Source organism: Spinacia oleracea, chromosome 6 (assembly GCF_020520425.1).
Source record: "Spinacia oleracea cultivar Varoflay chromosome 6, BTI_SOV_V1, whole genome shotgun sequence".
Classification (NCBI taxonomy): domain Eukaryota; kingdom Viridiplantae; phylum Streptophyta; class Magnoliopsida; order Caryophyllales; family Amaranthaceae; genus Spinacia; species Spinacia oleracea.
In genome coordinates, this window is record NC_079492.1 from 12,763,192 (window position 1) to 12,834,174 (window position 70,983).

At 37.5% G+C, this 70,983-nt stretch overlaps 4 protein-coding genes and 3 long non-coding RNA genes across 8 annotated transcripts; 2 read left to right on the top strand and 5 right to left on the bottom strand.

The window, feature by feature from the left end:
• Window positions 1-1,975: 1,975 nt before the first annotated feature.
• LOC110778355 (uncharacterized) lies at window positions 1,976-2,467 on the bottom strand. Its single transcript, XM_021982911.1, has one exon. It carries the CDS (start codon window positions 2,465-2,467, stop codon window positions 1,976-1,978), a length of 492 nt encoding a protein of 163 aa, XP_021838603.1.
• Window positions 2,468-12,889: 10,422 nt separating this feature from the next.
• On the bottom strand, window positions 12,890-14,112 carry LOC110775934 (cysteine-rich repeat secretory protein 4-like). The gene has a single exon (XM_021980532.2). The coding sequence runs from the start codon at window positions 13,865-13,867 to the stop codon at window positions 13,172-13,174; it is 696 nt and encodes a 231-aa protein (XP_021836224.2). The 5' UTR covers window positions 13,868-14,112; the 3' UTR covers window positions 12,890-13,171.
• A 1,918-nt stretch (window positions 14,113-16,030) lies between these two features.
• Window positions 16,031-19,070, bottom strand: LOC110775940 (uncharacterized). The gene is made up of 8 exons (XR_002529918.2): window positions 18,857-19,070; window positions 18,045-18,145; window positions 17,796-17,931; window positions 17,575-17,710; window positions 17,331-17,411; window positions 17,140-17,224; window positions 16,940-17,019; window positions 16,031-16,242 (listed from the first exon to the last, which is right to left on the bottom strand). It is a non-coding gene; the product is annotated as an uncharacterized lncRNA (long non-coding RNA).
• A 415-nt stretch (window positions 19,071-19,485) lies between these two features.
• On the bottom strand, window positions 19,486-20,900 carry LOC110775939 (cysteine-rich repeat secretory protein 4-like). Its single transcript, XM_021980535.2, has one exon. It carries the CDS (start codon window positions 20,787-20,789, stop codon window positions 19,968-19,970), a length of 822 nt encoding a protein of 273 aa, XP_021836227.1. The 5' UTR covers window positions 20,790-20,900; the 3' UTR covers window positions 19,486-19,967.
• Window positions 20,901-34,760: 13,860 nt separating this feature from the next.
• Window positions 34,761-38,272, bottom strand: LOC130464028 (cysteine-rich repeat secretory protein 9-like). Its single transcript, XM_056833378.1, has 2 exons — window positions 37,462-38,272; window positions 34,761-34,981 (listed from the first exon to the last, which is right to left on the bottom strand). Exons 1-2 carry the CDS (start codon window positions 38,249-38,251, stop codon window positions 34,896-34,898), a joined length of 876 nt encoding a protein of 291 aa, XP_056689356.1. The 5' UTR covers window positions 38,252-38,272; the 3' UTR covers window positions 34,761-34,895.
• A 4,199-nt stretch (window positions 38,273-42,471) lies between these two features.
• Window positions 42,472-47,886, top strand: LOC130463893 (uncharacterized). Of its 2 annotated transcripts, none has more exons than XR_008924106.1 (7): window positions 42,472-42,535; window positions 44,649-44,691; window positions 44,772-45,182; window positions 45,319-45,432; window positions 45,934-46,009; window positions 46,126-46,281; window positions 47,682-47,886. It is a non-coding gene; the product is annotated as an uncharacterized lncRNA (long non-coding RNA). The 2 variants fall into 2 exon arrangements; XR_008924105.1 differs by having other exon boundaries at window positions 44,649-44,682.
• Window positions 47,887-49,395: 1,509 nt separating this feature from the next.
• Window positions 49,396-50,474, top strand: LOC130462770 (uncharacterized). Its single transcript, XR_008923524.1, has 3 exons — window positions 49,396-49,443; window positions 49,616-49,669; window positions 50,101-50,474. It is a non-coding gene; the product is annotated as an uncharacterized lncRNA (long non-coding RNA).
• The last annotated feature ends 20,509 nt before the right edge of the window (window positions 50,475-70,983 follow it).

Here is a 70,983-nt window from a genome sequence, read left to right on the forward strand (position 1 = left end):
AATTGGTGAAGCAGAGAAGAGGCTTAGGACAGAGAAGCGGGGGAAAAAAAAGGAATTATTTTGTGCGGGTCTTTTGTAAATGAGCCCGCACTTGAGTTTAAAGCCCGTACTTGAACTCAAGTGCAGCCAATTTTCTAAAATGTGCCTGCACTTGTGAAAATGTTATTTTTTTTTTTTGTGTGTACTCTCAAGTGCTGCCAATTTATTAAATGACCCGCACTTGAAGAGAAGCACATGACGATTTTTCTTCTATTGAGTCTTGAGTCGCCTTGAACATAATATACTAATTAACGTAAAGTGTAACCCAAAGAGCTCCAAAACTCTTGGAGCGTATATACCTTGAGTATGAACAATGGGGGAATTCTTGCCGGAAAACTTGTACTCCTACAATGATACAAGACGTTGTTTCAATCTCTTTTATGCCGTTGTGCATTGGAATTCCTGTCGGTATGGCCCGACTGTCGATAGTAGCCCGACTTATTTTGGTGTAAGGTTGGCTCCCATCACCCTTTCTTTCATTTTGAGGATACTTTACTTTACCCGTTCGAAGCTACTTTTTATTAAACTGTGAGTCAAGAGTCGTGTCGAGTGTCGAGTCTTGTCTCCATGTTTATCTGTTTATTATATGGATTTTGCATGTGGATTATCTAATTCGTCGAGTGAAGCATGTTAGGATAGAATGTTATTCTAGCTTGTTCGTACTCAGCTTTTGCTGACTTCGTGCTTCATGTCTTTTGGTCATGGCCTTTGCCTTAATGACCCTATGATTATCCATCAATTGCATTTGCGTTGTTGGGGAGTAGATTTTTAATGAAGCAGGTTTGTGGAGATAACTTGCGGGAGAAGTTGTCATGGGATTCGTATTGAGAGTTTAATCTTCCATATTTTATAAAATCCACTTTTATTTATAGTCAAGACTAATACTATCGTTTCTACTACTACTATTTACAGTTAATGGATTTTCAAATGGTTTAATACTTTGGATTTGGGCCTCAATGGTTCCAACTTGTTTTAATGACCATTAACTATTTATTTAATATGTTTTGAAAGTTAGTTAATTCCGCTGCGTAATTCTGGTAAATAGCCTTAGCCGTTATCACGGTGGCGGTAATATCTTGGTAATTCCTGTGTTTTAAGTTGGAAAATATTTTATAAAAAGCAAGGAATTATTAGGGTGCTACAGGACGGCTTGGCCTCCAAACCCAATAAGCGGCTGGGAGATGGGTTTCAGATCATCCTTGGAATACTTGAGCCCTTCGAGGAACTTTAGAGTGATAATGTCGGCAGATGACCCACTATCATATTCACCAACACTCGCCCTACTGTCGAATCGGCAACCTTAATCTCCATTACTAGGGGGTTGTCATGGGACTCTTGAATTGGGCGGCCAGTGTTCCCGCTAAATGTCATTACCGGAGCTGTTTGAGAAGCCGGGGATACTTTCAAGACTTGATGTTCAAGTGCCCACAAGCTATCTTTTGCGTTGCTGACAGACCCGCCTGTTGCTAGGCCTCCAGCTATTACTCCAATGTAGTCCCCTGTATCTTCACTAGCGGATTCCCTTTCCTTGGCTTTTCCTTTGGGGGAGAATTCTTCCTTAAGTAATCATTCAGCTTGCGCTCGTCGACCAAGCGATCCAATTCCCTTTTTAGCTCCCTACAGTTCTTCGTGGTGTGCCCGCACTCATGGTGGAACTCACACCATAGCGACTTGTCTCGCTTTGCGATTGCCGGAGGCTTGGGGATGATGTCTTTTAGATCAAGGTAAATCTCTCGCCTGTTGCGGTTGTACCTCGGATCTTCACCATGGTCATCAGCTATTACTGACCTTTTGAGGGAGGGTTGAACTTGATCGGGGCTGCCATTTTCTATTTTCTTCTTGTCCGATTTTGAGGTCTCTCCCCAACTAGGCTTTTTTTTTTGCCTTGTGCTACGCTTACTACCCCAACTGATTTTGTATACATCTGTGGCTTGGATTACTTTTGGGCTTTTTCCATGGCTTCTTCAAAGTTGGACACCCCGGACTTGATCAACTCAAACTTGAAGTCATCTGGCTGAAGACCTGCCAAGAGGGCTGCGAACTTGGTTTCGTCCATGAGATTGTGTATCTTTAGGAATTTTTCATTGAATCTCTTAATATAATTGCGAAGGGTCTCCGTTTCTCCATGTCTGACCGCCATTAAGTTGACACTTGTCTTTTGGTGCCTCCAACCAACCGCGAATTTGCTGATGAAAACTTTTTCAAGCTCACTATAGCTCTTGATACTTCCCTTTGGCACGTGCTTGTTGAACCAGATAAGGGCCAGACCCTTCAAAGTGGTAGGGAAGTATCTGCACCAAGTAGCCCCACACCCGGTCTGGACGTTCATTTGGGCCGCATAGGCAGCCATGTGCTCTTCTGGGTCAGTAGTTCCATCAAAAGCTTCGATGGTAGAGACCTTCACTTTGCCCCAGCGGGGAGTGTTCATTATTCCTTTGGAGAAGGGAGTGAGAGCCTCTTTCAATGATGAGGTATGCCTGTGCCTATCAGTTCTTGGTGGAGGGGAGTCTCATCTTCCTCTTGGGGAGGCATGCCTATCTCTACTCTATGGGAGAGGCGAGTAAGTTCGCTAACGGCGTGGAGGACTCCTTCCTATTCTTGAGGGTGAGCGATGCCTTGGGCGATGAGAAGATGAATGAGCCCCTGACTGTTGATCGGGGGTTGAAGCCCTTGCTCTATGGGAATGACCTCTAACCCGGCTAGGGGGTGAGTGGCCTCTAAATGGGCTAGGGGGTGAGTGGCGTCTCCTTATGGGAGAAGGTGAGCGCCTTCTGGGAGATGTCCTGCGGGAGCTGACTTCGATTGGTTCGACTTGTTCTGAAGGAGTGGGGTGTCCTCTTGCGGAGGCGGTAGTCTTAGCACTAGAGGGGGGGGTAATCCTCGGGTGACCCTATCATTCCTGATGGCTTCTTTGGCTTGTTCGAGGCGCCTCCTGAGCTAGAGGTCCCGAGCATCAAGGTCTCCTCTGTGCAGCTGTCGTTCTTCAATCACCCGTCGTGCATCTTAACTGACCCTTGATTGGTGAGGGCGAGGTTGTGCCCCACCCCTGTCACCTAGCCTTTCCATCACACTTCGAGGCTGTGCCCTGTGGATGGTATGAGATGCTGTGCTCACCCTTGAGCTGACGGGGAGAGTGGGTGGCTTCCTCGAAGGTCCTTCTCCTGCGTCTTGGAGGTTGCAGATAGCCTCATTGACTTGTGCAACCATATGTTCCAGATCCTTTTTGGTGACCAAGTCTTCAGGGTGACCCTCAACATGGGGCCTCTCATGCTCATGATCACCATCGTGATCATCTCTGTTGTGCGGAGTGGGCATTAGCACGTAGTTAGGATGAGACTTTGATCGGGGAGAGGAGGAGTGTTGTCTGGTTCATCGACTATTAAGCATGGCTTGTAGTTGACTTCCCCACAGGCGCCAACTATTTCTGCGAATAAATTGCTAACTATGAAAGTAGGGGAAGCCTCGTCAACCTGACTGTTATTTTCCTCCAATCGGCTGTCGTTTTCCTACAAAAGGGAGTGGCGGGGTTCCCGAAAAAACCCTCTCCGACGCTCAAGTCGGTCCTTGTTAGAGAGAGAAAGTAGTCAGAGAGTGAGTTTGGGAATAATTGCATACCTGAGTAATGATAAGATGAGCCATATTTATAGTAATGCTGGATGGCATTATTAGTAAATATGGGCAAGTGTAGGGGTGTGAAATCTTGGGCCTGTAGGAGGCTGAGATATGGGCCCCTAAGTTCTGGTCTGAGCCCATCAAGAGGTTTGTGTTTGAGGGTAATTTTAGTAATTCCCCTAGAAAAGTATTTTGGTAATTTGTGTAAAAAAATGGGTCCCACAGGGGGCCCGAACAGGAACCAATCAATTTTTACAGTGATAATTTCTATTCTACTTAATTAGTATGCGTTCTGTCATATACATGCATAACTATATTAATCATAGCTTTTAAAGTTTAACAACAAAAAAAAACGAGTACAAAAGCTCTCAAGGAGCACAAAAATACAGAATTTCTATCAAAAAAATACAAGTAACATAAAAGTTGTTACCAAATGAGTTCATCAATTTCATCCCCATAATACACACTATTATTGATCTACGTAGAAATTGTCTACCTTCCATGTTGAGCCCAATTGTATTTAGGAGATTAGTTGCTCATATTAGGCCCATATATTAGGTTGTATATAAACGCATATTTGACACAGAAATAGAATCAAGGAAACTCATTTCCTAACATGGTATCGGAGCTCACAAAATATAAACCCTAAAAACCCTAAAACGATTTTTTTTACCCTGCGCCTAGCCTGCAACAATGAGTGAGGATGGAAAAATCGATCCTTCTTCTCCGTTCTACCTATGCTCAGGAGATCAGCCCGGAAATTTGATCACTCACGTGGTCCTTAAGGGCAAAGAAAACTACTTAGCGTGGTCAAGGGCTATTACCCTGTCCTTGAAATCACGTCGGAAATTTGGCTTTATAGATGGCTCCATCACGAAACCAAAAAAGGGGACTAAGGTTCTTGATTGGGAGACTAACAACTCCATGATTGTATCATGGATACAGAAAACAATGGTACCCAAAGTTGCGGTCTCGATCCCATACATGGCGGATGCTAAACCTCTATGGGATTATTTAGAGAAACGGTTTTGTGTATCGAGCGGTCCTCGTCTGCAACAACTACGGGCCAAGATCACAGATTGTAGGCAAGCCAAGAATATGTCCATTGAGGACTACTATAATACGTTGATGGGATACTATGACGATCTCAACCAATTGAAACCTCCCCATGGCTGTGAATGTGGTGCCTGCACCTGTGATGTAGCTGGTAAGTATGAGCAAGACAAGGATGAGGAGAAACTACATCAATTCTTGAGTGATGTAGATGATGATTTATATGCAGTGGTAAGGACAAACTTGTTGTCTCAAAAACCTCCAGCAGATTTGGAAGCGGCTCTCGAGGCTCTTATTCAAGAGGAGGAGTCACGTGGAAATGCAAAAGGGAAGGCTATGAAGGCGAGTGAGGAGACTCATGTGTTTGCCTTACCTCCTGCTCGCTGGAAGGGAACTGATAGTTGGAAGGATAAATCCAAATTAACATGCTCTCACTGTCACAAATCTGGACATGATAATACAAGCTGTTTTAAACTATATGGGTATCCAGAGTGGTGGCCCGACAAGTCTCGTGGTGGAAAACGCGGTGCCCCTTTGTCTCGTGCACCTTTGTCTGATCAGCCACGTCAGGCTGCCAACACTTCTCATGTGCGTGCCCATGCTGTGAGTGGTGGGAGTTTTGCTGCAGGGGCATCATCTAGCAATGAGCAGACACCTAGTGTGTCTTTGGAGGACTTAAAACCAGAACATGTTCAAGCTCTCCTTAATATGATAAATAACAACAAACAGGACAAGATGACGGGTGAGTATTTCTCATCGTCGTGGATAATAGACACTGGTCCTTCTCATCACGTCACTGGCGATGAATCCTGCATGCTTGATACTCAAATAATCTCGCCATGTCCGATCGGACTTCCTGATGGTGCTCAGGCAATTGCAACGAAGAAAGGCCGTGTCTCACTAGGCGATGAATTATTTCTTGAACATGTTTTATTTGTGCCCCAATTACATTGCAATTTAATATCGGTGTCTCAAATGATTGATGATTCTCACTGTTTTGTCCGATTCACTGACTCTTTGTGTGCTATACAAGACCAACATTCGGGGAGCCTGATTGGAGCCGGTGAACGGAAGGATGGACTCTATTATTTTCGGCGACTTCCTACAGTATGTGCGGTGACAGTTCCAGAGATTTCTGAATTTGAGCTGTGGCATAGGAGAATGGGGCATCCGTCAGATAGAGTCGTCAAGTTAGTTCCTGCTGTTAGTACTAGTTCTAGTAGAAAAGTAATGAATAAAGCATGTGATGTTTGTCCTCAAGCAAAACAATCACGGGATTCTTTCCCGGTTAGTGATAGTCGAGCCAGTCGGTTTTTTGAACTTATTCATTGTGATTTATGGGGGCCATATAAGACTCCCTCTACTAGTGGTGCACATTATTTTCTGACATTAGTTGATGATTTTTCAAGAGGTGTTTGGGTTTATTTATTGAATTCAAAAACTGAAGTTCATTCCGCATTTTGTTCCTTTTTCTCTATGATTGAACGCCAATTTGAAGTGTCTGTAAAGTTGGTTAGAAGTGACAACGGGACTGAATTTAAATGCATGTTGCCCTACTTTGATGAAAATGGCATCATTTTTCAAACCTCTTGTGTTGGGACTCCACAACAAAATGGTCGGGTTGAGCGTAAGCATCAACATATACTAAATGTGGGGCGTGCATTGATGTTTCAGGGAAATTTGCCAATTGGTTTTTTGGGAGAATGTGTTCTTGGTGCGGTTTATTTGATTAATCGCACACCGTCTCGATTATTGGGAAATAAAACACCGTTTGAGATTTTGTTTGGCATCGCACCTAATTTTGATGAATTAAAAGTTTTTGGTTCGCTTTGCTTTGCTCATAATCAACGGGCAAAGGGCGACAAATTTGCACCACGTAGTAGAAAATGTGTTTTTTTGGGCTATCCTAATGGAAAGAAAGGTTGGAAAGTGTATGATCTTGAAACAAGGGAAATATTTGTGTCGCGGGATGTCAAATTTTATGAAAATGAATTCCCATTTTGCCGTACAATAGGGATGGATGTTGATTCTGATTGTCCCACCGCGGGGGTGCCAAATGATAATGTGGGAATAGACAAGGAGTTTTTAGATGATTCGGAATGTGTTTTGGAGGTGCGTGACACCGGAATTGATCATGATGCATTGCCAGAGTCTCCTAACATGGACGGGGAGCAGCTCTTGCTTGATATACCCCTGGTCGAGCAGCATGCCAGTGACCCGCCTAGCACCACCGTAGCATCCACTAGTGGAAAAAATACCTGTTGAGGGGGGCATTTTGGGTTTATTGAGGCGAACAAGGCCCGCTGCGACAGACGTAGCTTCAACAGCTCAGTGATCTGTTGAGGCGGGCTTTGTTCGCCTCAACAGGTGATCTGTTGTGGGGGGCTTTCAAAAGCCCGCCTCAACAACCTCTACAGATAAGCGAAAAATAAGGACCTGTTGTGGGGGGCTTTACAGAAGCCCGCCTCAACAGCCTCCTCTGTTGAGGCTCACTTCTTAAATGCCCCCCTCAACAGACCTGTATTTTTGCGCCAATACCTGTACATTGGCGCCATAAATTCATATGTTGTTGAGGCGTACATTAAAAGCCCCCTTCAACAACATTAATTTTTTTTTTTCCAAATTCTTTTAAAATATAAAATAGGCGGCAATAACCACAACTAGATATATACTCCATTGAGTATTGAAACCTGTACCCAATCAACACCAAAATAGCAAAGGTATGAATCTGCTTATCTTTGATAAATAAATCATTACATTAACTTCATTTATATTAACCCAACAGAGCAAAGCGTATATATAGTACGTATGTTTACAATTTTTAAACACCTAGCTAGTCTAACAAATTACAACTAATATTAACAACTAAAGACAAAAGGCTAGAGAGCTAATCTAACAAATGTCTCTAATCCAGCCACTTAGGTCCCTTTAGATCATGCATTACAAACCTTAAGTAAGGTCATGTTGACTTTCTTCCAATCGACTCGATCCCTAGCCTGCAAGTTGCATGGAAGGAAAATATATATGAGTACCAAAGTTTACACTCACGATATTGTCTTTACATTCCATTGAAGCATAAAATTAAAAGATATAGTTGCAGACTATAGAGATAATTAAGTACGTTGTTGAGAACCATGCAAATAAACGTGTAATTCTAATTGCTCTGTGAGCATTCAAGTGTCCGGGAAAGCTGATGCCTGTCAAACCAAGATTAGTTGGTGAAACAACTCTAATTTAGACAGATCTAATGCATATTAACACGTTGGACACTTATCCAAATTTTCATACTCTTTTCTGTAAAGAATACAATCATTTGGGCAAGCATCTATCTTGACGGCCTCTAAGCCTAAGGGATTCGTCAATTTGTTGGCATAATAGGCAGAGGTGGGAATGTCATTGCCATCGGGAAACCAAAGACCTAGTCGTTTCAATAATTTCGTGAAACTTTCTTCGGTCCAACCACTCTCCACTTTCAAGTTGGAAAGTGATGCCACACATTCTAACAATTTGAATTTTGTACACCCAGGGTACAAAGGCGTCTCAGCAGCCTTTAATACCTGCTCGAGTATGTGAGGTCGTTCATTCAAGTGATCTTTCACCGCATCCATTATTTCATTTATTTCATTATCTTCTTGCTCATCATCATCCATCTCATTATTCTCAGAAATATCAGAATCACTCTCATCACTCTCATCACTCTCTGCCAGAACATCAAATTCATTCACACTAGAACTTGGACGATCAAGTATTTTCTCACCATGCCAAAACCAGACATGGTAATCTTGCTTAAACCCACGACGAAATAAATGATCCTCAATTTCATCAATATCAGCTAACCGCCTTACATTGTTACAATCACGGCAAGGACAATAGATCTTTGCGGCTTTCGTATTCCGTTGGTGTGCTAAAGCACATCTAAGGAACTCCTCAACCCCACTCAAGTATTCCACCGTAGTATGGTCACCGTACATCCAACGACGACTCATTTCTAATAACACAAGGTTTTACACAGAATTAGATAAATCAAGCCACAAATTCTTAATTTTGACACAAGAACTATACATCAGAAAAATGGTAAGACCTCATCTCAATTTTAAAACCAAACAAAACAGGAATATGTGTCAACATTAACATTTATTAGCTTCACATAAGATTTCACAGGAATAAACTAAAATCGATTTAAGTATAAACTAGCTTGGCATAAGATCTTTGTTCTCTAATGATGCAATCTTATCCAAAGATAAAATATCAGTAAAAACCATCCTCCAGTACTCAATCAATAGATCCCAGCGATGCTCATGTTTAGGTTTTAAATTAGTTACGAAACCCGCATTCAGTGTAAATAAACCCATTTGCACATTAGGTTAGCGGAATTGGGAGACTACACTTTGAAACACTAACAGGGTAGCAGAAAAAAGGCAACGTATTCACTTGGATTGGGTTCTGTTCGGGTTAATTCGGTTTACTTCATATTCATTCAGCTAAAATCAGATCAATCTAGCGATATCCTCAAACTCTGACTACCTTTTTTCAAGTACAATACAGGTCCAATAAGAAATCTTGAAGTAAATAATCCAGTGAAGGCCAGGTTTATTACCACCAAGTCATATACAAGTAACCTCGTAGATGTCATTTTAGCATAATATCAAGGCAATCTGGCAGATAGTCAGTCAGCTCTAAGTTTCAGAGAATAGTGATAAACAAAAGAAAGGAACCTCATAACCTACCTCTACAACGGGTGCTATAGCATTTGAGCCACTATTTCCTCCCTTCCCAACATCAAGTTGAATTGAGATGTTGGCCTAAGACAAATCCACCCCAAATTCAGTCGCTCCTGGGTAATTAAGTCTCTTTAGTAGTCTGTCCAATGCCAAAAGCCAGACATTAAATCAAATGGCATTTCACCAAAAGCCATGTAATCCAAAACAGACACAAGCAGGAATTCAAACAAAAAACAGGGGCAATTAGGTCGATGAACAAGGGAAATCAAACAAAAATGAAATGAAGTGGAAAATGCACGAGAAAAAAGAGGATTATTACCCAAGTAATTGCAAATAAAAACTAACCTAGCTTCACAAATCGATTGTGTGAAACAGATGGAGTCGCGCGAAGGTAGGAAAGACGACGGTGGGGAAACTCTCCTTCAGATGGTGGTGGTGGAGCCGCGCGGTGAGGAAGGTGGTGGTGGTGGTTATGGTGGTGGTGGAGTCGCGAGGTGAGGATAGGTATGCGTTGGAAGAGATGTGAAGTACGACGAGATCTAGCTTATCTGTTTGGCGGTGGTTTTAATTGATTTAAATTTAATGTGTGCCTATTGAGGCGGGCAAATGAAGGCCCCCTTCAACAGAAAGATCCTATTGAGGCGGGCAATTAAAAGCCCCCTTCAACAGCTTCTTTCTATTGAGGCGGGCTAGGAAAGCCCCCTTCAACAGCTTCTGTAGAAGCGAACACCACAAAAGCCCGCTTCAACCTGTTAGTAAAATATTTGACCCGCGTTGACTAAGTAGCTATTGAGGCGCGCTTATGTATGCCCCCCTCAACAAGGGGGCTACAACAGGGGTTTTTTCCACTAGTGATCGGTAAAGCCCCCTGCTGGCAGCGTCACAACAGCAGGGGAGGCGGTACCTCCTGCTTGCAGCACCACAGCAGCAACGGAGGTGGTCCCTCCTGATGGCAGCGCCTCTGGGAGTGAACATGGTCGTGGTTTGAGGCCCAAACGTCCACCGAGTTGGAGCATTGGAATGTGGATATCCAAGGTAATTCGATGTACTGTCCCGGAATTGAGTCCATCACAAAGTTCATCGATCGCTTCTCGCTCCTCAGGTACTCCTTACCCCATAGCACACTTTGTGAATTGTGATAAATTTTCTGTTATACACCGTATATTTCTTGCTTCTGTGATTGCGGGGCTAGAGCCTCATACCTTTAATGAGGCAATGAAGGATGCCAGATGGAGAGAAGCTATGCAGAAAGAAATTGGTGCATTGGAAGATAATGAAACATGGGTCATGGAAGAGCTACCTCCGGGAAAGAAAGCATTAGGATGCAAATGGGTCTACAAAATTAAGTTTCATGCTAATGGGGAAATAGAGCGTTTCAAAGCTCGTCTTGTCATCTTTGGTAATCATCAAGTTGAGGGCATCGATTATAATGAGACTTTCGCCGCGGTTGCGAAAATGGTTACCGTTCGTGCTTTTCTGGCTATCGCTGCTGCAAAGAACTGGGAACTTCATCAGATGGATGTCCATAATGCGTTTCTTCATGGTGATCTAGATGAAGAAGTTTACATGAAACCTCCCCCAGGATTTCACGGTAATAAACCAGGTATGGTGTGTAGATTGAAGAAATCGTTATATGGTCTCCGTCAAGCACCGAGATGTTGGTTTGCAAAATTAGCTGCTTCATTGAAGAGATACGGTTTTACTCAATCTTATGCGGATTATTCCTTGTTCACACTCACTCAGGGACTTATTCGGCTAAGTGTCCTAGTTTACGTCGATGATCTGATCATTTCCGGCAATGATTCGTCTGCCATTACTGCATTTAAGACATATTTGGGTGAGTGCTTTCATATGAAGGATTTAGGGGTCTTGAAATACTTTCTAGGCATTGAGGTCGCTCGGAGTCCCGAAGGCATTTTTCTGTGCCAACGGAAATACACACTTGATATTATTGCTGAGGCGGGAATGTTAGGGGCTCGTCCGGCAGGGTCCCTGATTGAGCAGAACCACACGTTAGCATTGGCTAACGGCCCACTCATTGACGACCCAGAGATGTATCGCCGACTAGTGGGCTGTCTCATTTACCTTTCGTTCACTCGTCCGGATTTAGCCTATGCAGTTCACATTCTAGCACAGTTCATGCAACAACCTCGTCGGGAACATTGGGATGCTGCCATATGTACAGTGCGCTATCTTAAGGGATGCCCGGGGCAGGGTATTCTTCTTCGCGCAGATTGTGATTTACAGTTGACAGGTTGGTGTGATTCGGATTGGGCTAGTTGTCCTTTGGCGAGACGTTCACTCACAGGTTGGTTAGTATTTCTTGGTAGCTCCCCTATCTCTTGGAAGACCACGAAGCAACACACTGTGTCTCGCTCCTCTGCGGAAGCCGAGTATCGTTCCATGGCTGCTGTTACAGCAGAGTTGAAGTGGCTCAAGGCGCTTTTGACCAGTTTAGGTGTGACCCATCCACGGGCTATGAGCTTATTTTGTGACAGTCAATCGGCCTTGCACATAGCCCAAAATCCCGTATTTCACGAGCGTACGAAGCATATTGAGGTGGATTGCCACTATGTACGGGATGCGATTCAGGAAGGTATTGTTAGCACAAGTCATGTGCGGACGGATGAGCAACTTGCCGATATTTTCACCAAAGCATTGGGCAAAGGACAGTTCTTGTATTTACTAAGCAAGTTGGGCATTTGTGACTTGCATGCTCCAACTTGAGGGGGTGTTCAGCCCAATTGTATTTAGGAGATTAGTTGCTCATATTAGGCCCATATATTAGGTCGTATATAAACGCATATTTGACACAGAAATAGAATCAAGGAAATTCATTTCCTAACATTCCATCAATAGAAACACCCTATTTAATTAGTTCATGGTATTTACCATGGCCGCGTTGCAGATTTCTTTAAGACGGACATGGAAAATAATTAATCAGGAAAATACACTCATATATTTCAAATTAATACACGAAACCATCACAGAAAAACGCCTTTTAAACAAAATTTACCAAGCCATACATAAAAACTACGCGGTCAACGCCATCATCGCTATCAAATAGTTTGTTAGTTGTTAGCAAGGTTATGCTACCTTGTTAATTTAGGGGAGATGAAATAGCCTCATGAAAGCTCATACACTTTGGGGTTTAATCTGTTCTAGCTTAGTATGCGTCCTATCTGTTTTGGGCCTATTTACTGGGCTTTTCCTCATCTGTCTAGAGAGTACTATATAAACTATTTAGGCCATAACCTAGTCGTATTCTGTTATCTGTATTTCTCAAGATCAATAAAACTTTACTCCCCTCTGCCTGTAGACGTAGCTAACACATTGTTAGTGAACCACGTTAAATCTATGCTTTCTTTAATTACGTTATTTAATCTTTCTTTGCATCCGTTATAACATATAACAATATTATTGGTCCTAGCTTTTTAAGTTTAACAACCAAAAAAATGAGTACAAAAGCTCTCAAGGAGCACAAAAATACAGAATTTCTATTAAAAAAAATACAAGTAACATAAAAGTTGTTACAAAATGAGTTCATCCATTTCATTTCCACAACAAAATATTGATCCGAGTAAAAAAAAATTCTACCTTCCATCGATAGAACCATCCTATGTATTAGTTCATGGTATTTACTATTTACCATGGCCGCGAAAAACAAATAAACAAGGGAAATACACTCGTAAATCCGAATTCACACAGAACACCATCACTCCCGAAAAACGACTTTTAATCAAAATTTACCAAGCCATACATAAAAACGACACCGTCAACACCATCGTCGCTATCAAGTAGTTTGTCATACTTGTTAGCTGACTACCTCCTGAACGTGCTTGAGGCGGCACGACGGAGGTATTGTTTGGCGGGAGAAAGTCAAAGACCGGTATTGGTTCCGATTTCGACGAAGATTTAGGGGCAAGTTCGGTAATGTCAGTGTCGTTGCTGCTAAATTCCCCAATGAAAGGCTCTTGACCATATCGAAGCCAACAACTAGGCAAGTACATTTCCATCAATCGCCTCGCCGTCCCACAACACCCTCCCATATTTCTAAATGCCACTCTTAAACATCTCTCACATCGACAACCAAGAATATCAGGAGTGCATTGCGCGAAAGCATACACATTTTCAGCTTGATCAGATGATGTAGCATAACCTCGACGAGTTTTGTTATAAGCAGTTTGTGTAATTAAACCATCCATCGTCTCTGAAATTACGTCACCGAATTGTACAGGATCAGACACATTTAGTACACTCCAAGCATAACTAAACTGTCCTTCGTCTTTGAAAGAAAATATGGGGTGGTTTGCGTATCGAACCATGCATTCTTCGTACCAAACGATGGCTTCTTTTTGGAAAGGACAACTTTCGACGATTGTGTTGGACGCGGTCTCGACACAATCATGACATTGTTCCTCGTTGAGATCGCCTCGACACATGTATAAGCCGTATGTCTCATCGATCGTGCCTCGTCCGATTGTTTGATTGTTAAAGATGGATAAGGAGGCTTTGTTTACGAGGTTAGGAAGAAGGCCGATTATGTTTTCTTCGTACGCGCTACCCGTTGTGTAAGTACCTGCATCATCTATGCAGTAATAATTGTGAAAATGGAATTGAGAGGAAACTAGTGTAATGGTAAGGAAAAGGGGGATTAAGAAGGTTATTCGGAGTTCAATTGGGAGGTTCATCTCTTAATTTTAGATGACAATAAAAGATCTAAACTCTTGCTCATTATAAGGCCAATTAAGAGATAAATTATTGCTGTGCAACTTGTTATATCAGAACTAGTTTATGAGCCTGTTCAAATAACGGGCGGTTATATATGGTTATTGAATCGTCTTTCTAAGTTTTTATTTTATTTAGCTCGTGATTTTAGTGAAAATATATGATTTAATTAGAGCATAATTGATTGTTAAAATATTATATAAATTAAATAGTAAATTAATATTGAGTGTTAAAGGGGAGATAGAGTGGAAGATGTTAAACGAGTAAATTGGTGAATTGATGTTGCATGAGGAAAGAAGAGTGGAATAGGCGGTTGAAGTTATAAAATAAAGCAAATAACAAAAAAAAAATTTTGAAAAAATAGTTACCAAATGGGATGGAGGAAAGAAGAAATGACACGTATTATCTAATCAAATGTGGTTTCTCTTTTTAAATACTAGGTATAGATTGTTGAATGTGCAATCCCGTAATACTACATAGTTATTAATAAGCAACTTGTAATAGTTTGACATGATCTAATACTCGAAGTTGATCGTATTTTCTCCTTATTAGTGAATGTAACAAAGAATACTAAATACAAGTTTTACAACTTCTTATAACAATGGAGGGATGCACGAAGATATTGGTAAGCTTATAGGTGGTTAGCCACTCTCCTCTAGCAATATATTGACCTTTATTAGGTGGGCCATACTTTTTTATTAACAAAAATGTCAAAGTTATTTGAAGTCTTCATGCTTTAGCTATTACATTCCTTGAAACATTCATTTGTTGAGAAGGGTCAAAGCAGAATCACAATCTCGGACGTGTCTAAAGAAACTAGCTCTCTCTAATTATATTCCTGAAATACGTTACTCCCTCACCTCTTCTCTTAGGGAGAAGCGGAATATGTCTACCTGCTTCTTATGTTGTGATTATCAACTGATTAATAATAACAAAATCATATCAAGCAAATAACCAAACAATAAGGAGGCAAGGAGGTTTTTTTGTTTTTTTTTTCAATTTTTTTTTCTCTCCGAAGTTTGCCTGATCTGGTAAGATGGGTGCACAGGAGGAAGATCAAAAAGTTCAGGATAGGTGTGATGTTCACTATTGTTGGGTGTACGGTTTATTATATATGGGGGAGAGAAATAATGCTTTGTAGAATGTTCAAACTCGAAGTGTAGATAGAGTGTGCAGTCTTGTTAAACATAATGTTCATACTAGACTAGGATCAATTTTGCCTAATTACACTACAAAAATTTGTATTTTTTTGTGACAACCTAATAACAACCGGTAAAAATCCCGTTGTAAAAGGGCTTTTGCGACGGAGATACAACCCAACAAAGACGGGAACAACCGTCGCAAATGTCTTTTACGACGGGTTAACGACGGGATTTTCCATTAACGACGACCCCATTTTATGACGGGTTCGCGACGGAAAATCCCGTCGTTAATCAACAATTATTGACCTTTAGCGATGTGATTTCCCGTCGTTAATAGCACTACAAAAAAAGGTTCTATTTATGACGGGAAATCCCGTCATTGACCCGTCATAAAAGACCAATTATGACGGGATTACCCGTCACAAGCCCGTCATGAAAGGGGGGCGTCGTAATTGACTACCCCGTCATGACCCCGTCGCAAAAGCTTATTGTGACAGGAAAAAATCCCGTCGCAAAAGCCTATTATGACATGGAAAAATCCCGTCACAAAAGGCCAAACATGACGGGCTAACCTCCCGTCGCAAAAAGCTAACTATGACAGGGTCACTCCCCGTCGCAAAAGGCCATGATAATGATTCTTATAGCACCTATCATGCACCTGCTAGTTATGAATCAATATCAATGATTACTACATACATACTAATACCATCAACAGATTATAAAAGTACTATCAAGTTCATTTCACATAATCCAAATCTACAACAATGGCCCATGATTAAAACTACCACAACCAATTGTCTGATGCCCAAGCTAGAAATAAAAAATAAGACCACAATAACACTTGGTCTGATTACTGCAATTTAAATAAAATTCAAAGTTTGCAGCATATAGTAGAAACAAGGCACATTAGCCCAGCAGGAAGCAAGGAAGCACATAGCATCACCAACCTGAGAAGTAACAGCATGTCAGATACTGCATATTTTTGACAAAAAAAATCACTCAGAACATGCATTTCTGTAAATTGTCAATGATCTGTAGATATACTTCAATGTTTTCTATAAACTATAAAGTCATAAAGACAAGACGAAGTCTGCTCATCGACACTGCATTTTACACAAGCACTCCAAAACCAATACAATCTCACTATGTTAGTGTATCAAGAACAAAATATTTCAGACTTAGATTAATTAGCAATATTTTTTTGATGGAATGGCACTAATTTCATGTCAGATTGATGGAATGCCACTAATTTCATGTCAGATGTTTAAGAGATTCAGAAACATTAGAGTCTAGTAAAGCCTTTTTAAAGTTGTCAGATGTTTAAGAGATTCAGCGCTATTAAGAATGTGGTAAATAGTCCTGTTGCAGAATCAAGTACATTTAGTAAAGTGAGATCGACATCTTAACAACTAAGGTCCCATATACATTAATCTGTAGGCCCAACTTCTAATAACACTATACTATAGCCCTTCATCTACTAGCCCAAACTATCAGATCGACATGAGAAATAAAGCATAGAAAAGGAAAGGGCGATTAGAGTATTCTTAACTTAGGAGGAGGCCAGGAGTGCATATTCTTAACCAATGAATACTAAGCAGATGTTTAGATGAAGAATTCAAGAAACAAACGTACTGGAATACAAACCTGAATTTACAGTTGTAGAGAAAGGAACAGCAGAAAACAGGTACCACAACTCATATATAACATGTGACAGTTCTTTGTACCTTGAAAAAAGTAAAGCAAAGAAATTAAACTTCACAAGATTGATGGAGAAAATGCATATCATCATCAAATTCACAGAGGAATTAATCAATTGATTAAAAGAGGGAGATTTGTAGTATTACCTTACTCATCACTAAAAGCATCTAGAATGGCCTGAAGTTTTCGCTCCATCTCTGGATTTTCTTGAATTGTCTTCTTGATCATTTCCTTTAAGAATTAAAAATCAAGTTAGTTGCAATATCCCATAGGGTTTCACAGTTTCAAAATCCACTTATGGAACTTAAGAAACAGAGAGGAAGGAAGATAAACTTACATGTTTTTCCACAGTTTCGGGTTTGTCTAAGATAATTCCTGTTTTGTGAGTGTCGAACCAAAACTTGGAGGATTTCCAGAACTTCCACCCCACAAAAATTCAATAAATATATCACACTTCTAGAAAACAAAGCAATTGATGTAATCATTATAACAACTAGTACAATTACTTGCTTATTCCAACTAGTACAATTTTTATAACTAGAATAGATAATTCAAATTATATATATGCTCAACGTACGTACCTGATCAAGAAGTATTCTTGAGGGTTTAAAGAAGTGGTACATGAATGGTTTGTCTAAACAACTAGCATTCAAAACAGCAAGGCCTTGAGAGCTACTACTAAAGCTGTCTTTATACAAATGTCCCAACTAACTCTACCTGCGGAGGAAATACCAGAATCTAGTTAGACCACACTGATCAACAGTTCAACGCCCAACTCCAAAGCAAACAATTAACTGTTTACCGTTGAGAATATGATTATCCAAACTTCCTTTGGGCATATATTCAGAGACTAAATAAAACTTCTCCTCAGTCCAGCAATATCCTAATAAACGAGCGCAGTTTGGATGTGACAATCTTCCCAACAAGTTCAGCTCATCCTACATTTCCAGAGACAAGAGTATGTGAAAGATTAAATCTAACTCATTCCAAGTTATTCAAAATGTAGCAGCAATCTTTAAATCACAATCCAAACCATAATATATGTAATTACCTGAATTCGTTGCTGCTCTTTAGTCATTGTAAATTGGCGAACTTTGTATTTTCCAATGTTACACACCAATCTACCATATGCAAAGTACTCTTACCTAAGGCCTGAAATTCCAAATCAAAATTTAATTCACCTTTCCCCGCAAGTTTTAATCGATTTAACGTGTTTAATTATGTAGTATGCCCTTCAAATTCAATCCTACTTCTTCCAATAATATAACTATATATCAATATTGATTAGTCAAATTTAAATAACTGCAGCCATTACCAATGAATCAAGACTTTAAAATAATGCTAATTCTACACATAAATTCAAATGGAATTAGGAGAAATGAGAGTCGAACATGATTCACCATACTTATAACAGAAACTCTGCTATCGTATGGTTTAGAATATTCACTATGAACATGAATATACTTTTCTGATAGAATTGATGGCCTGATAGCCGTAATTTTGTACATGTCCTAAATGTTCTGATTGAGTATTGAACTAATTTACGACCATAATTACCAAACAACTTGCTGCTTAATTTCAGATAAATGTCAAAAAAAACCTTCTAACAACTTTAATTGCAGATTATTAAAGCTAGAATTAACCAAACATCAAAGTCTAGAGCAAAAAAAACCACCAGATAACTAGGAGATACTAATTCGCAACTATAATGAGAAGCAATTTAATAAAATTTGCCGATAAATCAGATCGAAGTTACAAATTCTCGGAAAAATCAAATGAACACAAATAAAATTGGAGTGACAGATTCTCACACAAATTCAACTGGAGAGCAAAAAAACGACCATAGGGAGAGAGATTATATACCTGATAATACTTGAATCATCAATTTGGAGAAAACCTAATTAACTTGCATCCGGATTTAAACTTGATAAAGCTCGATTTTAATCAAATAATCTCTGATTTGCAGCTTAATTGGACAAATAAAACTTGAATAAGCTCGATTTTATGGAGGAATTTCAAGAAATCCTGCGATTTTCATCGGTTTCTACGGAGGAGCTTCATCGCCTTCGTCGCCTTTGTTTATAGAGCGAAAGGAACAAAATGAGGGAGGAGAGAAAATAGGACATTGCTGTAGGTTTTTAATTATTTGCGGGTAAAACTCTATCACAAAAATGACGGGATTTGGGCCCCGTCGTAGAACTATAACAATAACGACGGGATTTAGGCCCTGTCATTAATGGATTGTCGTTAATGAACTGTCTTTTTGTAGTGTAGTACAATTTCTTGTAGTGTAAAGATTTAAGCTTTAGTGATCACAACTGGTACATAGCCCCTTTTGAACGGTAGTTTGTGGCTGTTTAGCCTTTTGTTTGTGTTGTTCAGTGGGCCTGTCCACTGAAGCTCAAATTTTGTAATTGTTTGATACAAATATATATACTCATATTTGCTTAAAAAAAAAAACAGGAAGTTTATCGGGGCAAACCCGAGTACCTTAGAAAAACCGACCAATCCACTAGAAGTAATATGATGATTGTGAATTACAAAGAGATTACAAGATTTTAATCTACTATGTAATTAAGCTTCACCTAACTTGCACTCTCGATCTCTCACTTAAACTCTAAGTTTAAGATCTATTATGTGAGACATAAATTTGTATCTCTCTCTAAAACTACATCAAGAATAACCGAGTTGTTGAAACTTCTATTGTCAACATATGAATTGTCCCACATTGGAGAAAGAGGAGAGTAAATATCACATTTTTTAGCTTGTGGGACTACTCTTACTATTGCCAATTGGTTTTAGTGTGAAGCTCCATCATATCAATCATCATCATAATATAACTCAGATTTCAAATTCATCACACTAAATAAACAATTTTTTTTTGTCTCTTTCGTTCTAAGAGGCGAAAAACAAATCGACAAACTGGATGTAACGTACAACAAAACAAGTAGCTAGAGTAGCCAAAGGACGCTAATTAAGGAGAAGGGGCCGGAGTAGGCAGTGTTGACGACGGCGACAACAGCGGCAAATCATCAAAAATAAACTGCGCAGTATCATACCTCAACTGACAATTAGGCAACATAATCGTAGTCCATGTCGACAAACTATCGACACAACAACTAGGTATCCTACCCAACGCTGTCAACAAGCAACTTTCACAAGCCTCGACCGTCATATCAGGCCTACACAACACCATCCCGAAAAACCCTTCGAACGAAGTGAAGTTCTCCTTCCCATGAGCGAAAAACTTATGTACGTTATCCGGCGAAACCGCCTCGGAAATCAACCCCCGCATGGTGGTGTTCACCAGGGCGGGGAAACCATCGGTGGCGGAGACATTAAAAGTGCTGTAGTTGAAATGCCAGGGGTCAGTTCCGTTTCCCTCGGTGGCGGAGACGGAGTTGTTGGTGTATCGAATCATACATTCGTCGTACCATATGGTGGCCTCCTTCCTGTCGAAGCAGAATTCGTCTATGGTGGTGATGGTGGCGTTGACACAGGCCTCGCAGGTGTCGAGAGAGACGTCGGGTCGGCATACGTAGTAGCCGTTGACTCGGTTAGAGCCGAGACCGACCGAGGTGTTGAGGAAGTGTTCGGCGGAGGAGGATGATCGGAGGTTCGATAAAACGGTGAGGATGTTGGTGTAGTATGTGCTGGTGGTGTTTATGATTTCACTTTCTCTGCATTGTCCTCCTGTTAGATCAAGTTGAGGTTCTATGGTTTCGGCCGACGCGATTTGGGTGAGTGTAAGGAGGAGGATTTGGAAAACAAGAATCATAACATTTTGCCTCTTCATTTTTGATAATTTTGTTAATGGAATTAGATTTGATATTATTGACTTATAATTAGAGGATGAATTATATTAGTTAGATCATGATCGACATGTTATCATTTGTTTAGCTAATCGAGAGAAAAGTCAACAACTCCTTATTAATTTTACAACTTGGTTTTAGCTTATTACATTGGTACTTTGTCATTAGTTGACTTTTAGATTTATGATCATTATATCCTTACAATTACCATTCCTTTCGACATGGATCCAACTAATTGTAACTAGGACGTGCTGACCTTAGAAAATGTCTTAACAGAGAACTACGTCAAGATTTGTATAGTTTTTTTTGGTTCTACTACGAGGAGTTCCCACCGCTCTTTCGGTGAGTGGACTAATCTCCCGCGGGAGTTTGCATGGGTATCTCGATAGGCAGCATTTCTCCCAGTTGAGATTTTTTTCATTCCAAAGGCTCGAACCCGAGACCTTGGTTAAGGAGCAAGAGACCCTTAACCACTCATGCCAGCCTCAATTGATTCAAGATTTGTATAGTAATCCTTACATTTCTAAGTACTTGCAACATTTGGCTCTTTTAACCGTTTCTGAATGCAGTTAAAATCTACTAGTATATACGAAGTATTACTTTTATAATCCTCAATTTATGCTCTATTAAGTCCAAGAGCTTTTCCTTACAACATTCCTTCTTTAGAATGGGACCCACTAGTTTGTTTCTCTCACATTTTTTTAATCCACTTGCAAGCATTCTTTATCCCCTCTCGCAAAAGCAATTAAAATATGTCATTAATTTACACCACTTACACATTAATTTATTGTTTGATTTGCATGTACTACCTGGCCCACAAACAGTTCTAAAACTACGCACAAATACAATTGTTGCGGGTATTTAAAAAACGAAAGAGTAAATTGATATTTTGAATATTGAGGAGAAATATGAGAGCATGGCAATCGGACTCCAAAAGCAAAATCTAATAACTTTACCCTAATTCGATCAACCAGACCAAATCTTCATTTTAGCGAACCTTCAAGTACGTGAATTCTGAAGGAATTATGTCCTTAGACATTTCCGGCAATTACTAAATATAAATAGGAATTAATTATGAAGATAATAAGTTAATTATTTTAGTAATCATATTTGCTTGCTAGAGAATAAATGTGATTAGCAGGACAATATTGATTGGACCTACAACTAAAATATATTAATCCTATAAGGTCACACATATAAGCATTAATTGGAATGGGCCCAAAAGGCCCGATGGCAACCGGTCTGTTAAGGGAAGAATGTTGGGCTTTGGTTTTGTGTTAACCTAAAACTCTCACATTATAATAGTTATAATGTCAGGGATTTAGAAATCACGTTCATTCAATATCTGACAAAAAGGAAAACACAAAAACCCTAATTCTAATTCTCTAAACGCCGTACATCCCAAACAAAGCAAGAGACAGATTGTGATCGTTCTCTTCCGTACTAGCATACGTGGGATTCAATTCGTGCTTGTGGACTGAGTAGAGGAGCAACAAGTGGGGCTCTAAGATCTTCGAAGCTTGCATACGAACGGGAGAACACGCTTCAAAGGTGATTATTCTTTCGACTTAATCTGATCTATACTATTGTTATGCATGAGATCCTGTGATAGATGTTAGGAAATTGTTTCCTGAAATTCCGCTTTATGCATCTATATGTTCCTACAGTGGTATCAGTTTTAGCCTCTTGCATAATATTTTATGATCATGATTGTATGCAACATTACTATTTTGATTCAATTAAGGGAAGATTTATTTATGGCTTGAATTTGCAAAATTAATATATGATATTAATTGATTGGAATCATTAAATCGTGATTTAATTAAATTTTGCTCAAAATAAATTTATAAAATTCCGAAATTTTTATCACAGGGTCGAAATTAACTGTTAATATCTCATAAAAATTTTCGGATTTTTTAAAATTAAATTCGTTAGATTTTAAATTATTTAATGGTTAATAAGATTAATCATGGAAATAATTTGTTAACAATTAAAGATTTGATTTTTAATTTGTTAAATAAATCTACTGATTATCCCCTAATTTTTATGCAATAGCCGAAATTTTTTGGTAATTTTTTAACTAATTTTCGGAATTTTTGTATATTAATTATTGAATTTGGTTAATTTTTATGTTTAATTCGATTAATCATAAAATTTAAGGATGACAATTAAAATTTTTGATTTTATTTGTTAAGAAAATTCAATAGATCTGCCTGGTAATTTAATTCGAATTTTTCGGATTATAATTGTTATTTTCTTGATTTATTTGAATAAAATGAGATAATTATGCCTTAAATTTTGAATTCTTGTTAGATTTAATTTTAATAAAGAGTTTAAATTGAAATCTAACTTCTAACAACCCTAAAATTCAGTTTAAGGATTGTTAATTTATTCAAATTTTTTGCCATTATTTTCGGATAATTAAACCCTAATTAATTTTGTTAATCTTTAACAAAAGTTGAATAAAGATTAATTTAATTTAGGTAATTGTTACCAAAATTTAAAAAGAACAACCCACCATGGCTGGGTGGCCCCACCTGCAACGGTGGAGCCACGATGGAGGGAGATTAGGGTGGCAGAAGGGGCGGCGTTCCCGGAGGTCAGGGGTGGCGGTCGTTGCTGTTTCGCTAGCTGCAGCTCCACCGCGGGCTGTCGCTGGTTACCGTAGCTGCCGGCTTCTTCTGGTTGCTGAGTCGACCAGCGTGGCTGGGATTTTAAATCACGGCGGCTGGCCGGCGGTCCCGGTGGCTGCTGGCTGGCGTTAGCCGTGAGGGTGGTTTTTTTTGCGAAGTCGTCGTTACTGGGTTTTGGGTTTGCGAAGTCTGATTCCCAAAGAGTTCCAAAATCAATCAGAAGTATGGAAATTAAAATAAGATTCCCTAGTTAGTTTGACTATTTGACTATTTTGACTATTCTATCCATATTAAAATCAGAATGGGACACATTTGATTATTTTGAATTTTTTTTTTTTGGGAAATTCAAATTTTTTTTTTTTGAGCATAAATTCATAATTTTTCAATAAATGCAAATTCATGATTAATGAGATTATTCTAGCCATATTTAAACAAGTAATTGAATAAAATAATAAAGTTTCCTAAGTAATATTGAACTTAAATTGTTTAAGTTTTTATAATTATTTTGGAAAAGTTATTTGCTTATTAACAGTTAATAAGTAAATAATTTGTGTTTAATATAGTTTGATATTATATGCGTGTATGGAATATATATAATATTTTGTTACATGCGAGTGACTAGTATGGCCCAAAATAGGATAGAAAATACGATCTGCGTATCGTTTTGTATTCTTGTAAATTTTGAAATACGATCTGCGCATCGTTCTGTATTATTGTAATTTAATTTAAAAGTTTAAATTAGATTATAAAGTTCGTATTATGAGCTCGATGGAGTAAGAAGGTTCAATCCGAAATTCAAGGATGGAGATCCAAGAAAGATGAACAGGAACCCAAGAAGATTTGAGCTTATTTTTAGGGGCCATACTAGGATCACATTGATTTTTATGCATTTATATTGCCTTAAAATGCTTATTGAGTTTATGTATGTGGTTATTTAAAGCAATGCGTTCACTTTTAATTAACCAACATAGTAAACTTAGGTCCCAAAATAATATTGAGTTTAAGTGCTTTTCCATACAACACCTATAAAGCCTTAGATCATAAGTAATAGGTTCTGCCAAAGCAGGGTGTTGCTTATAATTCCGGGGATAGTAGGGTAGGTTTTTTGAAACTTACATGTTAATGTTTGGTTTAAGTCAACAAAACTATCAAAAGACAAAGTTTTGGGTTTTGAAGCTAAGAGATAGGAAAATACAAAGAGTTGTTAACCTGTCTACCAAGAGTTATAATCAGTTATAATTAGTAAAATGTTTACTTACCTCGAATACTACAAATTAAAGTAGCAGGGCCAAAGTCCGTTTGATTGTAGTGGGAGGGGATCTTGGTTAATTCTTTATTCAATGGGGACTTCTAATTTTGAATAAAGGGTAGTAGTGAATTGAATTTGTTTAATTGCTACTTTTGATAAACATTATATTGAATCTTGCTTTACTTTTTATTGTAGTTATCATGTCTGGTGCAAACAACTCTACTTTTAACTTACGCCCTCTAATTGAAAACAAACTGAATGCACACAACTTCCTACAATGGGAAAAGGCTATGAGAATTGTTCTCAGAGCGGAAGGAAAAGAAAGTGTTCTTGAAAATTCACTCCCTCTTGAACCCCTGCCAGAAAATGCTACTGAAGCTCAATGTCGAGCTAAACAAACTCTCCAGGATAACTCTCTGCAAGTAACATGTTTGATGCTTGCTTGCATGGAACCAGAGTATCAAAAGCGTTTTGATGGTCTGGATGCCTACACAATAATCCAGCAACTGAAAACTTTGTTTCAGAAGAATGCTAGATTAGGGAGGTTGTATAGTATGGTGGTTCAGGACGAGGGGAACTTACCTGGTGAACCTTAACATAAGGATGTTCTAATGGTCAAGAGAGGTAAGCAGTTCAAGAGTATCAATGTCATAGAAGTTAATTTAGCTACAACTACTTCTTGGGTATTTGATACCGCTTGTGGGTCGCACATTATTGGTAATGTGCAAGGACTAAAAAGAAGTAGAAGCTTGAGCAAAGGCGAAGTAGATCTCCGAGTAGGCAATGGAGCAAGAGTTGCTGCTTTAGCTGTAGGAGATTATAGTTTACGCTTGCCTTCTGGTTTAATATTAGAACTTTATAATTGTTATTACGTTCCAGTTATTACCAAGAACATAATTTCTATTCCGATTTTGGATTCGGAAGGTTTTTCATTTCAAATTATGAATAATTGTTGTTCAGCATATTTGAATGGTATGTTCTATGTCTCTGCTAAATTATCAAATGGTTTGTATGTACTAGACTTACAAAACCATATCTATCACATAGAAAACAAGAAACACAAACCAAATAATTTGAACCCTACTTACCTATGGCATTGTCGATTAGGCCACATAAGCTCAAAGCGCATAGAGAAACTTCATAAGGATGGAATTCTCAAATCATTTGATTTTGAATCATTTGAAGTATGTGAGTTTTGCTTAATGGGGAAAATGACAAAATCTCCTTTCACAGGCTCAAGTGAAAGGGCCAATGATCTTTTAGCCCTCATACATACTGATGTGTGCGGACCTATGAGTACTTTGGCTAGGGGAGGGTACGGGTATTTCATTACTTTTACTGATGATGTGAGCAGATTTGGATATGTTTACCTCATGCGACATAAGTCGGAATCCTTTGAAAAGTTCAAGGAATTCCAAAATGAAGTACAAAACCAACTTGGAAAGAAAATTAAAGCATTGCGATCCGATCGTGGTGGTGAATATTTATCTCAAGAGTTTGGTGATCATTTGAAAGATTGTGGAATACTTTCGCAATTGACTCCACCAGGGACACCACAATTGAATGGGGTTTCCGAAAGAAGGAACCGAACTCTATTAGATATGGTTCGGTCCATGATGAGTCTTGCTAACCTTCCTGCCTCATTTTGGGGATTTGCGCTTGAAACAGCGGCATTCACACTCAACAGAGCTCCGTCCAAAGCAGTAGAAAAGACGCCATATGAGATGTGGACTGGAAAAGTTCCAAAATTGTCTTTTCTAAGGACATGGGGTTGTGAAGTTTATGTAAAACGTTTACTTTCTGATAAGCTTTCACCCAAGTCCGATAAGTGTCTTTTTGTGGGTTACCCAAAACAGACTAAGGGATACTACTTCTACAACCAAAGCGAAAACAAAGTGTTTGTTGCTCGCGATGGTGTCTTTCTGGAAAAGGAGTTTATTTCCAGAAAAACAAGTGGGAGTAATGTATATCTCGAAGAAATTCGAGATGAGCAACAAATGGATGAGGTTCACACCTCGTCAGAGACGACCCAGCATGAAAATGCTCAGGAGGCGGTGCATTCCATTCATGCGCCTTCTACCGTCCCACTTGGAGATAATCCATGCGAAGTCCCTCAACCTAATGAGGTGGAAACTTCTCCTGTTGTTCCCCAACGTAGGTCTAGTAGGACTGTCATTCCGTCAAAGAGATATATTGATTTCCTTTTGACTGAAAGTTCTGAAATAGAGATTTTAGAACATGAGGAACCTACTAGCTACACAAATGCTTTGACGAGTCAAGACTCCGAGAAATGGCTTGAAGCCATGAGATCCGAAATGGATTCGATGTTTGAAAATCAAGTATGGGACTTGGTTGCTTTGCCTGATGGGGTTAAACCCATAGGTTGCAAATGGATTTTCAAACTGAAAAAGGACAAAGATGGAAACATTGATGTCTTTAAGGCAAGACTAGTGGCAAAAGGTTTTAGACAAATTCATGGTATTGACTATGATGAAACCTTCTCACCAGTAGCCATGCTGAAATCCATTAGGATAATTCTTGCGATTGCTGCCTTTCATGACTATGAGATCTGGCAGATGGACGTCAAAACCGCTTTCTTGAATGGGTTCTTGAAAGAGGATGTGTACATGACACAACCACAAGGTTTTGAAGATCCAAACAGTCCAAGAAAAGTTTGCAAGCTTAAGAAGTCCATTTATGGGCTTAAGCAAGCATCCCGGAGTTGGAACCTCAGATTTGATGAGGCAGTCAAATCTTTTGGCTTCCTCAGAAATGAAGAGGAATCTTGTATATACAAGAAGTTGAGTGGGAGTATTATTGCTTTCCTAGTCTTGTATGTGGATGACATACTTCTCATAGGAAACGACAAGACCATGCTTGAGTCAGTCAAGGAATGGCTTAAAAGTTGTTTTTCCATGAAAGACCTAGGAGAAGCTGAATACATCTTGGGAATAAGGATCCATAGAGATAGATCCAAAAGGCTTATTGGACTTAGCCAAGAGACTTATATTGATAAGGTTCTTGCAAGGTTCAAGCTGGAAAACTCCAAAAGAGGTTTCATTCCCATGCAACATGGCATTTCACTTGGCAAGACTCAGTGTCCTTCGACACCTGATGAGGTCAAGCGCATGAGTAATGTTCCTTATGCCTCTGCAGTAGGGTCCATTATGTATGCCATGGTATGCACTCGACCGGATGTTGCATATGCTTTGAGTATGTGCAGCAGATACCAGTCAAACCCGGGAGAGGCGCACTGGATGGCAGCAAAGAATATCCTTAAGTACTTAAGAAGGACTAAGGATGATTTCTTGGTCTATGGTGGAGATAATGAGTTGGTTGCCACTGGATACACCGATGCAAGCTTCCAAAGTGACAAAGATGATTTCCGATCACAATCTGGTTTCATTTTTTGTCTAAATGGAGGGGCTGTGAGCTGGAAGAGTTCTAAGCAGAGTACCATCGCAGATTCTACAACAGAGGCTGAGTATATTGCAGCAAGTGATGCAGCAAAAGAAGCTGTTTGGATCAAAAAGTTCATTAGTGAACTTGGTGTAGTTCCTAGCATTGAAAATGGCATTGAGTTGTACTGTGACAACAATGGTGCCATTTCCCAGTCCAAGGAACCCAGATCGCACCAAAAATCCAAACATGTGCTCAGGAGATTCCATCTCATTCGAGAGATCGTTGAAAGAGGGGATGTGAAAGTAAGCAAGGTTCATACTGAGGATAACGTGGCTGATCCTCTGACTAAACCGCTTGCTCAACCTAAGCATGAGAGTCATACTAGGTCTATGGGGCTTAGGCATATGGGAGAATGGCTTTAGTTTGTTTACTTTATGTTTACAATTGTAAAGACATTTATTATGCTTTGAATGTTTATCAATAAAAGTTCATTCTTATTTAATTGTTTGGTTTAGTATTAAATAAAATGTCCAAATAACTTGTGTTTTCAAATAGGATTATCGAAAACGTTTTGATAATGGAACCCTATAAAGTGAACTGAAATCACAACTTATTAAGTCCCTAGTCTAAATCACTAAATTGGACATAAGTGATTTACGTGAAGACTAGCATGTAATTAATTGATAGTGCAGTTCCATGGGCTATGGAGACATAGGGATGTCTAATTGATTATATGGATGTATACTTGATGCATTGTGACTTGACCTAACTAGATTCTAAAAGTAGAATCAAACTTCTATATTTAGTGGATTCCTTAGACATGAGTATGTCTTAATAACCACGAGACAATTAGTTTAACTTTGACGCTGTTAAACGCCGCGCCGTAAAAGGAGGTTATAAAGGCAGTGATCAGGTGGGCTAAGAATTGAGTGGGAGTTATGGTCATACAAGAGTGAATAAGTCCTCCTATTTGATAGGAATGGTGTCTGGGCCTCTTGATGAGCGAGAACTGAAAATTGCATGGCCATGCGGAATGGGATTAAAAGTTAATCTTTATTTGAACAGTTCGAACTCGGCGATCAAGAAACTAGAATTTGAGAATAACAGTGTGTTATCAAATTTTGGCATTAAGAGACTTAAGGAATTTAGCATTGCGTTCTTGTCTTCGGACAAGTGGGAGATTGAAGGAATTATGTCCTTAGACATTTCCGGCAATTACTAAATATAAATAGGAATTAATTATGAAGATAATAAGTTAATTATTTTAGTAATCATATTTGCTTGCTAGAGAATAAATGTGATTAGCAGGACAATATTGATTGGACCTACAACTAAAATATATTAATCCTATAAGGTCACACATATAAGCATTAATTGGAATGGGCCCAAAAGGCCCGATGGCAGCCGGTCTGTTAAGGGAAGAATGTTGGGCTTTGGTTTTGTGTTAACCTAAAACTCTCACATTATAATAGTTATAATGTCAGGGATTTAGAAATCACGTTCATTCAATATCTGACAAAAAGGAAAACACAAAAACCCTAATTCTAATTCTCTAAACGCCGTACATCCCAAACAAAGCAAGAGACAGATTGTGATCGTTCTCTTCCGTACTAGCATACGTGGGATTCAATTCGTGCTTGTGGACTGAGTAGAGGAGCAACAAGTGGGGCTCTAAGATCTTCGAAGCTTGCATACGAACGGGAGAACACGCTTCAAAGGTGATTATTCTTTCGACTTAATCTGATCTATACTATTGTTATGCATGAGATCCTGTGATAGATGTTAGGAAATTGTTTCCTGAAATTCCGCTTTATGCATCTATATGTTCCTACAAATTCTACATTCGATCATTTACCATATGCTAGTTCTATCGGACTCATGTTCTTTTAATTTCAATGGTAATATAACGGTTATAGTACATGATTGCATTACAAAATTACGCATCAATTAGAGATGTATTTTGTGACGGATACAATAAACATCTCAAACTTGAGTCGGATTACTAAAACGTTTTCTCTAAATTAAAATTGAGATGGAATTGTATATGGAGTTTCAAAAATTCGGTCTCTAATTTGTAATGCATTCGCAAGAATTCCGTCTCAAAAACTTTGAGACACCATCTATAGAGACGCCCTATTTATGTCTAAAATCCGTCTATAAATATCATTTTGAGACAGATTTGGTGTCAAATAGCGCTCAAATTCTCATCTATTCTCGTTAATGAACTCCGTATATATATTTCACGGGAAGGCTATTCTAGGTAATTTCGTATATCTAAAATATTACAATATTAACATAATATACTACCATATACTCCGTATATATTATCGTAACATCCCCCCTCAAGTTGGAGCATGAAGATCTCGAATGCCCATCTTGTTTAAAAAAAACTCAAATTGTGCCTTCCCCAACGCTTTAGTGAAGATATCCGCTAATTGAACCTTCGTTGACACATACGAAGGACAAATAATTCCTTCCTTGATTGCATCTCGTATAAAATGACAATCTGACTCAATGTGCTTTGTCCTCTCATGAAAAACTGGATTCTGCGCAATGTGAAGCGCTGACTGACTATCACAGAACATACTCATACCCTGTTTGTGTTCCACACCCAAATCTCGTAATAGTTGTTTCAACCACTTCAACTCACATGTCAATGCTGCCATAGATCGGTACTCTGCTTCCGTAGATGAGCGTGAAACTGTATGTTGTTTCTTAGTTTTCCAAGACACGGGTGAAAAACCAAGTAGCACGAACCAACCTGTCAACGAACGACGAGTCAACGGACAACTTGCCCAGTCCGAGTCACACCACCCTTCTAGCCTCAAATCACTGTCAGTACGTAATAGGAAGCCTTGACCAGGACATTTTTTCAAATGCGTACTACTCTCAATGCTGCTTCCCAATGCTCCTCTTTCGGTGCCTGCATGAACTTGGACAAAATATGTACTGAATAAGCTAAATCTGGTCTAGTGACAGCCAAATAAATTAGACGCCCAACCAAACATCTGTACTTTTCGCCATCCTCCAACTCCTGTCTGTCGGCCAAGGCCAATTTATGATTCTGCTCCATTGGAAAGTCTGCAGGTTTTGCTCCTAATAACCCTGATTCTGAAATAATGTCCAGGGCATACTTTCTTTGACAAACATAAAAACCACGTTTACTACGAGCCACCTCTAGCCCTAGAAAATATTTCAGGGCTCCCAGATCCTTCATTTTAAAACACTCACTCAAGTATGCCTTAAAGCTCTGCAATGCAAACGTACTATTTCCTGCAATAATCATGTCATCCACGTAAATAAGCACACTTACCCGCATGTTTCCCTTTGAAAGGGTAAAAAGTGAGTAATTTGAACATGACTGCTGAAACCCATATTTCTTAAGTGCCGTTGACAACTTTTCGAACCAACATCGGGGAACCTGTTTCAAGCCGTACAAAGATTTTCTCATTCTGCAAACTTTGTCTGTATTATCTTTCGCAAATCCCGGAGGTATCTTCATATAGATTTCTTCCTCTAAGTCCCCATGTAAGAATGCATTATGAACATGAATTTGGTGTACTTCCAAGTCTTTAACAGCTGCAACTGCCAAGAATGTACGAACTGTAGCCATTTTTTCCACTGGTGCGAATGTATCATTATAATCTAGACCTTCTTCTTGGTGATTCCCAAGACATACTAATCTTGCCTTCAACCGAAGCAAATTTCCATCCTCATCTCTCTTTTCAGTATACACCCAATTGCTCCCTAATAATGCTTTCTTTCGTGCAGGTAAATTCTCCAATGTCCATGTACCCTGTTCTTCTAGGGCCTCAATTTCAGATGCCATTGCATCTCTCCATCCTGCATGTTTCATTGCCTCTTTGAAAGTTTTAGGCTCTTTTCCTTCTGTTAAGGCTGCAATATAATTTCTATGTTTTGACGAAAAACGATCATATTTAACAAAATATGTGATAGGATAGGGAGTATTTGAGGAAGATGATGTCGAGGGTGAACTTTCAGATGAACTATTACTTTTTCGTATTGTGTGCAACACGCAGTCCCGTAATTTTGATGATGGAAATTTTTTACGTTTTCCTCTTCCCAACTCCTCCTTACTAAGCTCACTACTCCCTGCTCCCTCATTAATTTCTTCCTCATGCAAGCCCACTTGTGCCCCTGATCTCCCATTAATGCAATTATTATGCAATTCCTCATTACTCAAATTGTCACCCAACAAAATTTGTTCACCTGAATGCACACTACTCTTCTCCTCTACTTGTGTGCCCACAACTTTACCATGTTGTACTACCCCATTCTCATCACTCGGTGCCAGCACACCTCGCTGCTCATTCTCTTGGCCCACTGTCTCACTCACCTTACTTGTTACCACCTGCTCTCCCTCACTTCCTAACACAACCTCTCCCTCATTATCGACCCCCAGCACATTCCTCACACCAACGTCAGGTGTAGACGAGGGGATGCTAACCAAAGGCCAATGCTCAAAATCATCGTCACACCATACGACATTTTCTCCAAGCCTACTCCTTGACTCACTTGTCTCCATTAAACCTTTCTCATACGGAAAGGCCCGTTCATGAAATTTCACATCCCGACTCACAAAGTATTCTCTTGTTTCCAAATCATATACTTGCCACCCTTTCTTTCCAAAAGGATAACCTAGTAAAACACACTTCCGACTCCGAGACTCAAATTTATCACCCTTACTTCGTACGTTATAAGCATAACAAAGACACCCAAACACACGAATTCTCTCATACGATGGAACTTTCCCGAATAACATTTCGTAAGGAGTTTTATTTTGTAACAATGGTGTAGGGGTACGATTAATCAAATGACATGCTGTAAGAACACACTCCCCCCAAAAAAAATTAGGCAAAATCGCTTGAAATCACAAAGCTCTAGCAACATTTAAAATATGTTGATGTTTCCTTTCGACTCTCCCATTTTGTTGTGGTGTTCCCACACACGATGACTCAAAGAATATGCCATGCTTAAAAAAATAACCCTGCATGCAATTAAACTCTGTCCCATTGTCACTCCGTACTACTCTAATGACTTGTTAAAATTGTGTTTTTACCATAGCAATAAAATTAAGAAACATTGACTCAACTTCTGTTTTATTTCGTAGTAAATAAACCCAAACACCTCGTGAAAAATCATCAACAATAGTTAAGAAATACCGAACCCCACAAGACGAAGGAGTCTTGTAGGAACCCCACAAATCTATATGAATCAATTCAAACATCCGGCTAGCCTTATTTTCACTAACAGAAAAGCTATCCCTAGATTGTTTTGCACGTGGGCATATATCACAAGGGTTATTATTTTTTCTAACATAATCACTCACAGGGGGTAATAACTTTAGTATCTTTTCCGATGGATGTCCCATTCGTTGATGCCATAATTCTACCACACATTCTCCACCAACGGCGAACACCCGGACTTGCGGAACACCAACGAAAAAGTATAGTCCTTTCTTGCGTTCACCCATGCCAATCACATTCCTCGTCAACCGTTCCTGAATAACACAAACTTTGTTAGTAAATTGAGCCGAACAATGAGATTCGTCACTTAATTGAGTTATAGAAATTAAATTGCAGGTTAATTGTGGAACAAATAAAACATTATGAATCTCCAAACCACCCTCCAACGTGACCGATCCAACTTGGTTCGAGTTGACGGACTGTCCATCCGGCAAGGTAACCGGGCAATTTTGTACCGTCCTTATGTTTCTCAAAATTGAGAGATTGCCTGTTACATGATTCGACGCTCCTGTATCAATAATCCAACACAAATTCACGTTACCCTGCAATCGGGTTTTAATTTTATTTGGAGACAATAAATCCATGATTAGTTGGTGTTCTGCCGTCACGCCTGCCAAGCAAGCAACTTCAGATGTTGCACTCGTAGTATTGGAGTTTGCAGTCTGCCCTCCGATATTATTGGCACGCACAAATCCTGTACGCTGCCCCTGACCATCTTCCTTACCCATGATGATAATCACGGAATATTAATCTCAAACTCTCTGTGGATTACAAACTAATTATGTAAATCACCAAAATTTCTCACCAATTTGCAGTAGCCCCAAATTCTCGTTGACAGCAAAAAAAAAAATTTGTGCGGAAAAAAGAACTAGGGTTTTTAACCTAGGCTCTGATACCATGTCATATAGCGCTCAAATTCTCATCTATTCTCATTAATGAACTTCGTATATATATTACACGGGAAGGCTATTCTAGGTAATTTCGTATATCTAAAATATTACAATCTTAACATAATATACTACCATATACTCCGTATATATTATCGTAACATTTAGACTATTTGGAGGAGAAATTCCTCACCTCTATAAAATAATAATTTTGTAGTATTGGAACCTGTTATACATGTTAAATTAGCAAGTGCTCATAACATGCTACTCCATACATACCAATGCTACGTATGGAGTAGCATGTTATGAGCACTTGCTAATTTACTACTTATCCTAAATAGTTATGAACTTATTACTTTTAATTCTCCTCTACGATTTTTTTTTGCGGATGTACTTTTGGAGGATAAGCCTCCATAGACTATCTTCGTGTATTTTGCTTGAACTTTCAATATATCGTACCAACTTTGCATCAAAAACAAATAAAAAATATAAAATAAATAGAGAGAGATAGTGCGCGTACGTTCAAATATTTATTCATGTGCAGCCAAACACACTTTTTACAACTTAAAGACACCTTGCAAAATAAACAGGTCACTGTATAAGGTACATGGTAGCACATAATAGTACATAAATACGTATATGAATATGACAGTTACAGGAAAAGCTTCAAACACATTGCCATACTTGAAATACTTGCTATCATCGCACCAATAAACGAATTTCGTATTCCTCGGTTTCCTGCAAGGACAAAATCGAGAGTCATGCATCAGGTGTCTTCAATTTATTTTGTTGAACTTACTAATTCATTTTCCAGCAGTATAATACAGTATTACCTATGTTTCATTAAGTTATTTACGCATTGAAAAATGTATGCAAAATTGAGAGACTTTGACCATAAATTTTCGCTATTAGATATTATTAAAATATTATCATGTGAGATCCAGTTGAATCGTTTTAACATGTACTTAAAAATATCAACGTTTTATATAAAAAATCATACAAAATTGGATATATTAATGGTCAAATGTTGCATTGGATCACGTTCAAATAGAAAGTATAAAGAACTTAGCGAAATGGAGACATTACTCGATTCATATGTGATTTATAGATTATAAATCTAATCTTCAACCAAAAACCTAAGCCGATGGTTGAAACTGCAAAATTAGTTTTATACTCTATCACGCTTAGCGATGGGTATGGGGTGGGTCCAATGAGACTCAAACCTAGACCCAAATCCATATTTTTCATGTGGATCCAGACCCGCTCCACATCCATGCATTGGATTTGAACATCCAAACTCTTACCCCGATCCAATGGATCTAGCGGGTCTTGGGTCTAAAATGAATCTGAAATGGGCGGGTCTTGATATATATTTGATTAATTTTAACCTTTTTTGTCACTAAATTTTTTTCTAGGCCATCATTACTTTGACCATCATTTATCATCACATTCGTGTATAAAATATCATAATTTATTATATATTACTTGTCATACAATCTAGGCAAATTTGTCAAAAACTACCCTATAAAATCTTGTTTTTGTCAAAAACTACCTTATAAAAAAAATGTTGTTACTAACTACCTTATAAAAACATATTGTTGTAAAATACTACCATTCGCCGGAAACTATGAACGTTGACCGACACTCCGGCGTTGACTTTTTCACGTGACATTTAACTACAAAATTCCAACCCTTTGTCGCCCTTACTGTTTCCCTTATTTCATTTTCTTTTTACTTCCTCCCCCATTAACTTTCTGAGTTACTCACCACCAACCAAGGAATTGAAGAAGCTAATCAATGAAAAATATTTTCAAGGATAAATCCATATTTTTCAATTAAGCAAGAAAACAAAAATTCATATTCAGATATTAAAATTACCAAACCCACTCTTTAGACTAATCCAACAATCATTTTCATAAGCAATTAACTAAATACTAAGGTATTAATTAACTAACAATCCCTTTACCCACAATCGATCCCCATAGTAAGATAGTAATTAACTAACCAAACCTTTACCCACTAAACCTAAACGCAAATTCACAATTGAATAACTAAATTAATTAACTAGAAAAGGAATTGTACATGCGTATTAAATTAAGCACCAGGTTCCCCTCAAAAAAAATTAAGCACCAGGTGATCCCCTAACCACCTCCACACTTAGTCTTCGAGAATCTTTCTCCATTGAAAGCAAAGAAAATGATAATTTTTTGTAAGCAAACAATATTATTATTATACTGAAAGGGAAAGAAATTAAGCAATGCAAACTTACAAATTGGAGGAAGTTTAAATCTCCATTAATGAGCTTCTTCCATTTCTTGGCCGGTGAATAACCCAGAAAGTTAATGGGGGAGGAAGTTAAGAGAAAACGGAATAAGAGAAATAAGGGGAACAAAGGGTTGAAATTGGGTAGTTAAATGTCACGTGATGTGCACATGATAAAGTCAACGCCGGAGTGTCGGTCAACGTTAGTTTCCGGCGAATGGTAGTATTTTACAACAATATGTTTTTATAAGGTAGTTAATAACAACATTTTTTTTATAAGGTAGTTTTTGACAAAAACAAGATTTTATAAGGTAGTTTTTGACAAATTTGCCTACAATCTAATGTCAAAGTATACCTAGAAATAAGTTAAATTATATATATATATATATATATATATATATATATATATATATATATATATATATATATATATATATATATATATATATATATATATATATATATATATATATATATATATATATATATATATATATATATATATATATATATATATATATATATATATATATATATATATATATATATATTCTAATTAATTGAATGGGTCCTTGCGCCGGATATCGACCTGGTCTGTGTCTAAAATTATTGGACCCAGTCCCATTTATTAATAAATGCACCCAGATCTGCTCCAAATTCAATGGGTCTAACAAAATTGGACCCACACCCTAAAAAATAGGGTGGGTCCCTCATACGATACAACATAGGCTTACTCAAACTTAGCGCTAGATATTTTACTTTAAAATGAGGGGTGGATGAGATTTGAAATCGTGACTTTTGTGTCACGCTGGCTCTGATACTATGCCAAATGACTAGCTCAACAAAAAGGTTAACCTGATGGTTGAAGTCCCAAGATTAGTTTTATACTTTATAAGTGATATCTATTATTGTGAGGGTGTAACTCAAGAATTTAATTGGTCACAAAATCATTATACCTGCTGAAAATGTTGGTGGACTTCGACGAAAAGTTTGAGAAAAACTCCATGGACGACTTAGTGTCTCACCAGATAATACGTAGCTCAATCTACAGATTGGCGAAAATAATTGTGCATAAACTGAGCCAGTATAATTAGTAGCGATGGCACTAAATCCATTTTGCAAGCACGTACTGCAATTATTCGAGGTAATATCCGGATTGCATTGAGTAAATGCGTAAATAGTTTCATAGGACCTGTATTTGGCTGTCATGGTGGCAAAGTAACGAGAGGAAACGGGAAATTCAGAGGTAACGTTGCTAATGAGATCGATAAAAGTGTTACCCAAAATCTGACCAAAATTTGTTTCTAGGTCTGCGGTTTGACGACTAGCTTGAACGTACCGTGGCAATTCCACCATAATAGTGGAGAATGAAAGGTTAGCATAGTGTAAGATACATTCTTCGTAATATACGATGCCTTCTACACTCGAAAGGCACGAAGTAATGTTAATGGCGGCACTAGCTACACAACTTTGGCATGTTTGAGGAGAGACGTCGTAACGACAGTAAAAGAAGGCGTTAACTTGGTCTTCGCCAACGCCGGTAGTGTTGGTGCTATAGTAAGAGGTTGATGCTTCGAATGTGAGTTGAGTTATGGCGTTTCCGATGTTGGCTTCAAAGCCGCTAAGATGGGTAAAAGGTTCGAAACAACCGTGGTTTATATAAGTGAGTTGGGAGTTAACACTAAGTATTGATGAAATGATGAAAAAAATAGGGAATTGAATTTTGGAGAGGAAACGAGTAACCATGTTTGTAAATTGTAATATTATATGTTGGATTGATGGTTGAGGGAAGATGCCTTTGTGTTCGATGTTATATATAAGTAGATGAGTGAGTGACTAAGTGTGGTATAACTACCTTTCTACTGTTATGATATTACATGGTCTAGGCCAAAGAATGATTATTTAAAGTTAAGCGTATGAAAGTGGATTAATTAACTTGGTCTAATATTCATCATTATCTTAGGATTCGATTGTATGACTTTTGTTCTCAAGGAAAGTTTCTGATTTTAATTTGGAATTTTCAAACATTTAACGATGACATTGTATAGGAATAGTCAATCATCTACTTACTCCACTCATAACGAGTTTTACGGTTATTATTTACAAAAATATTAAGATAAATGGAAAAAGCGTATGTGTGTAAAATGAGGGTGACTGTAACAAAATATGGATAAAGTAAGGAGAGAGTGTAAAAACGTGGGTGAGTAAGAAAAAATAAGATCAAGTGAGTGGAAATATGTAAATCTTATGGGGTAAGGGGTTAAAATGGTATATTTTCATGTCCAAAAATAGTGTAAAGCGCAATGTAAAAACATTATGAGAACGGACTAATACGGAAAGTGTAAATATATCACTACGAAACGGAGGTAGTATATAAAAATGAAAGATCTTCACCGTACACCCAGATCATATGCTAGTTTTTTTGGCACACGTGTTCACAAAAGACGAGCATATGGATAAAGAAAGATACTATTCCATGAATGTTCATGATACAACCAGTTCTTACCGGATCCCTCCCCCAGAATACTTGAAAAACAGAGAAAGACTCTAATAAGAACACTTCTTATATTAAGAACACTCTATGAACCGTTGGATGAAAATTAATCTAACAGCTCAGATTCGATGATTAATAATGACAAGTTTTGTAATTTTTGCTAGAGATATACTCTCCCCTCTTTTTCTCTTCCGTGATTTACTTTCTCTCTCTAATTTTTTTTCCGCTAGTTTCTCTCTCTCCTTTTTCTCGCTCAGTCACCATTGCAATCGATCACATTCATCGCAATTTTTATTCAATTCTTTTTTCCTGCATTTTACTTTGAATATCGTATTGCGATTTCAATTTATTCGATTTTTCTCAATTCATCGATTCCCTTCATCAATAGCTTTTCAGATTTTCAGCGATTTATTGGATTGATGGTTGTGGCAAGATGCCTTTGTGTTCGATGTTATATATATAACTAGATGAGTGAGTGACTAAGTGTGGTATACCTACCTTTCTATTGCTATGATGTGACATGGTCTACGCAAAAGAATGATTATTTAAAGTTAAGCGTACGAAAGTGGATTAATTAACTTGGTCTAATATTCATCATTATCTTGCCGTTAAAGTGCATACGGAATCTGGTGTTAAGAGTAAGATCATTCGAAGAGAGAGAAAGCTCTAGAGAGAAGCGAGAGAAAACCTGCCTTTTTCCCCAAGTTTCCCTTCGGTGCATGGTTCCTCATTGTGCACTGCGCCATGGCAAGGAAATCTGGGGGTAAATCGCAGGCAAGTAAGCATGGCAATGCAAAACAGAAACCACGAGGACCTTCATCTGATTCTCAGGCCCTTAAGACTCGATCGATTGAAGAGGTTTTAGGGGTTGAACCACTGGATTTGACGATGGAAAATGAGATTCTCACCCCAAAATCTGGGTTGCAACATCTCCAGGCGCGTTCTGAGCTCAGGCATTCATTCAATGAATGGATGCAATCTGTTCATTGATCAGCTAATAAGGTGAATAATAATCCATCTAATGTTGATATTGGTACGATTTCTATTCCAATATTGCAACAATTTGATGATGTTATGACTGAACATGCTGATACTGATGATGATGATCTTAAATCATTTGATCCAATTGAACCAAATCCTGTTTTTAGCCCAGTACAGATTGATTTTGATGATATACAGGATGAGGTGGATTTCTGGAGCTCTTCCATTATCTACTATGTTGTTGGTGCTAACCCCCCAATACATGTCATGGAAGGGTTTATTAGGAGAATCTGGAAAAAAATTAATGTTGATAAGGTGGTGTTGGTGAAGAAGGGGATCTACTTGGTGAGGTTTCTGACCATGGATATGAGGGATAAGGTCACCTCTGGCCATTTTTTCTTTGACAATAAACCAATGGTAGTAAAGCCCTGGAGTGTTGATATGGATATGGAGAAGGAAGAGATCAAATCTGTCCCCATTTGGATTCAGTTGTGTCTGAATTTTAAGTATTGGGGTGAAAAATCTCTTTTCAAAATTGTGCGTCAACTAGGCAAACCAATTAAGAGGGATGCAGCCACTGTGAGTAGGGATAAATTGCAATATGCTAGAGTGTTGGTTGACATGCCACTCACACAAAAACTTCCTAATCAAGTAACTTTTATGAATGAGCATGGTGAGCTGGTTCAGGTCCCTATCACTTATGAATGGAAGCCAACTATTTGTGATAATTGCAAGTTAGTTGGACACTTAGCTGTTGAGTGTAAGAAGGGGAAATCCAAGAGAATTTGGGTGCAGAAAAAACAACAAGATCCAAGTCACACAGAGGTAGTGGAACCAGAGGTGGATCAGGAGGGGTTCCAAAGAACTCTTAGACCAATCAGGGTTAGACCTACTAGCTTGGTGCCAACACCAGTTGATAATCCTTTCCAGATGTTGAATGATGAAGGTGTTCATAGTGCTTGTAGTACTGCTGAGCTGGATAGGGGAGATGATATTGAGGGGGGAAGCACAGGAAGAGGGAACTCTTCCAAATCTTATGGATAGAATTTTATCATGGAATGTTAGGGGTATCAATCTAGCTCAGAAACAGGACAATGTGAAGCATTTTCTTCACAAACATCATGTGGGGCTAGTTGGTCTCCTAGAGCATAAGGTTAAGCTTTCTAATTTAGGGAAGTTGTACCAAAAAGTTTTTCCAAACTGGTGTTTTTCTAGTAATGCAAGTTATCATAATGGGGGTAGAATAATCATTGCTTGGAATCCAGGAAGTTTTTCTGTGAATATCCTAGCAGCTTCTAGTCAGTTCATGCATTGTTTCATTCAACCAGTGAGTGGTATGCCTAGTTTCTTCTGTACTTTCATTTATGCCTTCAATGACAGTTGTAATAGAGAAGTGTTGTGGAAAGATTTAAAATCTTTAAACACACAGGATGCTTGGATTTTGTGTGGAGATTTCAATTGTGTTATGAACACTGATGAGAGAATTGGGTCCCCTGTCAGGAATGCTGAAATAGTGGATATCTGTGAGTGTATGCACTCCTGTAATATGGAGGATATTAAAAGTGTAGGTAACTTTTACACTTGGAATAACAAGCAACATGGGCCAACTAGGGTTTTCTCTAAAATTGATAGAATTATGGCTAATCCCAAATGGTTAAGTGTCTATAGTTCAGCTGAAGTATGTTTTATGAATGAAGGTTGCTTTGATCACTCTCCTGGTTTATTAACTGTTTATCCTAGGGATACAGGAGGAAAAAAACCTTTCAAGTTTTTTACAATCACTACTACAAAAGCCTTGGTTTTTAGACGCCAAGAGCTCGACGCTTGAGTACAGGCGTTGAGTAGAAAAATTCCCTCCCGCTTTTTCTCGACGCTATTCGGAGTCGAGGTGTGTTTAGACAGCTTAAAGCGTCGCGGAAACATGTGCCTTGCACGTGTACATGTCAGTTCACCCTTTAGTTGGAATACGGAGTATGAGCTTTCCCTTCTTGTCCACATCAATGAAAAATAAAACTTAAAAAACCGCCTCCTTCATACCCCGTACCACCATAACTTTCAAACCCTAAAAATTCATCATCTCCCACACGGGTTAGAGCTACGATTAACCCCATAATTTTGGATGAATTGTGTACTCAATTTCCCTTCTTTGTGCTACTTGAATTTCGGAGGTACCAATTAAACTATTTCATGTCATATTCCCCTGGTTAATTTCTTGCAATGTTCTATTTTTTTGCGATTTTGTAATTTCGTTAACTTTCTTGCTCATATAATGAATTTTAGATAGTTTCTTTCCTCTAAATTTCAGAATTTCTAGTGTTTTCATTTAATTATTCATCTCGAATCAATTTTATTTTCGTGTCTTGCTATTCCAGTTCTTGATTCCGATTTCGTTTGCACCCTTTTCATTTTCTCGATTCTTCTCAATTTCCAATTTCTTTGATTAGTTGTTTGATTTGAGTAACTTATTTTTTGTTATTTGTGTATTTTTTAAGTTTATTTTCCCTTTTTCACGAAGAGTGGAGGTTTGAACGAAGATTGGAGGTTTAAAATTGAAGGTATTATTTTGTCTCCCATGTTCTGAATTTGTTGGGTATTTTAGGTTTTTGTTCAAGTTGAACTTTTTGTGCTAGATCTTGTTCTAGTCTATGAATTGAAGTCTGTCGACAATGAAATAGTGTCATGTTCGTCCTTTCTTTGTCATTCTGTAGATTTCTCTCATCTTTCTTTCTCCTGACTTCATATTCGATTAATGTTGAGTTATCATTTGGGTACATTATTATATGTCTACGCTTTTAATATTTGGTATCATTCGATTCTGCTATGTCCAATTGGGTTTTTAATTTGTTTTTTTTCAATTCAGTTTAAGCATAGGAAATTTGGCAGAAAATAATACAACTTATTGTGTAGATCCGAATTTAAAGTTGTTTGTTCTTAGTCAAATGAATCGGTATATGCTTGATTGGGTTGACGATGATGTTAATGTGTTGATTTAGTTTTGTGATTAATTTGTGAAATGCTGGGATTTGTGAATTGTATTCTGTGGGAATTGTATTATATAAAATTCAGTGAAATCAATAGGGAGTACTTGGACATCTTCCTTGTTATCTCCTTTATCTGGACCCTCTTCAAAACCTGATGCTCTCATGTCAAGAAGTTTTGTTTGGCTACTAGTGACCAGACTTCTCCTTATTATTGGTTTAGATTGTGGTCCTTGTTTTTCCAAACATCCATGTACCCGGTCACCAATCACTATGCTTCTGTTGTCTTGCAAGATACAATAGTTACTAGTTATTTAGTTTGTACGTTAAGAGGGGATTAATGTTCAGGGAATTGGCGTTACTATTGTTGCTTTAATTAGGTATTGGAGTTTACTTGGACTGATTTTGATGAATGTGACTGAAGTTTTGCTTCTTGAGTCTGCAACCTTTTATTGTGAGGCTGAGAAATGAAAAATGAAAGGTTGAGAAGGTAATGGAAGGTTGAGAAATGAAATACTTGAGAAGGTAATGGAAGGTTGAAAGACCAAGTTCAGGAGTGATTCTTTTTTAATATTGTGAGGTGGGTTAAGCCATCTTTTTCTCCTGGTCTTATGGAAATATTATTGCCCCTTCAACTCTGTCTTAGTCGGTGGCCTTGTTAGAATGAAGCACTAATTTGACTGGTAATGGTAATTGTAATCTCTCATGTGGCCCTAGTTGATTCTCATCTTGAGGTGAACAACTTGATCTAGTATCTTGATCCTCTATTAAATGGTATGATTATTTTTTTCTACTAACTACATCTTCTTCATCCAGTGTTGCTCTGTGCTTTGTTCAAACAAAAGAAATCAAGTACACAAAATTGATTATTCACTATTAAAAATTAATTTTGAGCTGTGTATACCTAAGCTTTGATGGATTAGTGAAGGGACGCTTGTTAATTTAAGTTATATGGTTGTTCCCCTTTATTAGTTGAGTTGTCTTACTTCCCTCTCACTCCTTTACACTAATCCACTGCGGAAAGGCTTCTATGGCTTGTATCAAGTCAGAATGCAAGTGGAATGAATTTGCAAATAGCTCACTCGTTTTAGTTATGGGTAAAAATTGCCTTGCAAATTAAAGGGTTTTTCACCCCTTCTCTTTCTTTCTATCTTACCTTCATTGTCAATTTCGGAGTACATGTTTATATGATTTAATAAGTCTTGTTAACGATATAGGGAATATACAGGGATTTGATGTTACAATAGGTTAAAATTTGAGATGGATGTTGGTCATCTCTTTCTTACGTACTGCTAGAGATTTTTAATAAAATTTTTGGGGTTTGGAGGGTATGATGTTACTAGAGATTTTTAATAAAATTTTGGGCTTTTTCAAAGTTGGAGATGTTACCCAGTTAATAACTATAGTTCGAAGTAGTTTGAAAAGTTTTGGAGAAATAATTAGAGTAAATTATTGGAGCATTGTTGTTCTAGCTAAATTGCGGGTTCTTAACTCGACATGAAAGTAATCTGAAATCACGAGCATCAGGAATCCAGCCTACATCCTGTGTTTTCTATTGGCTCTACCTTATTATTCTTCACTTAGAGATGATACTGCTGACAACTTTCACCTTTTCTTAATCTTTGCATCAGTTTCTTCTTTTTTTTACCATTGAGATGATCTGATGCGGTTCTGTTTTCGTCTATTATAGGTGTCTAATCAGGAGGAAGACATGCCGAACATGGGTATTCATGGTTTATTCGCTACTCTTGAAACATGTTTGTTCTATTTTTCTTGCAGCGTTAACAACTTAACCTGAGGTTTATTTTTATAGGTATTCTGTTCTGTTAGGCAAAGCCTAAACTTAGGCCCTTGTTCCATACTCCCTTGGCCGTGATGTCAAACAGAGAGAAAATCACTTTCCAGTACTTCAAGAAGCTGTTTGCTCAAGTTACAAACCCTCCCATTGATCCTATCAGGGAGAAAATTGTGTCATCCATAGAGTGCATGATTGGTCCTGGAGGTGATCTCACAGAAATGAGTGAGGAGCAGTGTCATCGTCTCTCACTGATGGGTCCTATTTTATCCATTAAAAAGATTGAATTAAGAGGTTGGCGTAGCAACGTAATTCATATCACTTATCCCAAGACCCTGGGCAGGAAAGGCTTGGAGCAAACGTTGGACAGGATCTGTGCTGAAGCTAGGGATACAATAAAGGTTACACAGTTTTGGTGCTTTTTGACAAGTATGTCTAATCTCTAATGTGTCACTTTATCAATTTTTTCTTGTCCAAATGAGTAAAAAGAAAAGAAGAAATTTCTTTTCACAAATTAAGTGATGTGACTAATCTCTTTATTTGTCCCTTTCTTTCTCTTTTGTAGCTTTCGCGCCAAGTGTAGTTGCAGTGAGCTCTCTATTGCGTGTACGACGAAGAACCCTTTGATAATATCATCATATCACATTGTCTGGTTCTCCAATGTGTGCTTCTGATATAGGTTAGATTGCTTCTCTCAACATACATATTCATTCTTACAATATAAAGTACGGTCATATTATATAAATTGCAAATAAATACTCTTACTGCTCTTTATAACTAATGAAATTAATATTAATCCATAATTAATATTCATTCTTACAGTATGAACTTCTTGACTATGTCAATCATCTATGTGGTTTCAATGGTATTCAACAATAGATAAATGATACTCATGTTCATTTTGATTTCAATTTCGAACCCATTAAATTGTTTTTTTCTTTTTGGTTTTCTGGTGATACAATCTAGGTTTAAATTGACTTTCTGGGTAAAAATTTAATGGAATTTAGGGGGTTACAAAATTCTATTGAATTTAGGGGGTTAAAAATTGAATCGAATTTAGGTTTTCATGGATTGTATGGTTTTGATGTTTGGGAATCAAATAAAATTCATGAACTGAAAAATAGCATTTTTGGTTGATCACGAGGGAATCCCCCTGATTTCAGCATCCTTTATGTGACAGTGATGATGCTATTGCTGCACTCCTTGAAAGTTCTGGAGAATCTTTGGAAGAATTAAGTCTTAATAACATCTCCAAGGTATCAATCTAACTTCTTTCTGATGCCTGCTGTCTGTCTTTCTCCTGCTGTTCTTGGGAAGCCTGAACGGTGGAGCCATCTATAGTTGGATTCTCAGAGTATGCTATTTTCTATAGGTTGGCCAGAATACCACCATTTATCTTGCCAGGCGTTGCAAAAATCTCGAGTTCTTGGATCTTTCATGGTGTCGCCTCCTTACAGACGAGACACTAGGATTAATTGCAGACAGTTGCTGGTCTCTCAGGTTGCTCAAAATTTTTGGTTACACACAGGTAAATAATTTTTTTGTTCATTGCTTGTAATGATAAGCAGTTGGGACTATTCGTTATGCTTTCCTATTGCCATTGGTTTATAACTGATTTTCCATGCCAGATCTTTGTTTATACTAATTTGTATTTGTGTTTATACCAATTTGTATTTATACTAACAAGTAAGTAACGTGCATGAAGTTCATTACCAACTCTCCCTACTTATTCTAGTGCAAACAAGTAATGTGCATACTAGCAATTAGATCATTGACTAAGTTACTGATCGTATCTATTCTAAAATAACAATGACTGCTCTTGTGACGGTCAGTCTCTGATTTGTTAGGGAGATAGGTGATGTATGGAGTGGAAAGGGGTTGTTGATAATGAGAGATGTTAATAATAAGTAATGAGTGATGACATTCAATTCCACAGAATGCTTATTTGAGGACCACACTACTAACAAGATATTGGTTGTTAGATCAAAGTTATACATAATATTTGGACTGACTTGTTGCCTAGCAAGTTTCCGGTGTTATAATCTATTTTAGATTTTTTGGAGCATGATGAGGCACTTCACAAGAAAGTAAACTATTTTAGATCTTGATTATGGAACCGAATATTTCATCATCAGCGTGGGTCTCTGTTTTTAGGTAAGGACATTGTGAATCACAGGAGCATAGGTGTTCCTAGGATAGGGTAGGGTAGAGGTGTTCACAGGAGCACAGAAGGATAGGTGTTCACCCAAGACATTTATTTGAATGTCTCTTCTCCTATTGTTTCCTGTCCACATCACACCCTTTCCTCATCTTCCAACTCAAACTTACCTATTTTTGTACCTGTTATTCTTCCTGTGTTCCTAAACTACCTTCCAAACATAATGATTTTGTCCACTCTATACCTGTCGTAAGACTTAGATAAATACAAATACCAGAAGACATTTTCTTCCTTTTCTCATTCATTTTATGTTTTTTTAAACTCAAATCCTACTTTTTGTTCTTTCATCTCAAATGTGATGGTTTGTCTTGAGCCATCATCCTATAAGAAAGCTAAAGATCGTCCAGGTCGGGTTGATTCCGTAGACAAAGAAATTCAGGCTTTAGAATCAAATGAAACAGAGTAACCTACTGATCTTCCTAAGAGTAAGAAGGGCCATAGGTTTAACCTATTGATCTTCCTAAAGTTGCACTAGAAAAACCGTTCTTCTAATTAACCAAGGTAATGAATTCCTTCTGCAGTCATGATGAATACGAAATAATGAACCTACATGAAAAACTAATAGGCTAAAGTCCAAAAGATAGGTAAACAATTTGCGTGATTAAAATATTTATATGAAATTCTCCTCATGTTGTATTTAATTTCCTTCGTGGTTTTGGTTTCCGACTTATTATGTACTTATTATATTTTAATTGTATTTTTCTTTGAAGGTCGTCCAACGTGATAAGGTGCAAAAGCAGCATGAAGGCCAAGACAGTTGAGCTTCATATGAGCTACTACCATCGATCATCTATATGTAGTATATACAGTATATCCTAGCTAGTTAGCTTTTCTAAGTTTTAGTTTTAATTTCTTGGGTTTGATTTATGATGTTGTTTTTTACTGTTGGTTAGGATTTTGGTTAGTAATATTGATGCGTGTATGTTTGGATTCTGGTTAGTAACATACGTGTACGTACTATGAATTTTAACTACTTAAGTTAATTTTATTGTTAATTGAAGACCAGTTATTCACAATTTAAGTTTCATTGATCTTGTGTTGCACTTTATTTTTAAATTTATAATTTTGATGAGTAATGTTTTATTATATATATATATATATGATACATGAATAGGTACGAGTAATAAAAAGAGCTTATATGCAATACAGAATACGTGAAAAAAAACCTTCTACAAATAAATGTGGACGTTTTTTGGAATCGTGTTATCGTAAGCATTAAGATTAAAATTCACGCCAACTTCTTGACGCTTTTAATCGTCGACAACCGAAATTTCTGGACGCTTATTGGCGTCGAGAAAATAAAATAGTTAAAAGGTGGGCATAGCGGGAAAATAATGTTGTCGACACCAATATCAAAAGTCTAGACGAAGAAAAGCGTCGAGGTTCTCGACGCCGAACAAAAATTGGGGTCTGCAAATGGCGTCGTCATTCTTGACGCCTAAAAGCGTCGAGAAAATTCTCGACTGTCATTTTCTCGACGCTTCTAGAAAGTGTCGAGGTCTAAATTAGCGACGCTTTAAGGCTTCGTAAAATGGTTAAAAAAGCGTCTTCAAGAGGCGGGATTTGTAGTAGTGAATGTGGAAAGCTGCTCCTCAATTCTTGACTCTTATCCAAGAACAATGGACTGGCACAGTTCAAGGGAGCAAGATGTTTGGTGTTGTTCACAAGCTGAAGAAGGTGAAATTGGCTCTTAAAGAGTTGAATAGGAGGGGATTTTCTGATATTCAAGCTTCTGACCTTCAAGCATATCATGACATGGTTGCAGCTCAGACAGTAATGCATCTTGATCCTGCTGATCTGTCACTTGCAGATGCAGAGCTCATTGCAGTTCAGAATTACAAAGTTAAGCATCAAGCTTATCTGGAGTCACTAGTAGAAAAAACCCTTGTTGCAGCCCCCTTGTTGCAGCGTACATGTATTAATACGCTTCAACAAGCAGTAGGTCAACGCGGGTCAAACCCTTTAAAGGGTTATTGCAGCGTACAAATTAAATGCCCCCTGCAAAAGAGTTTTTTGCAACGTACATATTAAAAGCCCCTTGCAATAGCTAGATACTGTTGCAGCGTACATGTCATTGTACCCTGCAATAAGTCCGTGTAACAAAATTTATTTGCTGCAATAATATTATTGTTGATTAATGATTTCATTTAACCAAAATTTCTCTCTCAAAACTTTGGAGTTCCCCGCGCTCAACTCTTCCCTCAGTTTTCAATTCCCTCCGTCGTCGTCAAACTCAGAGCTTGCCCGGTCCTGCGCCGCCGTCGAACTCAGCTTGCTCGGATCCGCCGTCACTCTCCTCGCCGGTGAGTGTCTTTCCTCGCTTCCTCGCCACCCGTCGTGTCCTGTACGTTCTCCGCGTTGAATCATGACTGACATAGTCGCTGAAAACTCAGCTAGCTCGGCCGGTGGTTCCAAGAAAGAACGGTCTGTTCTTCGGTGCTTGCTCGGCCGTCAATCTAATCGCCACAACAAGTAATTCTCTTCCTGTCCCCTTTTGATTTTCGTTTTCAGAATTAGGGTTTGTACAATTTTTTTTCTTTTGCTAGTTGTTCAATTCGTTCTAATTATATTCAGAATTTTCTCTTTTTTCTCTTAATTTTACTTAGTTGTTCAAGTCGTTGCACTTAATTTTTGAAGATTGTAGCTGCCTGCAGGAATCTATCATCGTGCTTGTCTGGATTTCAACAACTGCATTAAGGTATTGATATATCTAATTATATTCATAGAGTTTCTTTTTTTCCTCTTTTGAAAGTCTGAGGCCAGCTCATAGGAAGTCATAATTTCTGTATCTTTGGCAATTGAAAAGTTCAATTTTTGGCATTATTTAAGAATTATAGATAAATTACAAGTTGGTATGTAATTTGAATGCAATTTGAAAAAACGTTGGATTTGATTCTGGAACACTTCTTTTCTAATCACCTTTTTGGTTTTCTTTTTGTTTGTATTATCTGATAATTTAATTGTAAAGTCGATGAAAATGTTTGCTGGAATATCTGTAACCCTTTTGGATTAAATTGATTTACTTCATGGCAATACGCTGACACATAAATGAAGTTTTATAATTTTGATACCAATTGAACATGCAGGAGTTTGAGAAGTTTCTTATTTAGTGATTTTTTGAAAATGCAGGCTTCTATTTTGTTGTTGACACCAGCATTTGCAAGGCTTATTTTGCGACTTAATCTTCAGCCTCCTGAATTTGTTACTGGTACTTATTATTTTGAGTTGGTCTTATGAAGTATTACATTTACATTTACTCTCTTTCGCCTAGTTACAATCAGATCTGTCTGTTCTTTTAGACTTTGAGTTAGCGCTCCCTAGTCAAATCCTATTCTGCTATGGTTCCAGCTAGCCTCTTGCTTGTAGGGGATAAGAAAAGGTAGAGTTACCCAAAAACCATTCGCAAAGTAATCGATTTTTGTGCCTGGAAGTCTACGATTACTCATTGGCGCCAACTACATGAGTCATGAATCAATGAGTCATGAATCTGAGTTAAAGCTATAAACAAGGCAGCTATGAAAAAAATTGACAACTAAATTGACAAGTAGCTTCCATATGAGAAGCTGGTGAAATTAAAATACACTAGAACAGATATGCAACTCATATTAGCAATTGGAGTTGTAGAACACTCAATATTATAACTTATTTTTTCATACTCGGGATAAAATGATGCATACTAAAAAGCAATAAATCATTGGTAGAACTTGAAATGATACATTCCAGGGCCATAAAACTGTTGTTAGCTTCTACGTGGTTTTCATTGTTAGTAACTTGAAATGATATATTCCCGAGCCATAAAACAGTTGTTAGCAATGCAATCTCCCTGTCTTCCTGAAGTGATAATCAAGTGAAGAAGAATGCGCTTAAGATGTTTGAAACAAGCAGACTGCAGAATACAATTTTTATCATCGTGAAAAAATTTCGATCACCTGTACTTTTGGAAGTTCAGTACATCGTCAATGACCAAGTAATTACTCTAATTTAGATGGTTGTATTCATTCGCCATTTTTTATGTTCAATCTACCTGCAACAACATTTAAGTGGCAGTGACGACAAATTAATAGCTAGAATGATGGACAAATGAAGGGGTCTTGGGGAAGGGGTCATGCATGAATTATTTTCATCAAGAGGAAGGTTGAGGCGAGGGGTGGTTGGTGTCAAGGATTTGGATTTTTTAATGGTTATTTAAGTTCCATTTTTGTGTTGTTTCTATATTTAAGGAAACACTATTTTCTATTGAAAGGGGTAGTTACTGACTTGCTGCATCACAAACATCAATTTATCTTTTGTCTGCAGAGTCTGCACTATACAGAATATATACTGGTACTATAATTAGTTATCTCTGTAACTTATTTATGTATTCCATAATTGCTAATCTGAAACAGTGATTTATTCTCTGTGCAGTAAGTTAGGTTAGAAGTTAGCTACATTATTCTCTACTCCGTCCTTGGATTTGTGAAGGATTTAGTATATATTAATGTTAGGGGATCTATTAATCTGTTTTGTTTGTTTTGTTTTTAGGATCTCTTTCAGTTTGATGGTATTACTAGCTAGTTTCTTGAATCCAATATCCATTTCATGTCGAGATGTGAAATGATCAGGTGTTTATGATAGTTTCAGTAGGTTAGCTTATGGTCTCTTGTTATGTGAATTTGTAATTCCCTCTTTTGCGCTCATATGAGCCTTTCCTTGGCTTATTGTTGATGATTCTATAGGGTTCATGCAAAAGTGGTTTTCCACTTTATTCTCTTCTTGTTGAGATTTATTGGACGACTCAACTGATTAGTATATAAATCGCTCAAGTTATTGGTCAACGGCAGCATGTAGAGAAATATTACCGTGTTTACAAAGATGAACAGTAAGTGCGTGCTTATATTCTTGCTACTTTATGCTATTTCCCCTATAACCCTATGGTGGTTTGCTGTCCGTCTTGCATCTCCTTAGCTAGGCGAATACATCAGTGACACTAATAACTAATTTTATTCGCACTTACAGTGTCGTTGTATGTCTATCCGTCAATAGCTTTCATGTACTAATTGTAATTTCCTTAAAATATGCAGTCACCGTTGGTTTTTTTCCAAGGAAGTGAAAAAGGTGGACATGCTGACAGATGACTTGGTATGTCTTTAAATTGCTTTTTATTTACCATAATTATAATTAGCCTTATACATCATGCAAACTAGTCATCTCCTGCTTGTGAAATACCCCCTCGCAAACACAATTATTAAACTGATTTTATTTCTATGTGGAGTTTGAGTTTTCTATGTAGAGTTTTCTCATTTCAAACTTATAACATAATTCATATGATTAGTTTTAAGTTTCCAAGACTCAATCCAATCTATTTATTCACATTTGAGACTTGTTTGGTCGGTATAGGTCATATTTAGGCTAAAATAAGTCATTTTCGCTCCCAATTTTGAGCTAGATAACCTAAGGACTCATTTCAAACTTATTACATGATTAATATGCTTAGTTTTAAGTTTTCAATACTCGTTCCAATCTATTTATGCAAATTTAAGGATAATTGGATCGTTATAGGTCATATTTAGGCTAAAATGACATTTTCGCTCCCAACTTTGAACTAACGAACCTAAGAACTCATTTCAAACTTACTACATGATTCATATGATTAGTTTTAACTTTCCAAGACTTAATGCAATCTATTTATGCACATTCGAGACTTCTTTGGCCGTTATAGGTCATATTTAGGCTAAAATGACATTTTCACTCACAACTTTGATCTAACGAACTTACGAACTCATTTCAAATTAATAACATGATTCATATGATTAGTTTTAAGTTTCCAAGACTCAATCCAATCTATTTATGCACATTTGAGACTTGTTTGGTCGTTATAGGTCATATTTAGGCTAAAATAAGGCATTTTCGCTCCCAATTTTGAACTAGATGACCTAAGTACTAATTTCAAACTAATTACATGATTAATATACTTAGTTTTATGTTTTCAATACTCTTTTCAATCTATTTATGCACAGTTAAAGATAATTGGATCGTTATAGGTCATATTTAGGCTAAAATGACATTTTTTCGCTCCCAACTTTGAACTAACGAACCTAAGAACTCATTTCAAACTTACTACATGATTCATATGATTAGTTTTAACTTTCCAAGACTTAATCCAATCTATTTATGCACATTCGAGACTTCTTTGGCCGTTATAGGTCATATTTAGGCTAAAATTGCATTTTCGTTCCCAACTTTAAACTAACGAACTTAAGAACTAATTTCAAACTTATAACATGATTCTTATGATTATTTTTAAGTTTTCAAGACTCAATCCAATCTATTTATGCACATTTGAGACTTGTTTGGTCGTTATAGGTCATATTTAGGCTAAAATAAGGCATTTTCGCTCCCAATTTTGAACTAGATAAGCTAATGATTCATGTCAAACTTATTACATGATTAATATGCTTAGTTTTAAGTTTTCAATACTCGTTTCAATCTATTTATTCACATTTAAGGATAATTGGATCGTTATAGGTCATATTTAGGCTAAAATGACATTTTCGCTCCCAACTTTGAACTAACGAACCTAAGAACTCATTTCAAACTTACTACATGATTCATATGATTAGTTTTAACTTTCCAAGACTTAATCCAATCTATTTATGCACAATCGAGACTTATTTGGCCGTTATAGATCATATTTAGGCTAAAATGACATTTTCGCTCCCAACTTTGAACTAACGAACTTAAGAACTAATTTCAAACTTATAACATGATTCATATGATTAGTTTTAAGTTTCCAAGACTCAATCCAATCTATTTATGCACATTTGAGACTTTGGTCGTTATAGCTCATAGTTAGGCTAAAATAAGTCACTTTCGCTCCCAATTCATAACTAGATAACCTAAGGATTCATTTCAAACTTATTACATGATTAATATGATTAGTTTTAAATTTCCAACACTCGTTCCAATCTATCTCTGCACATTCGAGACTTCTTTTTCCGTTATAGGTCATATATAGGCTAAAATGTCACTTTCGTTCCCAACTTTGAACTAACGAACCTAAAAACTCATGTCAAACTTAAATACATGATTCATATGATTAGTTTCAACTTTCCAAGACTTAATCCAATCTATTTATGCGCATTTGAGACTTCTTTGGCCGTTATAGGTCATATTTAGGCTAAAATGACATTTTCGCTCCCAACTTTGAACTAACGAACTTAGGAACTAATTTCCAACTTATTTTATGATTCATATGATTATTTTGAACTTTTCAAGACTCAATCCGATCTATTTATGCACATTTGAGACTTGTTTGGTCGTTATAGGTCATATTTAGGCTAAAATGAGACATTTTCGCTCCTAACCTTGTACTAAGGAACCTAAAAACTCATTTTAAACCCTTTACATGATTAATATGGTTAGTTTTAAGTTTTCAAGACTCCTTCCAATCTATTTACGCACATTTAAGTCTCATTGGGTCGTTATAGGTCATATTTAGACTAAAATGACATTTTCGTTCCAACTTTGAACTAAAGAACCTAAGGACTTATTTCAAACTTATTACATGATTAATATTCTTAGTTTTAAAGTTTTCAATACTCATTCCAATATATTTATGCACATTTAAGGCTCATTGGGTCGTTATATGTCATATTTAGACTAAAATGACATTTAATCTAATGCTCCCATCAAATTTTTGTTTTTGAAGGTCTATACTACGAGGAATGCGCCTTATGCTAGTGAGGAAATTGATGTGGTTCCTGAGCAATGGGCTAAGTTTTTTACCAGCAAGTATTTATTATTGGCCTGAGCGCGTTTGATCGAGTTGGCTTAGATGTTATAGAACAATCTTTTATATTAAAATGTATGCGTACGTTGAAATTGGAACGTACATATTTTTGAATGTACTACATGCACTTTGTTTTGGGATATATAATATACAAAACACCAGTTATTGTTTTTATAATTGTTATACAGGTTGCGATATTATTAGCGATATTATTATTGTTGTGACAGGTTTCTATATTTGTGTGCAAGGCACTCCAGATATCCCTAAATAAATTAAAAAATTTCCGCCTAAAGCTCTTTGTTGCAGCGTACATATATATGTACGCTGCAACAAGGGTGTAAAATTTAGCAAAAATCATTACCTATTGCAGCGTACAAAGAGATGTTCGCTGCAACAGAATGGGTTTTTTGCAGCGTACACCAATTTGTACGCTGCAACAAGTCTAGATTTTGGCCAAATTTTACACACTTGTTGCAGCGTACATATAAATGTACGCTGCAAAAAAGCACTTTTCGTAGCGAACAATGTACGCTGCAACAAGTTCAGACTTGTTGCAGGCCCCCCAGTTGCAGCATACGATGTACGCTGCAACAGGGGTCTAAAAGCCCGCTGCAATAAGGGTTTTTTCTACTAGTGAGTTTTTGAAACAAAAGGCAAAGGCTGCTTGGCTTAAGGATGGTGATGAAAATACCTCCCTTTTCCATCAGAGTATCAAAGCTAGGAACACTCATAAACAGGTTTATAGTATCTATGGCATGGATGGGATTTGGAAAGACAACCCTGCAGATATCTCTCAAGCTTTCTTGGACTACTATACAACTTTGTTGGGTTCTACTCACACTGGTAGAAGATCAGTTCTTAGTCACATTGTGCAAGCTGGCCCTTTGATTACTGATGCTCATAGAGATATTCTTAATGCTCCATATACAGCTGCTGAAGTAAAGAAGGCTTTGTTTTCTATTCCTGGTAGGAAGGCACCAGGACCTGATGGTTATGGTTCTTATTTCTATAAAGATGCTTGGAGCATTGTTGGTGCAGATGTTACCAGTGCTGTGTTGGATGTTCTGCAAAATGGCAAACTGTTAAACGAGCTTAATCACACAGTCATCACTCTCATTCCTAAGACTAAGTGTCCAAAGAATGTGAGTGAGTTTAGACCTATTTCTTGTTGCAACACTCTGTACAAGTGTATCACTAAGGTGATCTGTAGTAGATTGAGGCAAGTGCTACTAGACTTAATCATTGAGAATCAAGGGGGATTTGTTCATGGTAGATATATAGTGCACAATATCATGGTGGTTCAGGATTTGGTGAAGCAGTATGGTAGGAAGAGTGCTAAACCAAGTTGTATGATGAAGATTGATCTTCAAAAAGCCTATGACACAGTAGATTGGGATTTCCTACAAGAAATGTTGGTTCAATTGGGCTTCCCTGGAGCTTTTGTGACACTTGTTATGGAGTGTGTGACTACTCCTAAATTTTCTTTGATGCTCAATGGGACTATGCATGGTTTCTTCAAGTCAAAAAGGGGATTAAGACAGGGTGATCCCATGTCTCCCCTCTTGTTTGTGATATGTATGGAGTATCTCTCCAGAATTCTCCATAAAGTGAGCAATCTAGCTCAATTCTAGTTTCACCCTAGATGCAAAGAACTGAAGCTTACTCACTTATGCTTTGCTGATGATCTCATCTTGTGTAGCAAAGGTGAATATTCTTCTGTGTATCTTTTGTTGCAAGCTTTTGAGCTGTTCTCAGTTTCCTCTGGTCTCTTAGCCAACAAGTAGAAGTCAGCTATTTATTGTTGTGGTATGGCTGAGTATGATGTTTCCAGAATTGTCAATGTTTCTGGTTTTACTAGGAGTCAGCTGCCTTTTAAATATCTGGGTGTTCCCATCTGTGCTAAAAGAATCTCTGCTGCCCAATGTGATGTTCTTGTGGATAAGATGATTGCTAGGATTAAAGTCTGGAGTTCAAGGAATCTCTCCTATACAGCAAGAATGCAGCTCATCAACTCTGTCTTAATGAGTATACATATGTACTGGGCTCAAGTGTTTATTCTGCCTAAGAATGTTTTGCATGATGTCACTAAGATTTGTAGGTCCTTCCTTTGGAGTGGACAGGCATATAGTCAGAAAAACAGCAACATTTCTTGGGATAGTTCCTGTTGTGATAAAAAGCAAGGTGGTCTTGGCTTCAGAGATGTCATCAGTTGGAATATTGCAAGCATTGGGAAATATGTTTGGGCCATTGCATCCAAGCAGGATAATGTTTGGATCAAATGGGTCCATGATGTGTACATTAAAGATGGGGATTGGTGGAATTACATGCCTGTAGCCTCTGCTAGCTGGTATTGGAAGAAGATATGTGCCATAAAAGAGAAATTGAAGGTAGTGTATACTCAGGCTGAGTTAGCTGCTATGCCTCATTATTCTGTGAAGACAGTGTATGAGAAGATTGTTGGACCTTAACCTGTGATACATTGGGATAACATGGTGTAGAATAGACTGAATATCCCTAAGCATAGATTTATATGCTGGTTAGCAGTGAAGGGTAGGCTTCAAACCACTGCAAAATTGGCAAGATTTGGAGTTAGCAACACTGCAACTTGTTTGGTTTGTGGACAAGCTGATGAAGATCATAAGCACTTGTTCTTTGCTTGTCCTTACAGCAGTAGGTGCATTAGTGCTCTCAAAAGTTGGTTGGGAATTCCTTATCCTACAGGGAATCTAAAACAGCTGATGAGGTTTATTACCTATGGCAGAATGTCCAAGTTCAGGAAGCAAGTTAGCTTTGCAATGCTAGCAGCTGCTGTCTATTCTGTTTGGTCCAGCAGGAATAGTAGTTTTTGGAATGCTTCATTCCCAACTGTGCAGAGTTTGGTAACTAGGATTAAGCACAATGTTAGAGATCGAATCTTGTTTGTTATGCCTAAAAATGTAACTAGGAGAGATAGCTTGTGGTTTGCTTCTCTGTAATCTTGTTCAGTTTGTTTTCTAGCTCTTTGATGGAATGGTCCAACCTAGTTGGTTTGTTTCATCTCTGAGTTAGCTTAGGTTGTAAAGTTGTTTTGATCTTAATATTATTCGATCTTGCTTGCCTAGCAAAAAAAAAAAAAAAAGTGCATACGAATAGTCATAATAATTTTTACAATTATTATTTGTAAATATATTAAAACAAATGAGAGAAGCAAATTTGTATAAAAGGTGGGGGAGTAAAACAAAATATGGATAAATAAAGAGAGAGTGTAAAAAAGTGGGTGACTAAGAAAAATAAATTAAATAATAAGATAAAGTGAGTGGAAATATGTATATTTTGTCGGGGTGCTGGGTTAAGATGGTATGTTTTCATGTAAAAAATGATTTTAATGGAAAACATATTATAAGGAAAACACAATTATATTTTTCCTTTGTTTGGTTGCTTAAAATATAAAAAGGAAAATGGGAACATGGGTGAAGATCTAGGGGAAGAAGGAAGAGGGAGGTAAGGTGGAAAAGTGAAAAAGTTAAAAAGTGGTTTCACTTATTTTCAAAGAAAAAAAGGGTTTTCTAAATTTGAGTGCCGGAGTTATGAAAAATTATTTTTCATCGCTTGCCAAACCAAGCAACGTAAAATGAATGAAAAGCGAAAATCATTTTACACCTAATCAAATAGAGCCTAGAAAATTAAACTAAATCGACTAGGAGGTAAGTGACATAGCCCAAAGTAGTGTGTTTTCATTAAGTTTAATTTTCAATATATATCGATTTCGACAAATGAAAAATAAGATTTCTAATTTATTTTTGAATTAAAAAAGTCGAGTGCCACATAGATAAATAATTAGGTGCCACGGAGATAATAATTAGGTGCCACGGAGATAAATAATTAGGTGCCACGGAGATATAATTAATTAATTAATAATATATACAAGTCCATCCAAAATCAAATTCTAATTAAAATAAAATCTAAAATAAAATTTAATCCAAAATCAAAAACTGATCTAAAATAAAATTCTATCAAAAATCAAACACTAATACAATATTATCATCAATAAATAATAAGCGTTTTAATTGAACTCAATCATAATATGTGGAGGATAGTTTAGGTTTACATGGAGATAAAGGCGTGCAAGAAGGCGGCGGTGGTGGCGGCTGAAAGCGAGTCATTGAGCAACGTTCCAGAGGAGATTTTAACAGAAGTCCTAATCCGCCTACCCAACAGCAAACACACGGTTCAATGCAAATTGGTATGCAAGCGGTGGAATTCTGTAATCTCCAGCAACTACTTCATTCGCCGTTGCGGCGCCTATCATAAACCTCCTAAATCCTTCACCCTACTTGCTCAATGGCTGTCGGAAACACCCAGCGGAAGGGTTGCGCCGATATTCAAATTTTCAAACGGTAGGAAGTTTATTCAAAAGTATCATATTAAATTAGATTACATTCCAGAAGTTTCGCATGATATAGTGAATAATATCGAAGCATCTGAAAGAAATAATGCCCTTGGTCCAAGTATGCATTCTATGTTAAGTCTAATAAGTGCGGTTCAGTATTAATTAACAAGTTAATAATTCAGTGAGATCAAGTGAGCTGAATGCCTAGCTAGAGGCCGCTTCAGTTCAAGTGGAATTAATGATATTAATCCACAGCTTACTCTTGACTGAACCCGTAGGGTCACACAAATAGTACGTAAACGGATCAAGTTTTTAATGGCATTAAATACTCTATCTATGGATATTTGGAATCGACGGATCTTGGTTTCAGTGGGAGCTGAGTGAAGGAAATAATGCCCTTGGTCCAAGTATGCATTCTATGTTAAGTCTAATAAATGCGGTTCAGTATTAATTAACAAGTTAATAATTCAGTGAGATCAAGTGAGCTGAATGCCTAGCTAGAGGCCGCTTCAGTTCAAGTGGAATTAATGATATTAATCCACAGCTTACTCTTGACTGAACCCGTAGGGTCACAAAAATAGTACGTAAACGGATCAAGTATTTAATGGCATTAAATACTCCATCTATGAATATTCGGAACCGACGGATCTTGGTTTCAGTGGGAGCTAAGATCGTCACAGGCAAGAAATGAATACTCCGGAAACGATGATATTGCCGGAAACGGAAATATGGATCGTGTCGGAAATATGAATATTATCCAAGTCGTAGATGTTGCCGGAAACGGAAACATGGTACGTATCGGAAAATATTATTGGAAATGGAAATATTACCAGAATCGGAAATATTGCCGGAAACGGAAATATTGTCAGAATCGGAAATATTACCGGAATCGGAAAATAATTCCGGAAACGGAAATATTAAATATTTGTTCGAAACGGAAATTAATTCCGGAATCGGAAATATTAAATATTGTTCGTATCGGAAATAGATTCCGGAAATGGAAATTTAATCGGAAGCGTATCGTACGAATTAGCATCGGACGAGGCCTCCCGGACGAAGGCCCAGCACGAAGCCGGGCCATCGCCCAGCAAGCACGCACGCCACAAGCCCAGCGCGCACCAAGGCCACGGATGCGTGGGCCGCGCTGCATGGGCTGCTGCTCGCATGCGCATGGGCAGCCCTTGTGGCTGCCGTGTGTGTGTGTGAGTTTGTGCTCATGCGTGATTCCTAAAACTGCAAGAGTTAGTGTGTGATTAAATTCCTATTCCTAATTAGATAAATTAATTAAATAGAATTCATGTAGGATTCTAATTTCAATTAATTCGTATCCTACTAGGATTGCGATTCCTTTTCCATAACTCTATAAATAAAGGCCTAGGGGTCATTATTTATATACAAGTTTTTAAGTATTCAAAACTAAGATTTTTAAGCAGAAAAATCAGCCAATATTCTTGCCTACCCAACCGAAAATATTAGAACCTTAAGGGCGATTCTAGTTGGTCAATCTTAAGGCGGATCCGGACGTGCTGTGGACTATCTACGGAGGGACGACACTTGGAGTCCTAAAGACTTGTTCTTGTTCGGTTCGAGCGCAGCTAGGGAAGGCACGCAACAAAGAGTATGCATCTAAACTATGCTAAATGATTATGTGTAAATAATATGTTTCCTGGCTTTATGGTTTTTCCGCATGATTTATGAACTGTCATATGAATCATAACCTAACAGTGGTATCACGAGCCCCTTATTATTTTCATAATCTAAATTGCATGAACATGGTTAAATATTACAAATTTGCAAGAATTAAAAGGGGTGATTAATTTTCGCAATTGATAATTAATTGCAAATTGCGTTTATTTAATTATACGTACGCAGTTTTTCGGCAGTTTCTTCATTACTCATCCGAATTGAGTGATTTTTGTGTCAATTCCGCATGTAAAAGGCATTCTAAAATTTTGACAAAAATAAAATTTTTCTGCCGAACCCAGAATTCTCAAATTCGAAGCCTAACTATGACTTTTCGAAGGTTTTAGTTTTTCGAATGCAAAATTTCGTAAATTTAAGATGTTAAATTAAATATTTGCGATTCTTGTTGATAAATCTTGAATTTTTGATTGACCTACTGCATATGTTTAACAAGTTTGAATGCCTAATCTTGTTAATTATGCAATCTAATTTGTAATTATGATTAATTTGTTGAAAATTAGAATAATTTAGAATTAATTTGATTTTCATAATTAATTATAATTTAATTAGAAACCTATGATTAAAAACCACCATAAAAATTGTAAATTTACGATAAATTTTAAATTTTTATGACCTAGACTTGAATCCATAACAATCGGAAATCAATTGGATAATAAATTTTCGATTTTTCGCCCTAAAATTATGAAATTAATATTATTTATTAATTTGTCATTAATTTTAAATATAAATTTTAAATTTTTATGCGATTCGTTCATAAAACTTGCACGCACGAAGCAATGGACGCTTCGTGTTACCCTTAAGGGGTGTTGTATAATGCGGGCATGCGACGACGAGCAAGGGAGCTCGTCGCCCGTGCGGCACGAATGCAATGAGCAAGGGCGTAGTGCACGAGCACAAGGCAGCAGCCCTGCCTTGTGTCGTGTGCCACGAGCAATGAACGAATGGGCATGGGCGAAGGGCGAGCCAAGGCAGTCGCGTGTGGGCAGCAAGCGAGCTGCGCCACAACGCGCGCTGCCTCGCACAAGAGCGCGCAGCCTCGCGCGCAGCGAGCGCAAGCTCGCGTGCCACGAGCGCTGCGCCCAGCATTACTCGCGCGCATAGCGCGCGATGTCGCCCGCCCAGCGAGCGATGTCGCGCCCCAGCGAGCGATGGCTCGCGCGCACAGCGCGCGATGTCGCCCGCCCAGCGAGCGATGTCGCGCCCCAGCGAGCGATGGCTCGCGCGCACAGCGAGCGAGCTCGCGCGCCCAGTGAGCGATGTCGCGCGCCCAGCGAGCGATGTCGCGCGCGCGCACTGCGAGCGATAGCTCGCGTGCGATGGGCGCTGTGCGGAGGCTTGCGATAGGACAGCAGCAGCTATGCGACGAGCGCATGGGCTGCGCGCACATGGCCAGCAATGGCTGTGTGCGTACGGCCCATGGGCGTGCAACGCGTAGGGTGTTTGCGTTACGATTAGATCGTTTTGAATGTTTAATTTGAAAATTTCAGTTCAAGTAATTTTAATTAATTTTAAAATTAATAATTTGAATTAATTTCTTGGATTTTAATTTTGAATATTATAATTATAATAAATGGTATTTATTCTAATTATTTTACTAAAATTAAAATCATAAATTAATTTAAATGCGACTGAAATTAAATTAAATTTTTGGATTCAATTATAAATTTATATGAGCTTTAAATTTTAATTAAATTTGTATGTTTCCGGTTAGACTAGAAATACAATTTTATGTTTAAAATTAGTAAAGCATATGAATTTATTGGTTTGAGTGGGAGCGCTTTTTAGTCATAAACTCTTGATTAGGTCTACAAATCCTTAAGGTTAAAACAACTTGATTAGAATTAATAAGGACTGAATAATTGGTAGATTATTGGTGCCCTTGATTAATTGCTGCAAATGTTTACGTGATGCATAATGTGTTTTACTAACCAGCTATGTGGGCCATTCATGATAATGAATGGGTGAATGGTATATATTGTATATGTACTGTTTTGCAGGTTATGAAGTGACTAGTATGGCCCAAATAGGATAGAAAATATGGTCTGCGTACCATTAATTTGAATGTAATTGGTCTAAAGTACCAAAGTTATTTTTCAATTCAAATATGGTCTGCGAACCATCAAATAGTTGTAATTAGTTATAGCTTATCCTATTTGAAGAAAATGGTGCCTCCCACGGAGATTTTCAAGACGGACTTTGAAGTCAAAGCTTCAAGATGAAGTCGGGCCATACTAGATCACAAATATCTTATGCATGTTTTAAGTTATTTATTGTTTTAAATATGTCTTAAAATGCATGAGATCAAAAGCTTGATTATGTTGCATGATTAAGGATTTTAGTTCACTTAAAATCTAACCAACATAGTAAGAGCCTTAAGTTCCAAACTTAAAAAAAAAAAAAAAAAAAAATTGAGTTAAAAGGTGCCATGCCAAAATATACACTTGCTTGGATATCCTTTACATCAATCTAGTAATAGTTTTCGCTCAGCGAGGTGTTACTTATTGGTCCTAAAGGGGCAAGGTACACAAATAATTGTGAGTACATGTTAGTTTTGGTGAAACTCAACGATATAAGTAAGGAGTCCTTTTATGTCGTGGCAAATTCGATAGGTTTACCTAATAAGTTCTTAGACGTACCTATCAACCAAGAATAGTTTCTAGACTATTAGCAAAAGGCTTTTGCTTACCTAAGATGTTTTAGGATTAAGTCGACAAACTGTGCTTAGTTCTTCAATGATTTTAGGATCTTGGAATCATTTTATTCACACCTGCCGGAACAATAAAATCGAATAAAATGCTAATAACTTGTTTGAATTGCATGGTTGCTTTAATTTCAAGTTATTATTCATGATAAATGTTTAGACTTTGCATGCTTCAATGTATGTTTTAATTATTGTTTATAATTAAATATCTTGCACTGCAATAAATCCTTTTAGAAAGGTAACAGTAAATTTCCTCGATTGGTAGTGAATCCAAGAACGATTCACGGAAAAGAGAGAAAGTGAGCAATTTAAAATGTACGTTTCTTATATCGACTTTTATGGTTGTTTTCGAATATCAAAATCGAATGGCAAACCAATTGGTGCTTGTGAATTCAAAATACACTGTAGTTTTGAGATCATAAAGCATTGAGTCTAATACGCTCAGCTTTACCAATGGTTAACAACCTAATATCTTTGTCCATTTAATTCTCGAATGAGTCTAGTCCCTAGACATTCGAATAGATCGATACTTAGAGAACTTTAGAAGCTTCTGGTAAGATCATCTAGTTGAAACAGAATATTCAACATAAATTAAAATGGTAAAGAACCTTGTTGGCGACATTGGACATGTCTAACAAAGTATAAAAGTCAACACTAAAGAATTCAATTCTTAAGACTATAAGAAAGAGTACAAGAAATAGGAAAACGAGGAACAAGTGAAAGGAATTTACGATTCCGTTTCTACCTATAAATTTATGTTTAAAGAGAAGTGACCTAGCAATCAAACTTCCTTGGTATCATATACCGCTTGAGGTTCTTACTTCGGTAATAACTCAAATAATGGAAGCTAGGATACACTAATGACCTACAAGTGGGAAATGAAGCATGGCAATGCTACATTAGTTGTAGGGTCATCTAGTTTGTTTTAAGTCCTTTCAAAGGCTGGAACTTAATGGCTATTTTGTTCCATAATCAGCATACCTAAATTTCTGCTTCAAACACAGAAAGACTCACATTCAGAAGAACAAAAACAATGCTTGTTTGTTTGTTTATTTGAATGAAATGGTCAATTACTGGTTGAGTCAATATGCTTGATTAAAACAAACAACTCTTTAAAGAACTTTACTAGGTTCAAATCAAACCCTTGATTTGAGTTCCATTAAATCTTTGGCATTGTTGCTTAGACCATATCAACAAGTTAACATTCATAAGCTCTATTTTGATGGACTTTTGAAAGTTGGTTGATTTCTAGATCAACTTAAGACAAGCTAGTCTTACTTGTTGAAAGTAACAAAGAATATGAACTATTGTTAGAACGCCTAGACGATAAAGTTCAAAGCTAAAGAAAAGTTTTATGACTTTATTATTTCACATGGATTTGAGTGAATATAGGTTTATTTACTCAAATGTGATATAAGTTGAATCTGTTTGGCTAGTTCAAAGATTCAGAAGTATAAAATCCACTTGGCAAGAAATCATAAAGATCTAGGTTAGATCATGTTGATGATTACTTGAGACCAAATATGATCATCAATGATTGTGTGTTGTAATTTCACAATCTAGCTCCATAAGATATGGCATATCGTAGTTGGAATAATCGAAGTCAATTAGTACTTGATTCGATCAATGATGAATCATAAAGACTTTTCCTATAATTTCTAAAACAAAATGCTCAACTACCACCAAACTAAACTAAATTCGTCAAAGCTATAGAAAAGAAATTTCAGAATATCTTTTCGATAATATATATCTAGAGAGTTGCTAAACTCAGTGGGAGCTTAGTGTTTGTTATTCGACAAACTAAGGCCCAAGTATAGATATATGTTTCATTGTGATGAGACACAAGGGTATTGTTTCTACCACGAATTTTTGAGAACATAATGTTTGTTTGCTCGAAATAATGTCCTTTTGGAGATTCGTTTCCAAAATGACAAGTGGGAGAAAATAGACCTCGAAAGTTTTCGAGGCGAACAACAAACATAAACGGACATTCCGGAGGCTTTTCGAAGTGCTTCAGAAAATCCGAACTTATTCTGAAAGGACTTTAGAAGTAGCTTTTAAAGAATAGACATCTCTTAGAAGACTTTACAAGTGCTTCAAGGAGAACAGAATATTCAAAGGACTTTCAAGTGGCTATTGATATTCTATTGTTTGATGTTCTATACCCAAGTAGGCATAGAATTCAAGTCACTGAAACTATGAGATTCTTCTATTAGATAGTGAAGAAACATAGAGATCAGGTCAATGAAACTATGAGATTCTTCTATTAAATAGTGAAGAAACCTACAACTTGCAGTCAAACTATTATCATATAGATTAATGAGTTTGTGACTTGTAAGAAAGCTATGAAAAAATATAGATTCCCTAAAAAAGGTTAGAGGCCATATATAGACTCAAATGTTTTAAATGGTTAGAGGCCATAAAACATACTCAATGTTTTGATGACAAAATTGAAATTTTGTTGATTTGCAAGAATAGTTTCACACCTATTGGTTGCAAGTTTGTTTTAAGGATAAAAACCATCAAACATGAATTGTGTTCACACACAAAGCTAGATTAGTTGCTAAAAGTTACAAGCAAATTCACGATGTGGATTGTGTTGAAACCTCATGCAAAATCGTAATGCTTCAAGTCTATAATTCAAGCAATGATTGCATATTGGTAAATATAGCAATTGGATGACAAAACGTATTCCTCAATCAAATGTTGGAATAAACTATGTACATGGTATGTCATAGGATTTGTGGATCCAAATAAATGCTTGAAAAAGAAAGCTAGCTTATGAAATCTAAAGTACAGATTTAAGCAAGCAATTGGGAATTAGAAATGTATTTTAAGTGAAGCTAATAAGCATTTTAGTTTCATAAAATATACATGATTCTTATAGATGTATAAGAAGTTTAGTGGGAGTACATAAAAACTTAATTGGTCCTATGTGTATTACACACATATCTCTCTATTGTGAAATAACATTCAAATGCTAATGACTTAGATTTGAAATTATTCATCAATGATGGACCATGGCGAAACTTAGTACATACTGGGTATTAAGATCTATTCACAAAGATCTTATGATATTGTTTTGGATTAAGTAAATGCATTTACTAAATCAAACACGAAAGTCTCCATTGGAGATATTCGACCCATGTGAATAAATCTAAGTAAAGGATGTTTGAACTATGTATAAGCATTTACTAAGTTAAACATCAAAGGATCTAAGTAAGATTCTTAACCTATATTATATGTCAAAGAATTTAGCTGGATTCAGTATCTGCTGAAATTGAATAAGCTAAAGTTACATGAATAGAATTCAATTGGGAATTATTCTGCAAAAGAATTTATCATGTATGATATAATATGAGGATCGCCAAAAACGTATCGTATGACTTTAGCCATGACGAACATATACCAATCTCTATTGATCTAAGTGAAGATCAACTAGATTGAGATCAAGAATACTTATGGTACTTGAAAAGGTACATAGGAATAGTTCTTGATTCAAGGAAATAAAGATATGCTAAATATTGATGCTACACGCAGAAACACTGGCAAAGGATCAAGCAAGACCCCTTTGGAGTTAACCATTGACAAGGACGAGCTATAGAGCATCGTGTTTTGAAATGGCAACATGGGTTGGAGACCATGAGTTGTTGCGTGGGAAATTAAAATAATGATTTCTATGTTCTAAGATATAGTTGAGAGTATTCCACATATCTGTGAACTGCTTGGATAAGTAATTCCAAACAAAGCATCACTAGCAACCTATAAATTTGAAGTAAAAGTAATTATTGCCTAAGAAGCAATAAAACAGGGTTGTTTAAAGTTCTTCACTGAACTTGGGTAGATCACCTATCTGCTGGCTTGATGATTCTTCATTGAAAAATGCGTAGAACCACTCTTGAAGCAAGAAAAACGTCTGCTAACTTGATGGTTCTTCATTGCAAAATGAGTAAAACCACCATCGAAGTAAGAAAGACTAGATCACATAATAAACAAACTCGAAAAGATCTTATCATCATATCTCGAAGAACATTCGATGAAAAGGATATTAAGATTGGCAAAGCATGATAACTAAACCTATGCAACAAGTGAGAAGAAACACTCACATTGTAGCACTGGAAATCAAGCATAGCTTTGAATTCCATGAACTGTTTTAGAAGATGGGTTTGAGGCCCATGCTTGTAAAACATTGGGGTTGAACATTTATCATATATGAAATGTATTTTCATATTCCATTTAATCTTGGTTTAGTATTAAATGATGAGTCCCTTCAATTTGACGATATATTCAAGATAGACTGTCAGGACCAGTCCTGTGACTAAGAAATGTCTATCAAGTGAACTTGAATGTCAAAGGTTGAAAATGGTCCCTAATCGGAGTCTTCTATAAAATTGGACGCATAGAAAACGTTAGACGATTAGAATGCAAGATGACTAGTAGTTCTGTTTCTTGAACTATGTGGACATGGCAATGTCATAATCATTTGCATAGATACTTACTTTGGGAAGACTAGTATTGGACAAGACCTATGAAACTTTACTGTAAGAGATGAAAGTCTGTCATAAGTAAATTTCATTAAATTATTAGACACTAAATCCTCAATACCTGAGTGATTTGAGATTACTTGTTTGAGAACTGGTTGCTTTGACGTTGACCAACCGTCGCACCGTAAAAGGAGGCTATAAAGGCAACGCTCAGGTAATCACCTATCAAACGAAGTCTAATCTCAAGATCGCAAGATTGGGATTGTCCTCCCATAAATCGGGAAGAGATGCTTAAAAGTTGTACAAGGCCACTCGGAGAGCTAGAAACTGTGAAATGCATGGCCGTGCTCGGATGAATCATAGGCTATGATTATCTGTTTATTTGATCAGTTGAACTCTGAAACCGAGGAACACCTCTGGACATAATAAGGATGACAACTCTTACCTTATGTTCAAGAGCAAGCATCGAGCGACAAAGGAATTAGGAAATGCACACTTGTCCCTAAGGACAAGTGGGAGACTGAAGGAAATAATGCCCTTGGTCCAAGTATGCATTCTATGTTAAGTCTAATAAATGCGGTTCAGTATTAATTAACAAGTTAATAATTCAGTGAGATCAAGTGAGCTGAATGCCTAGCTAGAGGCCGCTTCAGTTCAAGTGGAATTAATGATATTAATCCACAGCTTACTCTTGACTGAACCCGTAGGGTCACAAAAATAGTACGTAAACGGATCAAGTATTTAATGGCATTAAATACTCCATCTATGAATATTCGGAACCGACGGATCTTGGTTTCAGTGGGAGCTAAGATCGTCACAGGCAAGAAATGAATACTCCGGAAACGATGATATTGCCGGAAACGGAAATATGGATCGTGTCGGAAATATGAATATTATCCAAGTCGTAGATGTTGCCGGAAACGGAAACATGGTACGTATCGGAAAATATTATTGGAAATGGAAATATTACCAGAATCGGAAATATTGCCGGAAACGGAAATATTGTCAGAATCGGAAATATTACCGGAATCGGAAAATAATTCCGGAAACGGAAATATTAAATATTTGTTCGAAACGGAAATTAATTCCGGAATCGGAAATATTAAATATTGTTCGTATCGGAAATAGATTCCGGAAATGGAAATTTAATCGGAAGCGTATCGTACGAATTAGCATCGGACGAGGCCTGCCGGACGAAGGCCCAGCACGAAGCCGGGCCATCGCCCAGCAAGCACGCACGCCACAAGCCCAGCGCGCACCAAGGCCACGGATGCGTGGGCCGCGCTGCATGGGCTGCTGCTCGCATGCGCATGGGCAGCCCTTGTGGCTGCCGTGTGTGTGTGTGAGTTTGTGCTCATGCGTGATTCCTAAAACTGCAAGAGTTAGTGTGTGATTAAATTCCTATTCCTAATTAGATAAATTAATTAAATAGAATTCATGTAGGATTCTAATTTCAATTAATTCGTATCCTACTAGGATTGCGATTCCTTTTCCATAACTCTATAAATAAAGGCCTAGGGGTCATTATTTATATACAAGTTTTTAAGTATTCAAAACTAAGATTTTTAAGCAGAAAAATCAGCCAATATTCTTGCCTACCCAACCGAAAATATTAGAACCTTAAGGGCGATTCTAGTTGGTCAATCTTAAGGCGGATCCGGACGTGCTGTGGACTATCTACGGAGGGACGACACTTGGAGTCCTAAAGACTTGTTCTTGTTCGGTTCGGGCGCAGCTAGGGAAGGCACGCAACAAAGAGTATGCATCTAAACTATGCTAAATGATTATGTGTAAATAATATGTTTCCTGGCTTTATGGTTTTTCCGCATGATTTATGAACTGTCATATGAATCATAACCTAATACTGAGATCGTCACAAGCAAGAAATGAATACTCTGGAAACGATGATATTGTCGGAAACGGAAATATGGATCGTATCGGAAATATAAATATTATCCAAATCGTAGATGTTGCCGGAAACGAAAACATGGTACGTATCGGAAAATATTATCGGAAATGGAAATATTGCCGGAATCAGAAAATAATTCCGGAAACGGAAATATTAAATATTTGTTCGAAACGGAAATTAATTCCGGAATCGGAAATATTAAATATTGTTCGTATCGGAAATGAATTCCGGAACCGGGAATTTAATCGGAAGAGTATCGTACGAATAAGCATCGGACGAGGCCTGCCGGACGAGGGCCCAGCACGAAGCCAGGCCATCGCCAGCAAGCCAAGCACGCCACACGAACAGCCAAGGCCACGCCAGGCCCAGCGCAAGGCCAGGCCCAGCAGGCCATGGCAGCGCGTGCAGCGCGCGCAGCAATGGGCTGCGAGCTGTGCTGCTGCTCGCGTGGGCTTGCAGCTCGCGTGGGCCGAGCGGCCGTGTGGGCTGTGCGCGGGCATGGCCTGCACGCTCGTGGGTCATGCTCGTGTAGAGTTTGTGTTCACATACGAAACCTAAATTGTATAGGATTTGTTTGATGATTAAATTCCTAATCCTAAAAGGATAAAATTAATTAATTAGAGTCCTACTAGGATTCTAGTTTAATTAATTAGTATCCTAATAGGATTCCAGTTCCTTTTCCATACCTCTATAAATAAGGGCCTAGGGTCATTATTTGCAGGTACGATTGAAGTATTCAAAGGGTAAGTTTTTGAAAGAAAAATCAGCAATACACTTGCAAACACATAGCCGAAATTCCTAGTAACCTTAAGGGCGATTCTAGTTGGTCTAACTTGAGGCGGATCCGGACGTACTGTGGACTATCTACGGAGGGACGACATTTGGAGTCCTAAAGACTTGTTCTTGTTCGGTTCGGGCGCAGCTAGGGAAGGCACGCTACAACATGTATGCATATATTCTATGCTAAATGATTATGTGAAAATAATATGCTTTCCTGGCTTTATGGTTTTTCCGCATGATTTATGAATTGTCATATGTATCATAACCTAACAGTGGTATCACGAGCCTCTTATTATT

Excerpts from the sequence above, each read along its gene's own strand:
- LOC110775934 (XM_021980532.2), bottom strand. The coding sequence starts at position 13,867 with ATGTGTCGAGGCGATCTCAACGAGGAACAATGTCATGATTGTGTCGAG.
- LOC110778355 (XM_021982911.1), bottom strand. The coding sequence starts at position 2,467 with ATGAACACTCCCCGCTGGGGCAAAGTGAAGGTCTCTACCATCGAAGCT.
- LOC110775939 (XM_021980535.2), bottom strand. The coding sequence starts at position 20,789 with ATGAAGAGGCAAAATGTTATGATTCTTGTTTTCCAAATCCTCCTCCTT.
- LOC130464028 (XM_056833378.1), bottom strand. The coding sequence starts at position 38,251 with ATGGTTACTCGTTTCCTCTCCAAAATTCAATTCCCTATTTTTTTCATC. Across the intron at positions 34,982-37,461 it reads TCCACCAACATTTTCAGCAG|GAAACCGAGGAATACGAAAT; the intron begins GTATAATGATTT and ends TTGTCCTTGCAG.